Source organism: Cenococcum geophilum (genome assembly GCF_001692895.1).
Source record: "Cenococcum geophilum 1.58 unplaced genomic scaffold K441scaffold_15, whole genome shotgun sequence".
NCBI lineage: Eukaryota > Fungi > Ascomycota > Dothideomycetes > Gloniales > Gloniaceae > Cenococcum > Cenococcum geophilum.
The window spans coordinates 1,056,140-1,120,512 of record NW_027137573.1 but is presented as its reverse complement, the minus strand read 5'-3'; the positions used below and the strand labels follow the sequence as shown (position 1 = coordinate 1,120,512).

General features: G+C 41.2%; 7 protein-coding genes across 7 annotated transcripts; 6 read left to right on the top strand and 1 right to left on the bottom strand.

Annotated features, from left to right (window-relative positions):
- Positions 1 to 9,226: 9,226 nt before the first annotated feature.
- Positions 9,227 to 10,136, top strand: K441DRAFT_676288 (uncharacterized protein; the record flags this gene model as incomplete). The annotated part of the gene is made up of 2 exons (XM_067650939.1): positions 9,227 to 9,621; positions 9,704 to 10,136. 2 exons carry the CDS (start codon positions 9,227 to 9,229, stop codon positions 10,134 to 10,136), a joined length of 828 nt encoding a protein of 275 aa, XP_067505418.1.
- Positions 10,137 to 11,791: 1,655 nt separating this feature from the next.
- Positions 11,792 to 12,827, top strand: K441DRAFT_554126 (uncharacterized protein; the record flags this gene model as incomplete). The annotated part of the gene is made up of 4 exons (XM_067643214.1): positions 11,792 to 12,053; positions 12,122 to 12,330; positions 12,402 to 12,676; positions 12,743 to 12,827. Coding segments are annotated over 4 exons (831 nt in total), but the record flags the coding sequence as incomplete, so codon positions are not given.
- Positions 12,828 to 14,346: 1,519 nt separating this feature from the next.
- Positions 14,347 to 17,612, top strand: K441DRAFT_62406 (glycoside hydrolase family 3 protein). Its single transcript, XM_067646064.1, has 7 exons — positions 14,347 to 14,523; positions 14,713 to 14,892; positions 14,946 to 15,043; positions 15,096 to 15,275; positions 15,333 to 15,540; positions 15,589 to 15,832; positions 15,893 to 17,612. Exons 2-7 carry the CDS (start codon positions 14,792 to 14,794, stop codon positions 17,534 to 17,536), a joined length of 2,475 nt encoding a protein of 824 aa, XP_067505416.1. The 5' UTR covers positions 14,347 to 14,523; positions 14,713 to 14,791; the 3' UTR covers positions 17,537 to 17,612.
- Positions 17,613 to 18,133: 521 nt separating this feature from the next.
- K441DRAFT_62376 (uncharacterized protein) lies at positions 18,134 to 21,543 on the top strand. Its single transcript, XM_067646054.1, has 5 exons — positions 18,134 to 18,449; positions 18,593 to 18,729; positions 18,792 to 19,925; positions 19,974 to 21,187; positions 21,246 to 21,543. Exons 2-5 carry the CDS (start codon positions 18,616 to 18,618, stop codon positions 21,313 to 21,315), a joined length of 2,532 nt encoding a protein of 843 aa, XP_067505415.1. The 5' UTR covers positions 18,134 to 18,449; positions 18,593 to 18,615; the 3' UTR covers positions 21,316 to 21,543.
- Positions 21,544 to 22,132: 589 nt separating this feature from the next.
- On the bottom strand, positions 22,133 to 22,504 carry K441DRAFT_554397 (NADH:ubiquinone oxidoreductase 11.5kD subunit; the record flags this gene model as incomplete). Its single annotated transcript, XM_067643227.1, has 2 exons — positions 22,133 to 22,303; positions 22,364 to 22,504. Coding segments are annotated over 2 exons (312 nt in total), but the record flags the coding sequence as incomplete, so codon positions are not given.
- Positions 22,505 to 22,856: 352 nt separating this feature from the next.
- On the top strand, positions 22,857 to 23,636 carry K441DRAFT_62367 (uncharacterized protein). Its single transcript, XM_067646049.1, has 2 exons — positions 22,857 to 23,297; positions 23,354 to 23,636. The coding sequence occupies exons 1-2, from the start codon at positions 23,069 to 23,071 to the stop codon at positions 23,554 to 23,556; spliced, it is 432 nt and encodes a 143-aa protein (XP_067505413.1). The 5' UTR covers positions 22,857 to 23,068; the 3' UTR covers positions 23,557 to 23,636.
- Positions 23,637 to 28,681: 5,045 nt separating this feature from the next.
- On the top strand, positions 28,682 to 39,815 carry K441DRAFT_633712 (uncharacterized protein). Its single transcript, XM_067646381.1, has 8 exons — positions 28,682 to 29,388; positions 29,461 to 30,936; positions 31,122 to 31,463; positions 31,646 to 35,808; positions 35,867 to 36,430; positions 36,524 to 37,789; positions 37,855 to 38,349; positions 38,418 to 39,815. Exons 1-8 carry the CDS (start codon positions 29,045 to 29,047, stop codon positions 39,401 to 39,403), a joined length of 9,636 nt encoding a protein of 3,211 aa, XP_067505412.1. The 5' UTR covers positions 28,682 to 29,044; the 3' UTR covers positions 39,404 to 39,815.
- The last annotated feature ends 24,558 nt before the right edge of the window (positions 39,816 to 64,373 follow it).

The window sequence follows — 64,373 nt, the reverse complement described above, 5'->3', positions numbered from 1 at the left end:
TATTAACATCCTTATTGCTACATAAGTAAGCTATCGTTAAAAATCGTACTAAGTTCTTATCCTACCATACGATTAAAAGCACCGAATTAACTACGCTAACAACTATTCCCGTAATAAAATTAAACGGTAGCCTTACCTTCCTTTTATTAGCCCTTTTATATACCTCTAGATAGGCCTTTAAGTTTAACTAAGCGGTGCCAGCTGCAGTAATTCTAAGTTGTTAAAGCACCTAGAGCAACGGAATATTTATAAAGTAGTTATCCAAGAATAGGCAAAATTAATAAGCCTAAAGAGGAAGCTGTTAGGTAAGGTAGAGGACGCACTTAGAGGTTTTTAAGAGGGTAATATCTTAATAATCTGTTTAAGAAGGAAGTCTAAAAAAGTAGCTAGGTAAGGTAAATATAAAGCTATAGTAATATCTATACTAATAAAGGCTTATTATTTTAAAGCCCTTAGGTATTGGCTTACTAGGCAATTTAATTAATAATAATTCATTGCTTAACGTCCGATTTAAATCCCTATTAGGCCTACGCGGACTACTCCTTATTTATATATAGGGAGAAAACTCTATAAATAAGAAAACCCTATAATCCATCTCCCCGCCTTTTGGGACTCGCCTACTTAGCGCCTATAAGTCGCCTATAGTGCTCTACTACCTTACTATTTAACCTCCTTAGGAACTACTGCTGCTGTAACAAGCCTACGGACGCGCTAGTATCATAAACTATTACTCTACTACTGTAGAGTTACTAGGGGGCACCTACTGCTCGCCCCCTTGCCTTCTATTACCATTTCCCTTATAACCCGGAACTGATTTAGCATATTTTAACTAATAAGCCACTAGGTAACCGCCTTGAGGCCTTTTTATATTAAGAGTAGTGTATTATAGTTCTCTATGCCAGCTACTAAGAGTATTATTTCTTAATTAGTGCGTAGGGGGCATAGCAGTATTACGTGTTTTGGTGTCTGTCTTAGCCAGCTATATTCGCATCTTAGGCTACCTACTAGGATACCTACCTAGTAAAGCCAATCTTTTAGTCCTATTATTCCTATTCTTAAGAGTGTTACTATTATATTTTCTGCCTTTATTAGGCCTTCTTAGAGCCCTTAGGTATTTACCCCTTATAGCGTTAACTATACTATAGCTTAGGTTCATCTTGCCTAAGTTAGCCTCTATACCTTTAACTCCTATTTACCTCTTTAGTGTTAGTCCAACCAGTATTATATTACAGTAGATGGTTTCCTAGCATTCTTACGTATTCTACTTTGGCTCCTTTCTCTATCTTACTATTATCTTTACTAACCTCTTACGCGTCTCCCTTTTTCCTCTATATGGGCCTAGGCCCTAAAGCGGCACCATTCTTCTTCTACTTTCTTTACCTATTTCTCTAATATCTCTTCCCTACTTTAGGGTTATTGGTTTGTTCTCCTATAGGGTACCCTAGGGTCCCTTTATAGTTTACTTAGGCGTGTCTTAATATACTTTATAATATTAGAGTTACGTTTATTTTACGTCCTTTATATTACAGCGGCTTTAATATATAACTATAGGGGGGGAATATTGGATTCCTTCTTAAGCAGTACTATGGCCGTTCGCTTGTACCCGCCTATAATACTTTAAAGGCAGGCTATTTAGACCTTTTAAAGTGGTTTAAAAAGTAATTTAGGGGGGCCCTTTTTAGTTTCTCTAATGGCCTAAATACTAGATCTATATGTTATAGTTGGCCGGACGACTACTATATATAGTAGGCGTGACCTCTAGAAGTATGGACCCTATATGGAGTTAATAATCCTAAATAAAGCAATAAACTATGCTTGGCCTTTATGGGCTGTTTATACCGCATATACGCTTTACCGGAGCTTGCTGTCTACCTATACTCCTAATACCCTTAGGCCCTAAACTGGTTAACCCCTAAAGCCTTAAATATAAATTATATGCTAGAGATCTATAGATTAGTTACGTTTTCTTATAAAATAGATTAGCTGGTATTTCTCTGGTAAGAATTAGACTCTATAACGTTTTGCCTATTTTATATAAGTATTATAGGCTTTCTCTAGTGTTCTGCAATTCTTTGCGGCTGTTGGCCCGTATATAATTAGGTTTGTGTTATTAACGAAGCCTATTCCCTGGGTTGCCCCTTTTTTAAAGGAGTTAAGCAGGTTGTTTATAAAGAAAAGGAAGAGTATAGGCGAGAGGGGTGATTTTTATGGTATTCCTATTGCTATTATAATGGGGGGGCTCTAGTATCTGCTAAAGACCAGTAATATTTCTTTCTGGCCTATAAACCCTTAGATAAATTGTATAATCTATTCTAAGAAGCCCTTTGCCCTAAGGATATATAGAAGACGCTTATGGGGTATATTGTTATAGGCACCACTAATATTTAGGCTAAGTATTAATACTATAAAGTCCTTTCGCATCGCCCATGCAGTTTTAATGGTGGTAGCGAGTAGCGTAAGTACTAATAGTGTTAAGCGGTTCTTTCTTGCCCCTATTTAGCTTTGTGGTAGTAGGGCGTATTCCTTTACTATATCTGCTATATGTTCCACTATTACCCTTTCTAAGATCTTGCTAAGGGTGTTTTTTAAGGTAATAGGGTAGTAGCTTTCTAGGATTAAGTAATCTACTTTACCTTCTTTTTATAGGATAACCGTTATTATAGATCTTCTGAGTTATAGGTAGTAGCCTATAGTAAAGTATGCTCTAGCTATATCTATAAGCTAAGGTGCTATAAGTGGCCTATAGGTTTTTAGGGCCTTATTTAGAATCCTATTTGGTTCTAGTACTATATTATTTAAAAGGCGGCTAATAGTTCTAGCTATTTCCTCTATTATTATGTCGCTGTTAACCTATAGGCGAGTTACTAGTGTTTCGCCTGTAATATTACTAAGGTCTACTAGAGCTAGTTAGGGGAAGAACCTTTTTATAAAGATCTTTGCCTTCTTATTATTATTATTTATAGCCTATAATTCTCCTGCTCTTTATAGGGGTAGTAGGTATAAGTCTTCTACTAAGCGCCCTACCTTTTTCTTTACCTATTTTGCTATAGCCTAAAGGCCTTTATTATAGGGGAGGCTTAAGTTAGAAGTATGCTTATTTATAAACCGTCTCCAGTTATTCCTTACTTCTTTTTTTAGGGTATTCTTTAGCTAGTTTCTTGTGTCTTTATATTATCTCTCGTCTTTAGGGTTATAGCTACTTATATATTTCCTTTTTACTCGTTATTAGCTAGTAACTAAAACTGCGTATTATATAGACTATGCGTATCGCGTGTAGGGGCCTAGTTTTAAGATCGGGCAGTGCTCTTTTAGCCTATTTTTAATTGCTGCTTAGATCCTTTCTAGTCTTCGGTCAATTTCCTTAGGGGTAGCCAATAAGCCTTGCTTGTTTGGTATTAGGTGGATTTCTTCTAGGTTTTAGAGTTATTATTTAACTATATTAAGGAAACTATTTGTCTTAAGCTTCCTTATTATATATCTTTTTCTATTTAGTTACGCTTTAGTATTTAGGTCTAGCTATATCTAGATAGGGATATAGTCTAGGGTAAGTGCCCATTCTTCTTTGGGGTTGTACCTTTTAAGTCTTTGGTATAGGCCTTCGTTTATAAATATAAGGTTAATTATGCTTCTAGCGGTGCCTTATTGCCATATAATTACTCCTAGGGGGGTAGCTAGCTTAAGGCCCTAGATATTTATAGCTCTTAGTAGGCACTCTAACTGTTAATCTATAGTAATATAGATACCCCCCTACCGCGGGTGGTAGAGGTTTATATCTCTTAGTAGGATAAACTCTGTACCTTTAGTTTCTAATAAGCTTATTACTAATATAATATTCTCTGTTTATAGAACCCCTTTAACCTTAGGGTTATATATATTAATAATTTATACCGGTCCCCTATATATTTAGATTATTATAACTGTAATATCTAGGTTAACTGCCTGCTATAACTATAAGGATAGGCTGATAGCCTTACTAATTATAAAGTATACGCGTATGGCTGCTTTTGGTTTGTATAGGAGCTAGAATCCTTAGGGGCAGTATGTTAATTATATGAAGGTATTATAATACGGTTCTTATATAGTAAGGATATAGTGTTTTTTTAGGTCTAGACTGTCTAGTAGGGGCCTTATAAGGCGGTGGTTTGTGTTGCCGCAGTTATACTATATAATGGATAGGTGGCGGACCCCTAGTAAGGGTTTTTTTACTTTCCTTTGTTCCTTACTTCTTCTATTTCTACTTTCTCTAGGATATTTAGAGCTTCTATCTCTTATATCTATACCCTAGTTACTACTTATTTTATATAAAGCTTTTTATTTCCGTGTCTTGTGTTCCTGTTAGCGCTTTTATATCTAAATCTATTATTATTACTAATTCTTCCCCTGTTCTTATTGGTCGGCTATATGCCCTTTATAGGTCGGCTGCGAATATTATATTTGCTGTATTAAGTCTAATTCTTAATTGTCCTGGTTTTAAGCCTACTATCGCTATCTATAGGGGTCTTCCTATGGGGCGTCCTCTCCCTTATGTCCCCTATGACTTTTATGTCCCTAATTGGTCTAGTAATGTTATACGGCGTCGCTTCTAGCCTATTAAGGCTTGGGATGGCTGGCCTAGCCCTCTAATATTAAAGGTAGGAAATGCTAGAAAGGCGCCTACGTCCCCTTAGCTTATTACCTATTGTTTCTATTTATATAACCTAGCATGTAGTTATTCCCGCAGCTGTTAAGCCCTTACCTTCTATCTCCTGTATTTAATGCAGTCTTCTCTCTCCTACGCCTTATATATGCTTTAGTAGCAGTTTACGCATTTTATTTAGTCTTAATTTAAGCAATATTTTATATTGTAGGGGCCTATATAGTGGCCGCAGCACACCTGTGCTGCGCATATAGATTAGGTGTGTCCCTATTATATATAGCGATAGCATTGTTTTAGGTATAGTCTGTGGTTATAAAGCCTTATATTATATATAAGGCTATTTATAATTATTCCTTTTTAGATAAGGAGTTTTTGCATTCCTGGTGTATATATACTAATAATAAGGGAGCTATGCGTTCGTCCGGCGTCTCCCTAATAAGTCTCCAGCGACCTTTATATCCTCTTATTATTCTTATTATATATTTAGTTTATATTTTCTTATTAAAGCTATTAGATTTAGGTGATTTTAAGTCCTAGTATAAGGCGTTCCGTTTATCTTACTATCTTTTATATAATTGCTGTATTGTCTGCCTAGCGTCCCTTTTCTACCCTAAGGCTTATAGAAACTGCTGGGACTTCTACTAAGTAATTCTTATAGAGTACTTTTATGCTAATACGTTCTCCTAGCCTATCCCCTACCCTTACGGCTTATTCCTTTACCTATTAGTCCTTTAGGGTAACTCTAATATCTNNNNTCTTAAGGTATTAGACTNTAANAGNGTTATAAACCTCTTTATNTATNTTTATAAGGACTTCTATTTCTAATTATCCCCTAAGCCCCTCTACTTATTCTATATTTAGTTATATTATAATTATATACCCAGTTATTAACTTAAGGGGGGTAGGTTCCCTATGCTGTAAAAGTGCAGCTACGGCGGCTTAGGTGCGGTTTACCGGTAAAAAAGGGTTATACTTATTTTTAATTTTGCTTAGCCGTTAGAGGATTTAATTAAGGGTTTACTAGAGGGGCGCCTAAGGTTCGCTAGACTAGCGGAGCTATTTTACTAGCTATATTAGTTTGTTATAGCTAACGGTTACTTCCCTATAATTTTAAATACTAGACGCGTCTAATAGGCTTTATATTTTATTAGATGCCTTCTTAATAGAGGTATTTCCGCTTTATAGTGTGGTATTCGCCCGTCTTTATTATGGAGGGCCATTGCTAGGCGTAGTTCTAGCGGTCGCGCGCGAGTGCGAGCCACCGTNATTTAACGTGTGCCTCCCCTGNNATNCATGCATCTTAGGGGGATTCTCTAGGTGTTTTTTAGGGTTCTTTTGGTTGGTTTTGGTCTTTTTAGGCCAGGTGCAGCAAGAGCTCCTTTTTCTTGATTAGAAAAGTATTTACCTCTTCTTATTTTTAGGCAATTTAATTATAGCTATAGATTGTCTAGTAAACCTTACTATTATTTTATTAAAACTAACTATAGATCTAGGTATAACGTATTTCCTAAACGCCTCACCTAATGGAGTTGTTAACGGCTTAATCTTCTTAAAAACCTAATATTTAACGCCTTTTGGTGGAGGTGGTAAGACGTAAAAAAAGCGCTTAAGTTACTCCCATCTTTTTTGGCCCATAAATAAGCTAATTAAGTGTTTAGGATATTTAGGATCTATAGCCTAAAGGTCTCGCACTTAAGGAGTTTTAAAGACGCCTATATATATAACAAGTCCTACCCAAATTATTAACTCGCTAGCAGAGGTCTTCTTCCACGCCCGTAATTATTTACCAGTATACCGTCCTAATTAGTGATATCTGCTAGCGTTTTAAGAAGCTGTATAAAGGTTTGTGTTAATTACAAGCCTCTTAAATATACTAATACTAAAGAATAATAGAAACACTCAAATTAGCAGGTCCTATCTAGATCTATACCTACTAGACGCTATACTAACCTAATCTGCTATTATATAGTAAGTAAAGCGCTTAGTATCCTCATTTTAATCAGGAAGATTATTAGATTTAATACCTGTGCTAGAGCCGTTAATAGGCTTACTAGCGCGCCGAGCGGCAAATAGTAACTTATCTAGAAGGTTAATAACTTTAAGATCTAATTTAGGAACAGCGGCCATAGGCTCCTATATAGTAGGAACGGCAGGAAGGTCTATTCTTGTAACTTCTTTAGCTGATAACTCTAGTAGTTTAGTCTTATCCACCTTATCTACCTCATCCTTAGCAGTCTTACCGCGGGCCTTAAAAACGGCTCCTAATTCTTCCTTCTTAATATCCTCCATCTGGCCACTTAACCGGGCCTCCTTACTTAGCACTACCTATTATATAGCTACTGGAGCCACCAAAGCCTCTAAAGGCTGTGCAACTAAGCTATTATGTATATACTACGTCGCTTAGAAGGATTGTGAATAAGACTCCTAGGCTTCAGGTGCTTTTGGAGGCTTTAGACAACCTTTTTTAGGCGGTATAAGGACGATATTTTGCAGAGGATTTAATGGTCAAATAGAGGGCAATAATATTGAAGCTTTTTAATTAACTACACCACCAAATATACAGCCTTCCTAGCCACGTCGCTGCTGTTTACCGCAATATTCAAGCGTTAATGAGGCGCCAGCACCCCTGCCGCCGAGCAGTCGCATTGACCAGCGGCTTCAACACCAAGTCATATACGGTATAGAGCCTCTAGATTGGCTTGAGAGGCTTGCATATACGAAAAGTGCAAGAAATCTTTGCCACACGAAGGGATGGGCAGAAACCGCCTAAAATTTTGTTGCTTAGGCGATAGAGCCGTAACTCTAGGACCTTATTGAAAGTAGCCCCTAGTCCCAAAAAGGAAGGGGAAATCTATTTTCGCGCGGTCCTCCGTAGTTGGCTAAGACGTTAGTGTATTAGAGCGCCTTGGCCGTTGGGTGCTGATCTCAGCTGGCACGGCCCACCATCCACTGAACGCCTCATCAAAATACCTTCGACCTCGCCGCACATACAAGCCCAACCAGCGGAAAGTCTACGTGGGCCATCGAGTCTTGTGGTCCTTTCACCAAAGTCTAGAAGTCTGCTTCAAGTGATCGAAGCCTAATACTACCCTTCCCAGCATAACCACAGCACTGCATGGAGCTCTAGGGTCAAGAAGTCAAGATATTTTTCCCATATTATTTGCAAGAAGTAACTCTCTATGCTGACCTTCGATGCTCTGATCAGGCAAAGCTCCGGCTTTTATAGACATACGTTCTCATTGGACCATCTGCACAGGCTGCATGAGAGGTGCCACGTGCCGGGAACAAGGGTCAGAGCATATCAAAGTATCGTTCAATAGTGCCAGCATTACATCAGACATACGTGTAGTGCGGTAAGGCGGCCGGAATGTGCTAAAAATGTTGTGGAAAGGCTGATACGATGGGCACTCATCTCTAAATTTGGTTCAAAAATGCCTTATAATCACCCCTACCCTCTTTCAACTATCAGGTTGCTGAGCTTTTTCTTGTATTATCGGCTATCCGACGCCAATTGGAGGACATTGTATTGCCTCACTTCAAACGGCCAGCATTAGGATAGAATCGGTCACCCCGAGATCTTGGTGTAAGGAGGTGTGTAGGTGTCTCTTCACAACATTACTCTGATCACAGCCCAGCAAGCCTGATATTAGACACCAATCGGATTCAATGACTCTATCGTCCAGAATGGTGCTTGAGAAAGAAAAAAGTCAGCCTTGCTGCAGTGAAAGCACGCCTTTCACCTAGGTGCTATCTCTTGGGATCTCTTCTAACTTGTTGTCTATGAAGAAAAGGATGGAGGAAGACGAACAAATATTGACGCCTCGCGGTTTCTCGTTTGCAGGACTGTGTTCTTCGCCGAGATTTTGCAGGGCAAAGGTTCGTTCTCCCCGAGGCCCATTGCTACGGATATAACCTGTCGGGAGCACCGTTCTAGGTAATTGGAAACACGCAGTCGACGTGCTCTGTGCACTAGGCTGCAATTCAGCTTCCTCCTACTTACGCGTCCCTTCCTGACCTCAAGGTGTTTCAGCAAATTCAATGACCCGCGAGCCGAGTTTCTGGTAACAAGGCGCAAACTTGATGGAACGAGAGTCGTCTATAATATTCAAGGTCCCCTCTTTGAGTTCATTGAGATCGTTACTGGCACAAACGGACGCTTCTTACGGATCCAGCGCATTCCGCGATGACGCCACATATCGAATCGTGGTTCTTCGTGTGGCTATCTCCGAAAATAATGCTTCCAAATATTTCTAGCTACTCAGATGCTCATTAATCCAGCGACCAGATTGAATTAGGCCTCCCTGTTGCCTGTGGATCAGTTTCAGCTCCTCTCTCTCATCTTTTCCTCTTACCCAAGATAATGAGCCCCAGTGGAGAAAGTTGGGCCGCTCTTTCACCCCCTCATTTGTACTCTTCTCTTCCTACGATTCTCTTGACCGCTCTATCACATTACCAATCATTGTCCACAGACGGACTTTCACCACCTGAATTATTCCCAGTAGTTTATATAAAATAATGATCCTTGATAATTACATTCTACACATAGCGCACTGCCGAGCCCACATCAGCGTTTCCGAGCCGACTCATACAATGCCAAAGCGTCAGGACTTGATAAGCCCTAACTTTAGGACCTGTGATAGTCAGCTCTCCAACGCACCTGGCGAAATAATACGCCTTATCACTCTCCATTGGGAAGAAGATCCTGCCAACAACAACAGAGGAGGCAAGAACTTTAGCGAAGAAGCTAATGAATTACGAAAAATCTGCCAAAATAAGTTAGGATTTGAGGTTGATAACTTCATTATCCCCTCTGAAAATCCACAGTTTAAGCTACTTAACTATATCGAAAAGACGGTGTCGGAGACAAACCAGGCAAAGAGAGAAAAGAGATGTCCTGCGCTGATCATATTTCACTATGGGGGACACGGAGATCCGAATGATCAAGACCGAGATATTCAGAAACGAGGCGAAGCTGTATGGGCACAGTGGGTTCTTCTGCTAAGCTATTTAGTTGAATTGTTACATACAAGTAGTGAAATAACTCACTAACTCCACCATCAATGACAGGAAGGAACGCGGCGGACCAACTTTGTGGTGGGGGAAGATTCAGGAAACGTTGAATGCTTCAGAGGCAGATATCCTCCTCGTAATCGATTGTTGCTACGCAGCCCACGCCGCGCGTAGTTCACTTACACCCCGGCCTCCTTATTCCGAGTCCAGGATTCAGCTGTTGGCTGCTTGTGCAGAAAAGACGCTCGGCCCCGGACCAAGATCCTTTACTACAGCATTCATGAGCCACCTCCTCGCGGAACTCAAGCGACATCCCTGTGTACCCATTAGCGAAATCCACCGGAGGCTATGCAGTCGTGAGGCTCGGCTATACTCTGTCCCGATATTGGTATCTCTTGTTTCAAACACCAGAGGTGAAAGTATTCAACTACGATCACTCAAGGCCCTCCATGATCCAGCTGCGGATGTGGAGTCACTTATCCTTCCATGATACCCTACGAGGGATATAACTTTTTAATCTCTCCCCTTCACTGGCGAGGCCATGGATGCTTTCTCGAGAACCTGGACCAACCAAAGGGCACAAACGAAATTCAACTACGTGGGCTTCAAAGCGTAGTACATGCCCAATCTGCTGGCGCTAGTGAGGTGGAAGGGAACTTTGTTATACGTATTGTACCTATTTATTATTGCAACCGGCTTAAGCATCGTAGAATAGGCCACTACATGTCCCTGTGCCTCCATGGGTGGTCACGTGCTGTTTCTGCGTTGCTGGGGTTAGCGTCCCAAGAGAACCTTACCGAGTGGAACATCCGCCTTTCTATCAACACAACTAGCCTATGCCTATGTAAATTAGACTGATCTGTTCCTGATTTCAACATACTTTGTACTTTCATCTCTGGTCGTTTTCTATTGGTATTCTTAGTTGATGTGGAGGAGGAGGAAGAGGCAGGAGTATTTTCACATTGCAATGGTCCACTGGGGCCCCAAAGCCGTCACTCAAGTTTCAGCAAAGTCTTAGAGACGACAATGTTTTTATTAGATCATTTTTCCTCTAGCTAATTCCTTTCCAAGTTGAGAGCACCGCTGAAGCCTTTTCAAGGTGCGAGGCGGAGTTCGTCTTCAGGTACTTCTTTCCTCCACGGCGTCCCATCCTCCTTGCATAGATTGTAGGTTCGTGGTTTTGGCACTTCTTCAATCACGAAAGGGCCTTGAGGCTGACCGCGACCGCCTGGCTCATGCCAGTATACCAGGTCGTTTGGATAGAATTGGTTAGACTATGGTACCGTGAGCATGAGATTTGGAGTTTCGGAAAGTGTGGGGCAGTTTACATTCTGATATTCGGTGATTCGAGGACGAAAGGTGAGGTTTTCTTCATTCTCGGCGGTATCCTGTTGCTCTTCATATCAGCTCCTCAACCTGAACCCCATTGCAAAGTCTCCACGGACCTGATCTGGATTTGGAACCATTCTGGAAAAAATTGCCTGTGCCTCCTGCTTTCTCGACTTCGCCGATATTTATATTCGTCCACGTATCCCCTCCGTGGCTGTGCTTTATAGCGTGTGCTAATCCGTTTTATGTCTAGAGTGGTCTCCGTCACAAGGCTGATAACAATAATGATCCCAATCCTGTTGTGATACCTACTACGTTCCAGCCTATGAAAGTGGTACTGGGCCATCGAAACGGTTCGAGTTGCCTTGTCAGGTAACAAGCACAGAAGCACTGCAGCAGCGCTAGCTTTCTATACGTCCAACGCCTCCACTTCCACTCCGCAGTTGGAGTATTAGACCAATCCGGGGTAACGAGCTCTTGGATACGCCTCCAGGTATGCCTCGCAATGGTGAAGTGAGAAGGCTGAGATTTCTTTCAGTGTCCCAACTCACCGGTGCTTGTCTACCAGAACATTCCAATTGGCCTTCAACCTGCCCGTCCGCTACTATGAGAGGTCTTGAGGAAGGCGTATTAGTCTTTCTGTGCCCCACAGCTCCATGTGCAACACTAAAAACCTCCGACTCCCATCCATTCACCTTACCACCACTGTGCCGCTAAAATGCCAGCTGGGAAATCTTCCCCAGTAGATGAATTTGAACGTACGTGTATCACCGGCCTCCTAACCAGCTAAGCCACATTAACCGTGGAGTATAATCAGTGGATAGCTTCCAGCTAGGTTATCCTCGCTACTCAGCGCTCCTCAGCACCCATCCCGCATTCTTTGTCTTTCGTCGATTTGGACGAGTGCGCATGAGGCTGCTCTTGCTAAAGCAGAATGAAGTTCTCGCGCTTCAAGAGGCCTTGGACAAATTGGACGAGGAAGAGACGAACAGGCTATCTCTAAGCTGCTTTCAAAGAGACTCAAATCGTGAACGACAGCAGATCCTTGAGAGATTGACAAAGAGTCTTGAAGAATACGGTATGCTGCATTGGAACCAAGAACTTTTAAGAGATATGATCGTTGACGAACAGGTTTGGAATCTGAAGATAAGCTCCTCGCTCAAGCCTACCAAGCTTTCAACCTCCCCGACACTAGCGAAAGAGATGTCACAAGTTTAAAGAACTGGGTTCATGGGAATTCCTGTATTGCGAGGTCGGAAGCCACTTACCTCAACCAAAAAGACGACCTCGCTAGCCTCACGGCCGTCCACGATGATACAATTTTTCAAACGGAATCTATTCTAGAAGATTTCTTGGTCTGGTGGGACACTTGGATGCGCCCTGTTTGTATATATCCCCATTGTCTTCTCCATAGATAATTGACAAGCCATCACAGCGCTTTTGCAGTCGCTCTCGCCGCAACCACAAGTACACGACCGACCCGCATATATTCATTTTCGGGCCATGTCTTCAGCGAGTGAGCCGTGGGTTGATTGCGTGGGTTACAATATTGACGCTACTTGTTCCAATTGCAATACTGAACAGTTTGAGCCAATTGGTCGGGCGATTCATCACGATCATCATTGCCGCGGGAGTGGTGGTATTTGCTATGTCATTATTAACGAGGGCTAGGACATTGGAAGTGTTTATGGCAGGGACTGCGTGAGTAGAAAAATGGTTTTGTGCTTCTTATCTCTGGTGAGCTAATTTTATATGGCGTTAATGTAGATATGCTGCCGTTTTGGTGGTCTTTACGTCTAGCAATAACGGATTGAGTGCCGGGCTGAATTTTTCCTGTCCTCCAAGCCATTGATCCGAGGCTCTCTTATCAGATAAGACAGTATAGTTCAATATGAAAGGAAACGAGATCGAGACAGCAATAATAGGAACAGGGAAAACTTGTCTACTAAATGCTGATCTCACACAGGATAAGCCTTCGGTAACCTCAATTTTTATGATAATGACTTTATCTGTATCTTTCTCCGCAGCAGAGAGCGACCCTACTGTTGTCTGACCTGAGAGACATTGAATTTGTGGAGAGCCGTGGAGAGCTGCGGGGAGTTCACCCGGGTAAAATTATTCCTAGCTATGTTCGACACCGATTCTCGAAAATTCCGTCATTCAGGCTCTAGAACATGTTTTGAAAATTTGTGGCTGGGAGAGGAATGCTATTTTCCTCGTACGATGATGATGCCTTTGCATGTGAGCTGGTGTCCTACCCCTCCTAAAAAGCTGAATCGTATCTTCGGATATAGAACGAGAGGATAAAAATTTTGGAGCCTAATATTCAATGGCGTTGATGATGCGAAGTGCCAGCCCGTTTACGCATGGCGGAGCAGAAAAGACTGATGGCGTGAAGTTCGAAGGAACTAGGAGAGTTTGTAAATGCCCAGCTGCTTAGGTGTCACCGTTAGCTCGATCGCCAAGAAGAAGTTCCTAGCATTGTGATGTCGGTTGAAAACCGGGCATGCAGCACGCCCACCCAGGATTTCCCCAGCTAATTGCCACATGTATCAGCGGCTCGCCCGCGGGTCGACATCGGTAATTTAGCCTTTCCGTCAGGTGACCCTGCTTAGGGATAACTTCGTGAATAGGAGCAGAATACCACGTCGGCCTGTCACCCAACCCCGCATCTCACCGACATCGTTGTTGCATCTGCCGTGAAAACACCGGCGTCACAATACCGACGTTTACCCAGGCCGTGACCGTTTGGGGAGCATGGCCGAAGCTTTAGCTGCCGGAGGGCTGCGGGTGCGGCTTTTCGGGGAAGCTTATATCCACAACTCAGGTAAGAAATGAGTATGGCCGGTGTGCTGACAGTGGCTGGGCATGCCATGAACACGAGGGCACGAACGAACACGAACGGATATGCATGAGGGAGAACAGGGTGACGTGTGACGTAAGGACAGTACGAGGGTTGCTTGGCATGTCGATATATTGTGTGGGAATACCGACAGTCCTTTGGCGTATACAGGGAGAGCTCTTTGTGGCACGTTGGAATCTTGGGAAGGGGGTTCTCCATTGTTTTCTGTGCTGGGGAAGCCGTGATTTGGCGCAGCTTAGGGATCTGCAGCATTGGAGTTGCCAATAAAAGTCGGCCAAAGTCGGGGCAATTGCCCGGTCGATGGACTATATTGAAAAGCAAGGTGATCACCAGGCACCTTGGCTTGTTGAAGTAAGCTCCCCCCCCACCTCCCGGCAATGCGCAGCGATGTTGAAGTCATGTCCTGGCGTGAATGCCGGCCAGGTCGAGGATTCTCTCCCATGCTGTCCCACCAAATATTAAATGGCAGATCCCCTTACTTTCCTCGACAGTTTCTTCAGGAACTCACATACATCGACGCGTTACTTATTCAAATATTTTAGGTTGATTCCTGCTGCTCCTATCTTTACCACAATTCCTTTGCAGCTAGGATCTTTAGCTAGTAATTAACGCCATGTTGTGGCTTGCTCAAGCGTCAGCCATTTTGGCGATCCGCTTGGCTCAAGTCGGAGCCGTGGCAACAGCTGTAAGTGTACCAACACCAATTTTTAAATTTACACTTTCTACAATTTTTTGCAGCAAGCTTTTATGAATGAATTTGAAATTCCTGCGCTTTGTGTTCTCGCTCTTCCCCTTCCTCGCTGTACTTACCTCTCCTTTCCGCGTGTGTTAGGCTTAATTTCTGACCTTTTAACCAGTTTCCTAACTCCACCAGCCCTAATAATCCGTCTAATTCCACCAACTCACCCACGCTAAATGAAGCTACTTCTCCTCCTTATTACCCCTCACCATGGATGGACGGATCGGGTCAATGGGCAGAAGCGTACGCGAAAGCACAGGCTTTTGTCAAGCAATTGACTCTGCTGGAGAAGGTTAACCTTACGACTGGTGTCGGGTGAGCTTCCAGAAGGCATGAAGCTAAACAGAATGCATGCTAAATGTTAGTAGATGGGAAAGCGAAGCTTGCGTCGGCAACGTTGGGTCAATCCCGCGTCTTGGCTTTAGGTCGCTCTGCATGCAAGATTCTCCACTGGGTGTTCGAGATAGTACGTTGTGGCTTGTTGTGACCAATTCAATAGGAGCTAATGCGCGGGTCAGCTGACTACAACTCTGCCTTCCCCGCCGGTGGCACAGTCGCGGCCTCATGGGATCGTGGCGTTTGGTATCAGCGCGGATATCAGATGGGCATGGAGCACCGTGGAAAGGGAGTCGATGTACAGCTTGGACCAGTCGTTGGACCGCTTGGCCGCAGCCCTGAAGGTGGCCGTAACTGGGAAGGTTTGTAAATGCTTGAACAAGCTTGTTTTGTACAAGGTTCTAATCGAGTTCAAACAGGCTTTAGCCCCGATCCCGTTCTATCCGGCATAGCTGTTTCTGAGACGATTCGTGGCATTCAAGATGCAGGTGTTATTGCTTGCACCAAGCACTATATCTTGAACGAGCAGGAACACTTTCGTCAGCCAAGTTCTGTAGATGGGATTGGAGCAGTTGATGGCATCAGTTCTAATATTGATGATAAGACTCTTCATGAGCTCTACTTATGGTAAGATTTCATCAAAATGTTAATTAACTCATGACTAAATTTGTCCAGGCCATTTGCTGATGCTGTGCGTGCTGGCACTGGATCAATCATGTGCTCGTACAACCAAGTCAATAATAGCTATGCTTGCCAAAATAGCTATCTCATGAATTATCTTCTTAAGGGTGAGCTTGGATTCCAAGGTTTTGTCATGAGCGATTGGTCAGCCCAGCATTCTGGAGTCAGCAGCGCTCTCGCCGGTTTAGATATGTCAATGCCTGGTGACACTGGCTTTAACACCGGTTTATCTTTTTGGGTAAGAAAACCATCTCTCACTATAAGGCTAAGCGAACACTAACCGCCATTGTTTTAATAGGGAACAAACCTGACAATTGCCGTCCTTAACGGCACGATTCCAGAATGGCGTATCGATGATATGGCTACCCGTATTATGGCAGCTTACTACCTGGTAGGCCGTGATAAAGCGCAAGTCCCAATCAACTTTAACTCGTGGTCCTTGGATACGTACGGCTACCAGCATGCGCACGCGCAAGCAGACTATGGATTAATCAACCAACATGTTGACGTACGCTATGAGCATGCGATGAGCATTCGTTCTGCAGCTGCCCGCTCAACTGTTCTTCTGAAGAACACCAACAAGGCACTGCCACTGACCGGCAAGGAGAAGTTTACAGCTGTCTTCGGTGAAGATGCTGACAGCAACGTATACGGTCCCAATGGGTGCTCTGACCGCGGTTGCGACAACGGTACTCTGGCCATGGGTTGGGGCTCCGGAACTGCAAACTTCCCTTACCTAGTGACTCCTCTCACTGCTATTCAAAACGAAGTGATTCAGTATGGAGGCGTCATCCAGCATGAAACAGACAACTGGGCGTCCCAGCAAATCCTGGCCCTTGCTACACAAGCCAGTGTCTCTATTGTGTTTGTGGATTCAGACAGTGGTGAAGGATACATAGTTGTTGATGGCAACGAGGGCGACCGAAACAACCTCACTCTCTGGAGGAATGGTGATACTCTGATTCAAAATGTATCAGCAAACTGCAACAACACGATTGTTGTCATTCATTCCACCGGACCCGTCTTGGTTGATGTTTGGTACAGCAATCCTAATGTCACGGCCATCCTCTGGGCAGGTTTGCCTGGAGAGCAATCGGGTAACTCCATTGCGGATGTGCTTTACGGAAGGGTCAACCCAGGAGCCAAACTGCCCTTCACAATGGGAGCATCTCGGACAGATTACGGTACTGACCTTATCTACGAGCCAAACAACGGAAATGCAGCGCCGCAAGATAATTTCGTGGAAGGGGTATTCATTGACTATCGCTCTTTCGACAAGAATGACATCACTCCAATCTATGAGTTCGGTTTCGGATTGAGCTACACTACATTTTCATATTCAAATATCATCATCATCAAGGCTACTGCCAGCCCGTACACACCGACAGCAGGCATGACAAAGGCGGCACCTGTGCTTGGAAGCTTCAGCAACGATACAACAGAGTATCAATTTCCGCCTAACCTGACCTACGTCGCTGCCTACATCTACCCGTATCTTAATTCAACAAGCCTGTCAACGGCGTCGGAAGGACCAGACTACGGTCTTCCAACTGACAAGTACATTCCTGCCGGCGCAACTGATGGCTCGCCACAGCCCCATATCGCAGCTGGTGGAGGACCAGGTGGTAACCCCGAGCTCTGGGACGTCCTGTTCACCGTCAAGGCGACCATCACCAACACTGGCAGCATCCCTGGTGAAGAAGTGGTGCAGATGTACGTATCTCTTGGTGGACCGGACGACCCGAAGGTTGTCCTCCGCGGGTTTGAACGCTTGAGCATCCAGGCAGGCCACTCAGCCGAGTTTTCGGCTGATATCACTCGGAGAGACGTGAGCAACTGGGACACCGCGACACAGAACTGGGTCGTTTCGAGCTACCCAAAGAAGGTGTATGTTGGGAGCTCGTCGAGGAAGCTCCTGCTTAGCGGGGATTTAGACCTGTGAGCGAAAAACTTAATCACTAATAGTTTGGTGTAGTGGAGGCAGTATCTTTTTAAGCATTGGGGCAAAGTAGGGCTGAAAAACTGAGAGAAGACATGGGGGTGGGGAGCTTATTATTGCTATGACTGAAATGACCCTTCTTGTAGATACTTTGGTTAGACTTTGGATGGAGAGGAAGGGAACATTGGGTAATGACTGTTACACCCGAGGTAGTCTTTATCTAATGACATGTTTACTGCCGTACTAATCAGCACCTCCGAATATGGCAATGCCCAGGGGCTGTAGATGTGACATCTGCGAACGAGTGGATCGATGGTGTCTTGCATTCTTGCGTGTGCATGATGACGAATGGCGCTGCGAGATGGCACATGCGGTGTGCCAGCACGCGTTTGCGACCAGACAATGGAGCAGTACACTCGAATGCGCAGGGAAACGATGAATAAACGCACGATATCAGCGTCTGATATCAGCGAAATCATTCGGATTAGTCGAAAGTTTTCTGGTGAGAAGTTTGACAGCAGTCTTACGGGCCATCGCCAAGCCCACGTCCCTCGCATTCACCCCGGCCCGTCGCCCACAAACCTTTCAAACACTGGATAGCGGAAGGGCAAGCACTCATTATCTGCGCGTATCCCGCTTGTTAGCTATATCTGCTGGAGTCGACCTTCTCCTCCTCCGTCGCCGCTTCTTGCTTAGTTCATTCTTACCTTGTCCGGCGGGTTCCAACGTCGCTTTCGTCACCTTTTTGCTGCGCGTCGCTGCGGGAAAAACAACACGAGTTCCTTCCCTGCCTCGCCGATCCACCTCCAGCTAACCACCACTCGACCTTGTCGTAGCACGCCCTCGCGTTAACTCTGCTTGAGTCGCGATACAACTGTATTCTACCCTGCTCGGAATTGGGCTTTTCGTTGTCGCTGTCAGTAGATTCCTCTTTCTCTCTGACCTAGTGGGGCGATGTCTGGAGGATACAGCGTCTAACTTAGAACACCACCACATTTCCCATTTCCACACATCCGGCGTATAAATATCATGAGAATATTCTTCGCTGACCTTTCCCAGTCATATCGCAGACTACATGCAAGATGCCGGCATCCTCAAGTAGAAGACTTCGCTCCCGCAGGGAGCTTGACCTGCAGCAACAATCTGATGCTGATACTCCAGAATCAATAGCGACGCCTTCCAGAAAACGCAGGCGTGTAAGCAGAGCCTCTCGTAAGAGTTGTATCATTTGTGGACAGATGACTGAACTCTTCAATAGTTGAACGGCGCCGACCGGACCTCCGCTCTTACAGAAGATGCCACCCGAAATCGAATCACAGAATCAGCTCAGAGCGACGACTCGAATAAGACTCTTTCAAATGGAGCGGATGCAGACACACCCTCAGACCCCATTGAGAGGCAGAATCTCCTCATTGCCCACCTATTGACCCCGAAAACTTATATTCCTCGTGCGGCGATCGACTATGCGAACGACCTCCAGGCGCGCATGAACCCAGGCACAACTCCAGCATTTGCGAAGATAGCTGCTCGCGATTGGTGTTTTTTCGTGAAAAAGATGACGCTTCTCATAGGAAGAGCTGACAACACTCGACAGCAACCGGCAGCGAGTACTACAGTACCATCAGGAAACGCTCCCAGTGACGATCCTGATATATTTGCCAATTGGGGGGTCGACATCGATTTAGGCCCTGAGCGGCAAGTTTCTAGAGTCCACGCGCAAATTGATTACGATACCAACGAACAGGCCTGGTTCATCCATGTCAATAGTCGGAATGGATTGAAGCTAGACGATAGGGTTCTTGAAAGGGGGGATCGAGCACAACTTCACTCAGGCATTTGCATTTCTATCATGGGAACCCAGATGTTGTTCCTTCTCGCAAATGCGGAGGATCGTTTCCACCCTATGCTTGATCGGCAAGTCAAATATGACCAAGAGCATGAGGATTCTGACGGCGCTGGCAACCCTCCATATCGCTCATTACCGCATGCACATCCACGAGTTTCTTCGCCAAGCCGGCCACCACTTGATCCTTTTCCACCGTCTTCTCATCCGCGCAATCAGCATTCGTCACAGCACCGGAGCAGCCAGATGACCACTACTCCAGGACGTCACCACCAACCAGGCACGCCACTGGCTCTATATGCTAGTGAGAAAGAGCCGAGGAGCAAGCCATCGCCGTCCGCTTATCCCCGCGGAATGATGCTTGACTCTACGGAGGAAATTGATTACAGTCTGGATTCTTCCAAGGATATCAAACCGCCGCACAGCTATGCACAATTGATTGGACAAGCCATATTAAGTAGCCCGGAGGAAATGCTTACTCTAGCGAATATCTACACTTATATTAAGGAAAAGTATGCCTTCTTTAGGTACAGTACTGGAGGATGGCAGGTAAGTAAGCCCTATAACGCACTCATATATTGTGCTAATTTTGGGAAGAATTCCATTCGTCATAATCTATCCTTAAGCAAATCCTTTGAGAAAGTGGCTCGTCGCACAGATGAACCTGGAAAAGGCATGAAATGGCGCATCGCAGATGACCAGCGTGACGAGTTTGTGAAGAAGACTCTTTTCAGCTCCCGCAAAGGGCAAGCGCGAATGGGCTCTTCAGGACCAAGCTCTCCAGCTCGCAAAGAATCTGGCTCAACCTATGCAACAGAACGTCTTATGGGCGTGCTCAATCAGGGCGAAAGCAGCCGTCCAACGTCCAAGCACGAGTTTGCTGGCCCACATGTCAAAACGCCCCCGCGCTCCGCAACCCCACCCCTTGCGTCCTACCCGTCAGCCAATGAATCATTCACGCCTGACCGGGGCCCACGTGCTCAGTACCCATCTCACGGCGGATATAACCCGCCCACAACAAATGGCGAGCTAACACACACTACCCCAACCGCCAATCGCCTGTCGCAAGGAGACACTCACAGTACCGTCCCCGTCTTTGCTCACAACTCCGATTCCCGCGCACCCATTGACCCAGCCATCAGACCTCTTGACCTCCCTCAGCCCCTCCCGACCGCCTCCAACAGCAACACCAATCCGCGCGGCTTGACAGATGCTGCAGCGAACTCCCCACCTACACTATACTCAGATCCCACTACCAACACTGTCAATGGTCCTGATACGGGGAGAGCCAATAATGCCGGCTTGGTTACACCGCTAGTCACTAGACATGCACCCCGTCTCGCGCCTCCTAGTACTGCGCAGGTACCTAGCCAGTATATCAATTTCTCGAGCCCAGCACCATTCTGGAAATTCGTCGATCTTCCAAGCACTCCTGCGCGGGCTCCGAACCTAGATCTGAGCCCGATCAAGATGATGAGGACTGCCGAAGGAGAAGTAGACGGGGAGGAGGATCAACCGCAGCCAAGTTCACCACCGCTAATGTTCGATGGTGCAGATAAGGATGATGAAGACATGGAAGACCGGGATGACGGCGAAGGCGCAGAAGGAGATGATGACATCGAGATAAATAGCCCGAGTCGAACTGTGTCGAGGCCTGTGAGCCGACGAGAAGTACCAAGTATTGGAACCAGAGAGAGAACATCAGGACAACCACCATTAAACGGTCTGGAAAGTGTGAATGGTGGAATAGTTAGAGGACCTAGCCTGGCTGGACTAGATGATGATGAGGCTGAAGGGATTGACCTTACCAAGTAAGTATTGGCAGTTATAGCTAGTGGTTTATGAGGACGAGATCTGACTCTCAGCTAGGGGATTCCAGAAAATTGGTAGCTTCCATCGCAGTATGGCACAGAGCCACGGCGCAGTTCGAGCGCCATGAAAGTTTCCACCACTTTATTCTCTCCATGGCTATTCACAAGACCATTGACAATCCTGCTCTGGCTACTCGATCACACTCGCTTGTCAATATACGTTTGGCTATGCCTCCACAGGCATACCATTATTGGACCCGTAATATTGATGGATTGGTGAATCGGTGGATGCTTGGGTATCACTTTCCCGAGATTGACCCAGTACAGTTCGCAGGTATAGGGTGTTCTACTTTAAACTGATTTTCCATTGCCTTTCTTTTCTGCCTTTTCCCCTCATTTGATTTTTCGAATCATGCTTCACCCATGTTAAATACTACAGCTGTTGTTCTAGTGATTGCATTCGTTGTCTTGCTGTCACTTTCTACACTTTTCAACTTCCCCTTCAATGTCTATATAGATAAGGGTGTTCAGTGTTTGCGGCGTTAGTATATGGGCTACGTGGTTTTGACGAAATGCGACTGCTGTTATGTCTCTCTTTTCGCTAACGCTGGGGATTCTATTTTGTGTACCAGAGTTAACGGGCTGCTAGAGGGGAGACAGTGACTTTTAGCTAGAATTGTGCATGGTCTAACGCTGATATCACCTCTAAATTTCAATCTTGTTCCACTGGCATCGTAACCCATTGAAACGACTCAAGCTTTTGAAAATCATCGAAACTTAGCATCCAAGAACGTTGCCGTTTATGCGTTGTACGCGCCTATCACACAACGAAACATACTATTCACAGATATATTTGGATTCGTGCCTCGCCCTCTACCGCAATGCTTTAGATATTTACAATTCGTCCCCCTCCATTCCCAATCCCCATCGCTTCCCACATCAACCCTAGTTAATCTCCTTATGTGGCAGCCATTTAATGGGCTTCAAGTTCTTCTCCTCCAGTGGCGCATCCAGCAGCCCTAGACTCCGTATCTGACCGGCGGACGGGGCATCGTCGCGCGGTTGGGCGGCTTGCGCTTTGCGGTAGGCGGCTTGGAGGGCCAGTGTGCGGGCGGCCTGGATGTGTTATTAGTCGGATCTACGGGAGGGCTACAGAATGGCGGGGTGGGATAATACCTCTTTCTTGTGATGCAGGCACTCGTAGTAGTCTTCTAGCACGGGCGCACACTTCACTTTGCCGGAGTCGTCTTCGGAGTTCGTGTTGGAGACGTAGCAGGCGAGCACTTCTTGCCAGAAGGGAAAGCAGCGGGAGGGGCCTATCTCAGTAGGACAACATAAATGTCAGCTCAGTCTCTCGTCTGCTGTTCGGACTAGGGCAGAAGGTGGTGGGTAGCTAGTATGGGATTTGTGCTCTGCGGATAGGATTGGAGAATGCTGATGCTGGATTTGGTGGGATGAGCCGCGGCAATTGGACGGGGAGAGGACTTGCCGCCTGCTAATCCGTATCCTGAGGCCATTGTGGACGATTGTTTGGGTGGGCAGAGCTTGGGGGTGAGCTTTGGATATCGTGAAGTGAAGGTTCAGGTTCGGCATAAAATTTAGCACGTGATTTGTGCATATAATGAAATCTAACCTCCTATCGTAGGACGGAGCTCCTCTTACTCACCACTGGCTATTAATATCCATACTTAGATCATTTATAATTTTAACATCTGACTCTAGTTATATTCTGAAGTATAGACTTCGTACCTATTACTTCCTTGGTGGGATACTTCTTAAACCAAATGTTCAGAGTGCCTTCTCTTCATCCCGTGAACATTCTACGGAGCAGTTAAGAGAGACTAGCTCTCAGGCTGCTGCAATTAACATACTTCACCCGCAATGTCTTGGATTGAGGCTATCCGTTGCTCGGCCCATGGAGGAGGAAGAAGAAGAAGAAGAAGAAGGAATCGGCGAAATCATAACTTCGGTCGCCCGAGTGGAAAACTCATCGCATACATCTTTCACCTCGTACTCAGGCCTGACAACAGGTTTCGGAGACGTGTTGGAGGTATCACAGTCAGCGCGGTGGGGCACATAGAAAGCATGGAGAAAGAAAAGTCGGTTGTCAGTTAGTATCCACAAATTAGAAACTATCTTCTTAAGTGCGCCGCTAATAACGATCAGTTCAAAGCTATGTGGTATTGTGCAGGATTGGCTCCAGAAGGAAAGGGTATGAAGGGAGGTCTGGTAGGCGTTGCCACGCAACATGCACTTTAGATCGTAGCCTTGAGCTTACTAACTGCATATCGCCATCATTTTTCCAGTACACTCTAACCAGAGAACGTGGAAGTGAAACTTCTAGCTCTAGGCAACAGGCAGTACCCTAATTGTAGCGTTTGAAGGTACCGCAGATTTTTTTGAGCAGAGCATCGTTACAGTAGATCCAAAGGGGCACAGTTTCCATCCATGTGCAAGACTTGTGTTCAAAAGAGACTACGGGGATTTTTACCGCGGGCCATGCCCAAATATCCGTACAATCCACCAGAGGGTACCTTGCCTCCCAGAGCGCTCTTCCGTAAGCGGGTGCCTTTCTGCAAGTAAGCGCTCTAATTGATTCGCCTCCTCAGGTTAAAAAGCTACTTGAAGTATTCTTGGAATTGTAAGAGGCACAGTTCCGGCATAGGCTATCTCGTTAGTACTAAAATCTGCCTCATACTTAACCAACAACTCCGCTGCCTGATATTGAGCCCTCCGTATGTCAGGGGGGACATCATTCCTATTGATCCGACAAGCACGGTAGCAAGAAAGCAAAAATAAGTCCCATACTGTTTACCTGTCATAAATGCCTATTTCCTGGTTCGGGTTTGCAGCCGTAGGGGGGAACGGCCGCACGGTGTCATGTGGCTAGGGGTGGTGGTGGCTGCTGTGTTATTGCCTGAGGCCCCAAACTCCGAACACACTCTCTCAGAGGTCAGTGGAAATGGTGGCTGGAGGGTGCCTTAGGCACTGCACGCAGCTCTTGATTGCAGCACCCTCTCGTCAACAAGCACCATTTCGCCATATTGCCGCCCCGTCTTTGGTATATTGCCACCCCTTTGCCTAATCTGCCAGCTTAGAATTTCCCTGCAATTTGAATCGAGCAATAGGCTTTTAGTACTGTCTGCATCGCACCGAGCACAAAGCTCGCCCGACTATTGAAAGTTAGGGCTTTGAAATGGGCGGTCGAAGTGCTGGGTCTGTAAGTGTGGCGCGCGCGCTCTGGCGGTGCGCAAGCCTAAGGCCTGACAAACTCTGCAAGGCCACAAGTGCTTGAGCTCCTGGGCGCCCTCTTCGGCGAAGAAAAAAGCGGCCGAAATTGGCACGTGCATAACACCAAATTTGATACCTATCTAATACTTTATCATTTGCCTCCTGCCCTCCTACAATCATATAGCCTTTTAGTATATTTATTATACATATATTGAATTGATTTTTGGACCATTTCCTTCTTAAATATCTGGGTGAAGCTATAAAAGTTGGTTTATTTACTTGTAAATAGTTATGTTTTGGTGTTGACGCACAGGCCAATTTCGGCCGCTTTTTTCTTCGCTGAAGAGGCGCCTTAGGCGGTTGGAGGGCGAGACTCTGATTGGGTAAACGCCCTCGCAATAGTCAGACGAGGTGGCGTAGGGGCCATAGTAATGGAGGAGCGACACGTCTACGAGCCTTCGCTATCGGGAACACGAGAATGAGAGCGTGTGCTGTGTGCAGGAGCGTCTTCAAAAGGATTTGTCATAAGGAGTAGACGGGATGAATATAGGATGGCGGAGAGGAGCGACGGCAACGGCCTGAATTCAAGGCTTTGAGGGAGGAGACTCGACGGTTGAATAAGATCGGAATGGATGAACCAACAGCAGCTTCAATTGACGAGAACTAGCATATTCGAATTCAATTAGATGATGTTGTTGCTGCTTGAAGTTCTTCATGTTTATCTCAGTTGACTCAGACTGACGGAGAGAAAATCCACCTTACCTCCTGCAAACTCCTGAGCCAATTAGCGGCTGGCACCGCCACACCTAAGCCAATTAGCGACTGGCGCCGCAGCTCATGTACGCCGCAGGCGTTAGTGCTTGCGCTAGCTTTAGCAGCCAATTACAGAGCGCCGAGGTGGATTCCTCTCCGAGGGTCTAAGAGATTATGGGCGCCTTTTGTAAAGGCTATAACGTATTAGCCACCCCAACGAGCCAGCCACCCGATCGAGCCACCCCTAGGTCCCAGCTCTCGTATGCACAGACTCTCACCCAAATTGGTTCTATTTCTTGTTACTATACAAAAAGATCGGTTTCTAGTGGTAGTTCATTCAACACCTTCTTCGCGAAGCCTACTTTACCACGTAGAATCCAATAGCGTTCCTTTTTAAGAGCCTCTGCTTGCTCCTTCTTCTCCCGTTCTTGGTTCTTTCGAAGAGCCTCCTGCACTAATAGAACTCGAGCCTTACCATATGATGTCTTCTCCTTTCCTTGACGCTGCCTCTTATGCTTCTCTATAAGCTCTGTATTCATACGCTAAAGTATAACCTTATTAGCAAGCGTTCTTAAGGCAAGATCTTGTAGATTATATAAAGCTTTAGAATATAGGGGTGTAACACCTTATAAAACCAAATTAATAACCCTATTAATCCTCTCTCCAATAGAAGGCGACACAGGAATATTAATTTAAATACCATCCTTATTTGTAAGGCTCGCAAAAGGAAGAGTCTCCGTTTAAATCTTTGAGAGAATAGTAGAAGGATTATAAGGAATAAGGCCCGTTGCCCGCCATGCACTTGCTATATTGCTTGACGATATAGCCTTACTACGTGCAGCTTAGTAGATCTTTAAGAACTCCTTCTTTATAATAGCCAAGGCTCCATATATTACTATATTGTGGAGTCACTTCTTATAAGCTTTCGCTAGAGGCCCAAATATACTAATGTTTAAGGGCTGTAATATATGCGTCGAATAAGGAGGAAGGCAGAGAAACACAATCTTGTAAGCCTCGCAATATTTAATAAACGGTAACAAGACGTGGCTCTCGTAGCCATTAAGAATCAATATACAATAGATTCCTTAGAGTTATGGCTTAGTATAAGAGTTAAAGTAACTTAACCAATTAAGAGCTATATCCGAATTTGTCTAGCCCAAATTACTTACTTAAATTACCGTTTCGCGATTAAGACGTAAGGTTATCTAAGCCCGCTATACTTACTTACCCTTAAAGATAATATAAGGAGGTAGTTGAAATCGACTTCCTAATATACATTCAATTAAGGATACCCAATCGCGATTACCTGGCATGGTAGCAAAGGCTTGGGCCTGCGATTAAGGAATTAACACCTTAACCTTATCACCAACTCCTAAGGCAATTCCTTTCTTATCCATATTGTATTGATTATCTATAGAGACTCCATATTTTGCAACCGTAGCTGTATACAAATCAAACCATTCCTAAATAATTTCTGGGTCCTTAGCGTCCTTCCTTTTTTAATTAAGGCCTCTAGCGAATCTAGCTTTAAGTTCTAGATGGCGATTAAGGAAGTTCTTATACCAGTGTTGGCCTAAATCGGTAGGCTTCCCGTTTAATTTAAGAATATCTTTGGCCATCGACTCTAGGTGTTTTACCCTTAGTAGCTACCCCCAGCTTGCCATTATATTAATCCATCTAATTAGAGAGTCCTCCTTAATGACTGAGAGCTTTTGCTGAGCTTGCGAAGTTACTTGGCTTAATATTCGGCCGTTTAAACGGTGTTGGAAAGTAGTGCGCAGTAGCTGGAAAATTTTGGCGATTTGTTGAATAGATTGGTCGGGGTTGGCTCGTCGATGCGCTATCGCAAGTGTCATTCGATCTTCTTGATTAAGATCTGGCGATTCGGTGGCCGTAGAGCCCATGGTTGTGGTNTAGGAAAAGGTAGAATGCATCAAAAGGGGGTGATTTGAATCGCGATCGGCAGGTGGCTCGATCGGGTGGCTGGCTCGTTGGGGTGGCTAATACGTTACAGCCTCGCTAGTAGAAAACAGTTCTATCGCCTTTAACGTTGTATATCGCCCCCTAATATAGCGCTGCTTAGCTCGCCAATACCTCTATTCAAAAGCTCATCTCTTACTCTATATATTGCATCCGCAATAGAGCCCAACCGTCCCCCTAATACCCCTACAAACGTCCCTACAAACGTCTACGAACGCCTGCACGAACGCCTATACAAAGCCCTGCTCTGCTCAAAAGCTCTGCTTAAAAGCTCTACGCGAGGCTCCTCAAAGCTCTACTCGAAGCTTAGTACGGAGCTCCAAAGCTCTCCTAATATGCAGCACTAATATACTACTAGGAAGGCTCTATAATCGTCTACACGAACGGCTCTATAAACGTCTATATGATCNATCAACCAAACGCCCGTACGAACGGCTTTATGAACGTCCATACAATTAATTAATCGCACGAACGCCCGTACGAATGTCTGCACGTCTGCACGTCTGCACGTCTGCAATCTACACGTCTACACGTCTGCAATCTACACGTCTGCAATCTACACGCCTGCACGCCTGCACAAGGCTCTGCACGAAGCTCCGCATGCAGCTCTGCACGAAGCTCTGCACGAAGCTCTGCACGAAGCTCTACTAAAGCCCTACACGAGGCTCTGCCCAAAGCTTACCCTGCTGCAAAGCAGCCCCCGCAGCACGACGAAGGGATAGGATTTGCAAAGCAAATCTATACCTACTAGTTTAACCAGGTGAGCTGGTTATTATAGGATAGAAGAGGCACCTCTGTAAATTTTTAAGGAAATAGAGTAGTAGTGGTAGAGTACGGCCGTTGTTTCGATGCAGCCGGTAAAAAAACTAGTTTTAAAAACACATCTTTAAACTTTAAGGCTGTATATCGCCCCCTAATACAGTAGTTAGCTAATTATAATTATTATAATTAAATAAAAGAAGAGATTTTAATTTAAATGCATCGCGCACTAAGACTATAACTGGTATATTTACGCTGCTAGAGTTGCTTAAAGTTGGCATACGTTAAGAATCGCGCCCGGTTTACAGCAAACGCGCGCCCTTCGCAGAGGAATTTTGGGGTTATAGGGGGCTAGGGGGTAGCGCGACGTTCTATTGGCTCAAGAGTTCGCAAGAGTTAGTGCGCGCCGCTAATTGGGCAGAGTGGGACAGTGGCAAGAGAGTGGGACCATGCAACGCCACAAATTCCTCGGAGAAGCAGCTGAGGCACCTGAGATAACTAGCAGTGGCCTTAAATATTAGATTATTTTATGTCGAACGGACAATTAGGTCATAGAAGAAGGACTCGTGTGTAGATTGATCTACGAAGAAAAGAGACTATATATACATGAGGTAGTACGTAATGACTAGGTAATAGAAACAGGTTCGTAAGACATTAGCGGGGTAGTGAGATATAGGGTGGTCCGTTCGACATTTTACTAAACGGGTGATTTTTAAATATAAAAGATTGGAAAGTGTGCATGAGGCGGGATCGTGCACTAGGTGGAAAGGCCTTCTGTCGCCAGGTCCCAGCCTCCATAAGAGAAGTTCAAACAGCCTTGTCTTGTGGCCATAGAAACTGAGCCACTTCTTATAACTTGTTCAACTTCTTCGCCATCCTCACACCCCCCTGTTTTCCTATCCTCCGTCGACCATCCGTTTCGAGTCTCCACCTCAAGGCAGTTATCCAATTCAATCTTGAAGCTTTTCATGGATCCAGGACCCCGTCAGACGTTCATTTTGCGAAAGGCAAATTCACGTCCATGTGTTTGCGTTTTCAACTTCTGCCTCTTCCGACTCCCACCCTCCATAAACTTCTACGAATTCTTGGGTTTTTGGACTTCGACTACAACCTCCTACTTATATTTTCTATACGATGGCCACTTCACCTAAGGAGCTCCTAGAGTCACTCTTTAATCATATTGCATTGCCTCCCCGTCTCCCCGGTCGACAAGATACGAGACTCGACCAAGTCGAACGCGCTCTCGTTGAACGCTTGCTAGATGCAGCTGTCAAATTGTCGCGTCTTCCACACAATGACTCTGTCGACGAGTGGGAATCACTTCGTCGTTCTCTTGAGACTTGCAAGCGAGTGAATTTTGGTGGTAGGCTCACAAAAACCTCCCTTTTGACAGCCCTGCGAGAACTTCAAGGTCGAGATTTCATCGCTCTTCACATTACGGAGCAAAATGCCGCTCTCATCATACGACTACAAGAAGAGTAAGTTACATATCGCCATCTACTAGTCCCCTTCCTCCTTTGGTCCTGAATAATGTTTTCCTCTTCTATTAGTGGAGATTCGGTTTTATTCGAAGCATTCGAAGCATCTCCTCTGTCCGAAGATGTGCTTGCCTCTAAGAACGTCCTACGATGGGACTTCCCTGGTTCCGCCGTGGCGATTCCAATCTCCGAATACGAAAATACCTGCTTCCAAGATGAGCTGGCGACATTCCTGGAGAAGGTGAGCACCGAGTCGATTAAAAGGTTCGCCGCGCATACAAGCAAAGCTGGGTCCTTCGCATTTGAAAGCCGGGATACTGTCGACCCTGCGCTCATCACACAGATGCTAATGACTCTCCTGGAAGTCAATGGCTGCCGGGCATTTCCTCCACTACTTCAAAAACGCGTACGGGATGATGTTTGCTGGAGCGAAGGAGGCGAAAAGCCCTGGAGACGATGCCCCTTTTGGCTGGTGCTTCGCGTGGCGGTGCACAGACACCTGTCAATCACCCTTGGTGGCGGTGTTGGAAGAATACAATACAAATTTCTGATTTGCTTCGCCCTCTCACGCTTTCTTGACGAGTGCCTTGGTCAGATAGGCCTTGATCTCGCGCTCTTTCTAAAGACCAAGCTGTGCCGCCGTCTTGTCAAGCTTGAGTTTGACAAAGACAGAGCTCCGGCCCACCACTCCGTTCATCATAAATACTGGTTCGAAGTTCTTGGGCCAGACTTCCGCAGATCTACTAGCACTGCTACAGAGCAGATTAGTGTGGCTTGGGAAGGTTTTAAGAAGCGTATACAGCGCCCCATCCTCACCCTGCCAAAATACGCCGACCCGCGGCATCTTTTCCTGTCGCTTCCCAGCAGCAAAAACTATATCCAGAGTGTTCTAAGCGACCCTTTTTATCGATACACTGCACCTCCGTTGGTTCCTCTCTACAAGCTGCCGCAGGATTATCAGTTCTCCTCCTTCGTTCCAAAACCTGGGACAGTCTTCGCCAATCGATATTTCAGACTCTCCGAGATCGAGACGGAGATTGAAATTGGAGACTCGTGTTTCGATGTGCCCGCCCCGGCCACGGGTATTCTCTATAAGCAACGTTGCATAGAGCTTGCTAGGAAGATTGAAAATTATCTAAGTAGTGTTGGGGATGCTTACGACAACAACCCCGAACAGAAGAGTATCATGCTCATCACGGTCATGGAACTTTGGGTAGTGATGGACGCATATGCTACCGAGATGTTCAGCCTGTTGAAGGACTATAATCCAGGCATTCCTTCTGATATTTTGGACGTCCTGCTGATAGCTCGCCTTAAGGATATGCACCGTCTTCACAAGATCCGAGAATATCTGCAAGGCAGACATGCGACTTGCAAGGGCTCTCGGATGACTATCTTCAACGATCCAGGAAAAGGTTGCTTTGCAGAGCGCTATTACAACGAGTCGGACGATTCTTTAAGGCTGCAAACCCTTCATCAACGTATTGAAACCGAAGCCGAACAAGCACGCGCGACCAAGGAGCAAGAATGGCAAGAAAAGACCTCAGAGTAAAGTTCCCCCAATTTCATTTATTTCCCACTCCTGCTACAATATCCGAGGCTATGGCATACTCACCACGGAGTCCATGATGGGCTACCACATTGACTTTCAAAGGCTTCGCCAGATCTCTCATCAAAGTCGATGATGAATTCGGAAACTACGAGAATGGGAAATTGACTTTAAAAACTCTTAGGTTTCAGAAACTCGCCCAAGAGGCATCCGAAGCTCACTGTGTCTTCACCACTGACGAATTCCTCATCACGACTCACGACGACAGACATTGCACAAAGTGTTACCTGGATCGCAAAGTTCGACGATTCAGAATGGACGCTCACGAACACCCGCTGCCGGCAGATCCCACCCATGCCAAAGCGGTCGTATTTGAACTCAGCTGTCCCAAAGCTTTCGCTGCATACCGGGACTGCTCTTGGCAGATAATCAGCACCCTAGCGTCCCCAACAACTCAAGTACCGGCTTTCGAGCCTCGAGTTCTCCTTAGAGATTATTCCGAGCTCAGGCCCTACATACATTTCAGGTAAGCAAGTATCTCTTTTAAAAGGTATGAATGACATTGCAGGCCCAGCTTCGACTATAGACATTCGTGGACCATGGTCTGGCTTGGATTGTGGACATTCGAAAATATATGTTGGGCTTGATTATAAACATAGTCCCGTTGTCTGGGGTTAATTCTCGACATTTAAGCCTGACTTTATTGAGGCCTTCGAAGTTCTCCCTAGCGTCAACAACAAAATCGTTCTTGACAACACATTACGCGAGCCCAAGATTTCCCGTCGGTGTCGAAGACATTTGTCTCCCAAACGGCCTGAAACTTGGGTACTTTGATACACGGCTGAAGGTCTGGCCAGCTCGACTGCCACAAACCCAAAAAACCACATTTACGCACCACTGCCGGTTCACCATGCCAGCAAATTCGCCATTCTCGTCTTTGAACTTCTCAACTGACTTTGGTATGGATTTGAAGGGGCCTTCGTCCTACGAAATCGTTGCCAGCCAAAGTAGGTGCCCTTCTGGGCTCAACGTCCATGAATATATGTCGTTTCAAACCCTTTTCTCTGGGCAATCTCGACGATGGCCTCAGATTTTGGTCGAACTTGGGTCTTCCAATCTGAACTTTAGTACGGAAGCGACAACGACGTTAATGACCCTACTAGCACTGCAAATAGGACCTGGAGGTAGAAGAGATCCTCTTGGGGCTGTTCATGGAGTCTTCCGAGATGAGGCTTTTTCTAAGAGACTTGTGGATCAGCTTGACCAGCGCCTTGACGGGATCTCCTCCAATTGGCGGGAAACAAATTGCATGGAGACTTCGATCACTATTGCACATCGACTGTTTGAGCTTGGCGATTCCGTGTCTGCAGATTCTATTAAGCTGCTTGAAAAAGCACGCGCAATCACCTCTAACTGGATTTCTGCGTTGCGATCGGAGATCCAGACAGCAACGGATGCAGAAACCTCCCGAAGATGCTCCCGTTATGCATTCCGGGCCGCTTTACTTTGCAGACAGACGTTCGCCCTATACAGAGATCAGCCAAAATTGGAGCCTGCAGCACTTCAGAGTTTCATTGAGTGCTCCATCTCTTTGCAAGATAACATGGTCAGCAATCCCGCTATGCTACCGTTGGCTTTAAAAAACGCTTTGATCCGCGATTTCAAAATGGTCCACAGGATGAGATTCACCCTCAAGTATTCTCTTGAAGCCAGTCAAGACAGTCTGATATCGTCGATTACTACTATCTGGCCAGATGTTGGAGGGACCCAATCAAGGAAGTTCTCTCGATTCGAATTTCTTCCAGATCCAGACCAATGGTGGGTCCAGATCATTATTGATGCCACCGCCCAAACTACGCAGCAGACTGTGCATTTCCACCTACTAGAAGGACATCTGCTTGTGATGGGGAAACCTATCGGCAAACTTCCACCGGAATGGAGGACAGCAGTTGTTTTACAGCAGCTCTTTGGCAATCAGAGCTTGCTGGCATATCCTTCATCTCTCCCTGGCATGACCTACATGCTCGCCATCATCATAAACGACCATCAGATACATCTTGGATTCCGCAATAGGGAGATATTTGTTAGGGCACGAGTGCGTGATACTGTTTTAGAGCTGATCCCGCCACAAGTGTTTGGGGGTCTGGATCATTTCGATTTACCTGCATCGTTAGTCGACAATTGTGTACATTGGCTGGATCTCAGGACCCGAGTTATTGAGATTAGGCAGCCACCAAACATATGGAAGTCGAATCAAAGCAACTGGCTTCTCAATTTTAGCACTGGCCACGCAACGCGCTGCACCTCTACTCTAGTTGATCCGCACTCTCCGTTGTTCCAACGTATTGCGCGCACTTTTGAGCACTTCGAGAACCGTCGACACTTGACGGCATTCCAGCCAGACCCGGGCAAATTGACCGTCGAGCTGCGGCGCTTAGAGCTCTCATTCCTTGTGAATGGAAACAACCTGTTTGAGTCTCCTCAATTGAGATCAGAGATTGATCCCAACCAAGACGCTGGTACGTGGTACGGACTGAATTCGAAGCTCGTCCTGAGAGAAGTAGTGAGAGTGCGTGATCCAGTCACCCATTGCTTGTCTTCAGTTCCACAGCGTCAAAGGAGTATTTTGGTGCCTATGGGAGATATTAGATATATCCGTCACGGCCCGCATATTTCACTCTTTGTTGCGAACAACGGTGACTATGCGAAATTCACGATCAATGATGTTCTTGGACGTCTTGATTGTCCAGCTGAACCCCGACTTCTCTACTTGAAAGCCATGTATCATGCGTACACGTCGTTTGTGCTCCCAGATCCTCTGACAAGCCGTACTGGAACCGAAGAGGCTTTGCATTGTCTGAAATCCGGATATTGTCAGCCGTGGACTCCCGTCACGACTGGACCCTACCGAGGACTGCAATTGATCGCGAAGCTGACTCCTCGGCGAGAATACTACCCGAAGGATATGAAAGTAATGCAAACGACTTTCTGGGACCCTCACCTGACAACAATTATCCAGCATGACGGATATTGGGCCATCGTGGATGCAATCTTAGAGAAGTCAAGACAGTTGTCTGTATTCTCTCTACAAAAGATCCAGCTGCCTCCCCTGGAGCCCGTTGGTGAGACTCACCTGATTCTGCGGAGTCGTTTGCGGCGCGAGTCTTACCAACGACAAAACTCAGACTCGCACGGACTACAACCAGCCAAAGACGAGCCCTACGCTGCGCGAGACCGTTGGCGGGTTAGCCAAGAGCGAACTAATGTCGCCGAATGTACAGATTTCATTCGCGTATGGCCTTCAGCACTCCCAACCACTCGAGACCTGGCTGGGATTTTGCAGAATTGGCCAACTATTGGATGCTGTAATGGATGTTTTGGGAAAGTCCTACTCACGGACCTCCTCGATGTGCAATGGGCGACGGACTGGGGATCCCTAGTCAATCTTTGCCGAGAATCCAGCTTTAAAGATGCTTATCGACTGATGTTCTTGTTTGCCATCATGTCCTTCCGTCATGACGTGGATATGGATGTTCTCAGGACCTTGGTTGCTTTCGCTGTGTTGCAGGATTTGAAAGTACTCAGTCCGCCAAAGTGGCCAGCTTACGGTCAGTTTCGACAGAACCAAGTCCCTCGAATTGACTACCTCTTGCAATTGATGAAGTCTTGTCTCGTTCCATATAGGGGAGATGAACTGCCTACTTTCGCGTTCAATCTTAATCCAAAGCAGCGTAGGAAACTCGAATCTGCTGAGTTATCACATGAGAAGCAACAAGAGGCGGACTCAAAAGCGCTAGCTGAGTTTCTTCTCAAGCAGTGGCCCTGCCCTGAGCCAACGATCGAGGGACTTCTCACGTCCACGTCTCTGTTGGTTGATGTCGGGAAGGCTTTGCAAGTCATCCGACCCGAGTGGCTGCGTTTGTTCCAGAACTTGGAGTATTCTAACTATGTTTCTCAAGTACAACGTGTCCTGGATTGCCATCGCGCCAATCCCCGCCACCAGGAAGAACCACCGGTCCTCGGGTTTGGAGAGCAAGAGATTTTTCAATGTCACGTCCGAGATGGGACATTCCCAACCTTACAAAAGCTGCTTTCCAAAGCTGAAGTCAAGCCCGGAAACCTCACTTCATCTCAGATATCCGGGTTGAGCGGATCGGTGCCAAAGGGATTACACCAGATCGTTTCGAAGGCAACGTCGAACCTATATCTAGACAATGGCAGACCACAGAAGCTTGTCCCAGCTCTGTCTCCTGAGATCCGAGAGCTTGAGACCATCATTGGGACTATTGCCAAGTCCAAATCCGTAGTCCGGCGGCAGTATGGGGAGGATTTGTTTCAAAGTCTGAAAGCGTTACAACAGCTCAAGAGCGCTTCACAGAAGCACCAGCACAATTCAGTTAATGCAGCTAGACTAGCCGCAGAAATCTCCCAGGCTCGATTGGACATTCAAAATCAACTGGATCGGCTTCAGAAGGCATTGGAGCGGGGCGAATCCGCTCATTGGTTGCAACGAGGTGGGCTCTGGCCACCAATTACACCCGTGACACTCCTCGAAAACTTGCGCTCTACCTCGAGTTGTGAGTTCGGATATGGGATAAGGAATCTCCTACACTCCTACGCACAATCAATTACAGCATTACAGCGACTCCTGCGAGTTGAAGATGCCCTTCAGAAAGGGAATATGCAACGGTTGATGGAGGAGCAAGAGAACCTTGGACATTCTAATTGGGAACCACTGAATTGCCCAGATTGGCTTCTCTTTGAGATTGACTCCAATACCCTGATCCGCCCCGGTCAGGTCGACGTCACTCTTGCAACGATATCCCCGGAGTCCGGGTCTAATTCAGTGTTGCAGATGAACATGGGCCAGGGTAAGTCCAAATCGTTCAGTTTTCCGTGCACAACGACGGAGCTAAAACCTTTTTGTAGGTAAGACATCATGCATTATGCCGATGGCTGCTGCAGTACTCGCGGATGGCAGCAATCTTCTGAGGGTTGTTGTGCCTAAGCCCTTGCTGTTGCAGACTGCCCAATTACTGCATGCTCGACTTGGCGGACTGCTTGGTAGAGAACTGAGGCACATTCCTTTCTCCCGCAAAACTCCGACCAGATCAGCTACAATTGAGGCATTTCACAGAATTCATCGGGATATTCAAAAGTCATCAGGCATTTTGCTGGCGCTACCGGAACATCTCTTATCGTTTATGCTGTCTGGCCTACAGCAATTGTCAGATGCGCGTATACCTGAGGCGGCATCAATGATCAAGGTACAAGATTGGCTCACCATGCGGGCACGAGACGTGTTAGATGAATGCGACAATATCCTAGCTTTGCGTACACAGTTGATCTATCCGTCTGGCTCCCAGAAGACCGTTGACGGGCATCCACATCGGTGGGAGATCGTTCAGGCTCTACTCGGCCGCGTCGATGGCCACCTCCACAATTTACACAAGGGCTACCCTCACAGCATTGAGGTTGTTCGGCGGGAGCAAGGTAAGAGAATTTTCTTAGAGGCTGTTTCTCTTTTCCTTCAAATAAGTTCCAATAACTAGCCATTTTGAGATGTTCAACGCTGACTTTATACGGGCGGATTCCCCGTCGTATTTTTCCTTCGCAAGGATGTCGAAGATGAGCTCATCTCTCGGCTGGTCGATGACATTTACCGTGGCCGAACATCTATCCTGCCAGAGTGCTCAAAACCCGATCGGCTGTCTATTAAAAAGTTCATCTCGGATGCTAAACCTTCCCCTGAAGTTACGTATTCGATATCCAAGTCTTTCTCCGACAAGCCGGCTCTTAAGCAAGCGATCTATCTCCTCAGAGGGCTGCTTGTTCACCGGATTCTTCTGATGACGCTTAAGAAGCGTTGGAATGTTCAATACGGGCTGCATCCAACACGAGACCCCATCGCAGTTCCTTACCATGCCAAGGGAATTCCTAGCGATCAAGCTGAGTGGGGACATCCAGACGTTGCAATTCTCTTCACCTGTCTCGCGTTTTACTACGACGGCCTAAACATCGCCCACCTGCGCCAGACTCTAGAGCATGTTCTTAAATCTGACGACCCTTCTCAAGTATACGACCGATTCTCACAGCACTCGAGCCTTCCAGACTCCTTGAGAGAATGGAATGCAATCAACGTTAATGATGAAGTCCAGCTGAAAGAGATATGGCAGCACGTCCGTTATAACGTCGTAGTGATCGACTACTTCTTGAACAACTTTGTTTTCCCGAGGCACGCTAAGCAATTCCAAGTCAAGTTGCAAGCTTCTGGTTGGGATATTCCGCTGTTCTCTGCCGGTGAAGATCGAAAACTCAAGCCTTCCACAGCATCAACGACCGGATTCAGTGGGACGAATGACTGGAAGGGGATGCTACCTCTAACAATCAGTCAGCATGACCTTCCCGGACTGTCGCACACAAACGCCGAGGTCCTGACCTACCTGCTCCAACCTCGAAACCGCAAGTATGTCCTTGCCGCAAACTCTAGTGGGAGGCATATATCCGAGCACGAGTTGCTCGAAAAAATCCACCAGGAAGGCATCCGAGTGCTGATCGACGCCGGCGCTCAGATCTTGGAGATGGACAATCTCAGCCTAGTAAAAGCCTGGCTTGAGGTAGCCAGCGAGGCTCCGGCTGCCATTTACTTCGACAAGAACAACAAGCCGCAAGTCTTGTATCGACATGGACATCAGATCCCTCTCGTGGCGTCCCCTTACGCCGACGACTTGGGCGAATGCCTCGTCTACCTTGACGAGGCGCATACTCGAGGCACGGACTTGAAGATGCCTACATATGCTTGCGGGGCTTTAACTCTTGGTCTTGGGCAGACGAAGGATCACACGGTTCAAGGTTTGTTAAGTCTCTCTCATTATCTCTCCCAATCCTGTTCCTCACCACTAGCTAATGTAAAATAGCTGCTATGAGGCTGCGGCAACTGGGAACCTCGCAATCAATCACCTTCTTCGCCCCGCCGGAAGTCCATCAAAGCATTCTTGACCTCCACAAGAAGAAGTTAGGTGACCCACTCTACTCTCACGACGTCATATACTGGCTCTTAGAGCAGACCTGCAGCGGCATCGAGCAACTCCAGCCGCTCTACTTCTCACAAGGTGCCAGCTTCTGTCGCAGAGCGCAGGCGGCTTTGGATCATCCAGAATTTGTCGCTAATCCACAGCAACGTGAGGCTTACCTCGGATCATTGCGACAGGTCGAACAGCAGACTCTAGAGCAACTATACGGGCATAACACGAAGGCAAAGCCTTCCATCCCACTTGGGAAGCTGTCTCCTAGGATAGCAGTGTTTATGAAGGAGCTCAATACCCGCCGCAAGGGCTTCCAAGATACGGGTAATGCGGTCCACGGATCTGCACTGCAGGAGGTCGAGCAGGAGAGGGAGGTCGCTTATGAAGGTTCGTCTTGATAGTTTCTACTTTTTTTTCTACCTGTAGAGTCTAGAACTAATCAACATTCTTTGTAGTGGAAGCTGTTCGCGAAGTGCAGAAGCTAGCTCATTATCCGGCATTCACATTCCCTGGCCTGCATAGGAACATTATCAGCTTTGCTAAGACTGGCAGACTTACTGCTGATTCAGCTGCTTACGAGCAGGCTTTCTCAGCCCTCAGGCGCACTGCTATTGGCAGAAAGTATGGCATTACTTGTGATGCTACATCTGGCAAGCTGTATGTTTCTACGGAGTTTACGAAGTCTGTCAACGTCCCGTCAGGTCGACCTTATGACCAGTTCCAGCGCCAAGTCAATTGGGTCCTGTGGAGCACCGTCTCTGAAACAGCTTTGATCATCATTCCCGAAGAAGCCGAGCACCTCCTCCCGCTCGTCAGGGAGTCCGCATCACCACCAACCCATGTTCTTACATATGCTGCACCCGTAACGCGAAAGATGTTGCACTTCAACGATTTACAGTACTATGCCGTTCCAAGCCTTCCATCAGATTGGGAAGCTCCGTTATGGCTGCAAACTGAGCTGGGAATCTATTCTGGACGTCTGTATTTCGAGTACCCCGAATACAACAGAGTGTTAAAGTATCTCAGCGTCCGAGAAGAGACTGACAACGTGGCAGACGAGGTTGAGGAAGAGTTAAAAACGTCCACGATGGAATTAGATATTGAACAGAAGACGAAGGCCTTTACCCCCAAGCCTTTAATCTTCCTCCAAGAATGGCTAGCCGTTCGCCGTAAAGGCCAGGATTTCGCGCATACGCCAATGGGGTTTGTCTGCCAAGGAAAGCAGTTGCTAGAAAGTCACCCCTTCTTCTTACCGAATGATAGTGATCCAATTAAGGAGGTCCAGATCAAGAAGGCAGGAACTACTAGTGGCGGCGAGGAGGAGGGCGAGGCTGGGGGTGAGTTTTATGATGTCTATAGCGATAATGGAAAGGACGAGGATGACTTTAATGACGCGGAGTTGCTGGATGAGGAAGTGGATGAGGGAAGTGAGCGATTGTGATGTTTGATGTAGAGTTGGAGATTGCTAAGAGATAGTAATATCGACGGCTGCTTCGACTCACCGGAGAAAGAGCAAATTGACGTTAATCCTGTAAGGCTCCTTCTAAGGCCCTACCACTTGTTAATCCTTCTCCTTCTCCTTCTGCTCCTTAACCAATCCAAAATCAGCCGAATATAAGGAGAAGAAATTTAAAGAAGCCAGCATTTAAAGTCAGCTTTATCCCTTAACCCGCTGGGGTGCAGCTTGGCATTGCACCCCAACGGGTTAAGGGATAGAGTCTTAAACTAGGTAATGGTTGAAGTAATAGTAACGGAAGCAGCAGGCTTCAAATAGGCATAATAATTAACACTCTAAGGCAGCAGATATTTAATGAGTTATAATTAACCAATCTACAAAATAGGCGTCGACCCAGATCGTGTTTACGTACGATGTCTCAGTTACCACTTTTCTTGATTTCGTATGTCTCATCGAATGTCTCATTACCTGTTTCCATTAACTATCACTGACTGAATGACGACTACGTCGTCATTCTATTTGCCACCTATTTGGTGTATATAGTGAGGCTCTAGAGCCTCTTGCAATACTACACAAGTTCTACCGTTCGACAATAGGTAAAGAAGGATTAAGCGGAAGCCCTGCGGAAGGCTCTACTAGAAGCTTTAGAAGCTCTGCAGAAGGCTATGCAGGTAGCTCTACTGGAAATCTGCGTTAGGCAGAGCCTCCTACAGAGCATCCTCTAGAATATATTTAACACCAAAGGCGTAGAGTGTTATGGCACCGTTATAGACCCAGTTATGGCTCGGCGAAAGACTTGGCGCTATGTATATAGACGTATCCTTTCCTTGACCTTCTTTTTCTCCTTAGTTTAGTATCTTTTGTATTATAGCAATCTACAAGCTTTACCTTGGAGGCATTTATACGAGCTATTACAATTATATTTATTAATAAGAATCTTTTTAACTTAATTAAAAGCCTAGATATAAGCGTATCCTACCCTATAACTAAGTATATACTAATCTAACTTAATCTAACTAAGTTTGGTTAAATTCTACTATAAAGTGTCTAATTCATAAAATAAGGTAGGGGGAGTTACTTAGCAGTCTCTTAAGCTTGGCGACGTTATATAACACTATACTAACCACTTTATAGATAATTTTCTCGAGTAATTAAGTGTTAGTCGGTAGTCCGTGCACCAATTATAAGAAAAGAATAATAACTCTATCTATTAAATGTGGCTCTAAGAGCCTCTATATATATATAGGAAAGGTATAGGAAATAAGAACGAGAAGGTAATGGGGGGGGTAGTAATGGAAATAAGGGGTAGGTGACCAAGTCAATAACTAAGTCAATAGGAGGTAGCTAAGTTGGTGATAAAATAACCTAATTTAGGTCGATATATCCCCCCAGCTAATTAACTAGTAGGTAATTAGCTAGATATACCTAAATAGGAAATATCTATAGTGTTAAACTAAAATAGAAACCATTTAAAAGTAAGAACTTAATAAGGAAATTATATAAATAGGTTAAACTATATAAGGAGGTTAAAACATTATATAAGGAGAGAAGGTAGGAAAACGGGAAGAAAGGGTATATATTATAGACTTAATTGCTTAGTTAATATATATATAGAGTAAAATAGGATTTAGGTAGTGGTCTTAGTAGAACTTAGTAAAACTTAGTAAAATATAGTAGAATACAGTAGGTTACCGTTAGATTGCCGCAGATTGCTATTAAATTGCTATCTTATGGTTAGTCTTTAGTTGCTAAGTTAGTGGAAATAGGTGGACGTATATAAGGTATTATAGGGGTGTCTTATAATAAGACCTTAGGGAATAATAATAATATTAGGGAACTTAGCGCGCATTCTAATTAGCCTAGGAGTTTATAGTAGTTTGCTAGGAGACCTTAGGGAATAAAAATAGTAGGGAACTTAGCGCGCGCTTTAATTAGCCTAGGAGTTTATAATAGTTCACTAGAAGACTTTAGAGAATAACGGTAGTAAGGGGCTTAGCGCGCGCTCTAATTAGCCTAGGAGTTTATAGTAATTTAGATAATATCTAGATAAGGAGTTTAAGGGACGTCTAGCTCTTAGCCTATATTTTAATTAGAGGTAAAATCCACCTTATCTAACCTATCGCTAATAATATTGGTAAACTCTTATATATCCGTAAAGCTAGTTAGGTTATTAGTATTTAGAAAAGAATAGGAAGTAGTAGCTAAATATAGGTCCTATATATAGAGCTAGTTAAACTACTTAATCCTCTCTACTAAAACGTCTATACTAGTATAGAGAATATTATAAGAGTTAAATAGCTATAAGCCTGCTAGCTGCCTGGGGTCTTATAGTATAGCTAAATTACTTAAATAGATTATACGAGTAAGTAGGAATATATTAAGTTCCGTAAAAGCCTATATATAAGTACTTAATATCTTCTTGCTAAATGTCACAGCGACTCAGTCAATCGAGGCACGAGCGCCGTAGAACGTATGCAAGCCTNTACAATTGGTAGTCTATTGACCCGGATATCAAGATGAGGAGCANAAGAAGGTCGTGGAAAGGACACGTCTATATACATGGAGCCAAGACGTAAGCGAACCCCCCTGACTAGGCCTTATCCAGGTTACGCGCGTCAGTGCCGTAACACTAAATATATACTCTATCTTATTATATACTGTCCTAACCGTCGCGTTTAATAAATATACTCGATTAAATATAATATTAGTATTATAGGTAGAGTTCTTATAACACTTTATCTTAATTTTATAGCTACTATTTAGGTACTCTAGTCTAAGATTAATAGCCTTATGCGTATTAGGAGACTAAGCTAGTTTATAACCCCTAAAGCTAGTATTATATACTAAAGTTTAGGTAAATTTACTAAAGTAAGATTCCACTAATAGAATAGTATCTTATGGCTATAATTATGCTATAACGCGCTAATGAAGTAGGCGATAAGGGGGTTAATAAGCCGTTGTAGTATACCTATATTGGTATATTTAACGGCATACCAAATAGTAAGAAGTAGCTTAGCTTTTTAAAGTAGGCGATATATTATCTAAAACTTAATATCGCCGTACACGCGCCTACTTAAGTCTACGCCGCTCTATACTTTAATAGTAAAAGTAATAAACTAAATATTTTTAACTATTTTTAGGAACCGCTTTAGTGTAAGGCAATTAATTACCTAAGTAACATTTTCTATACGTTCCAATAATAACAGATTAGATAGGTTAGATAGTTTAGGTATTATAATAAGAAGACCTTAGCGCTATATAGCTGTATAAAAGAGGGCTATTATACATGCTATAAAGCCCCACTTAATAGTACTTAGCGTTCTCCCGTATAAATAGTATATAATTTTATAAAATAAGATTAAATCTTAGACAATAGTACGCCTCCTCTTAATAGTCCTTAGGCGCTAAATGCATGTATATAATAGTATTATATAGGTTTATCTTAATATAGAACCATAAAGGAATACTAAGAAGCCAGTCCTAACGGTTAAAAGAATAACCCGCATAGGCCTATTTCTATTTTACCGACCTTATATAATATATAGTAAGCTAGTTACTATAGGTAGGCTAGAGCTAATTTATAAAGTTATTATATATAGAGCTATAGAGGTTATCTAAAGCCTAAAGTCTAAGCTAGTTAAAAAAGATATTCTTATAGACACCGTATATACCCTAAATAATACCCTTATCTTCTATTATAGCACTAAACTACTAAAACTTAGTCTTCCTAGTATTAATATAGTATATACTTAGCATCTAAGGGAAATAATTACTTTTAGTAAAGACGCGCTCTACCCTATATAGATAAACCCCCTTTATTACGTTAGTAATAAGGTAATAGCTAATCTTTACTATTAACTCATCTCTAATAAAGCTAGATAACTAGAAGATATTATTAAGTTATAACAGTTTTATTAGATTATATATTAATTAGCGTAGCTTAGATAAAGGTAATTCTAGAAAGAATATAATAGCAGTAGTTATTAGTAAATATATAACAGATATATAACTAAGCAATTTATCGCGTTTTATATCCTTAAAGTTTATATTATTATATATAACTACTATTTATAGATTATACGCTAGGGTTTTAAGATGCCTCTATAAATATTAGCCCCTAAAGGAGTCTATAGAAGCCCTTTTAATTAGTGTTACAGACCTTATATTAGCAGTAGTACGACTATTAAGGAAAGATATAAACGGGTTAGTTAAGATTGTCACAGCGACTCAGTCAATCGAGGCACGAGCGCCGTAATGAACGTATGCAAGCCTGTACAATTGGAATGTCTATGGACCCAGATATCAAGATAAGGAGCAGAAGGTGGAAAAGGACACGTCTATATACATTTGCCAAGGCTCAAGCGAGCCCCCTAACTAGATCCGTTACGGTGCCGTAACAAGATAGTACAGGAGGCGCTGGAACTGATCAAGCTATAGAATAAGGGGTAGCTAAGTTATATAACTGGTTACGTTATAAGTTTAAAACGTAAAAACGTAGGAATATAGGAACGTAACGTACTAACGTACTAATATACTAATGTACTAAACCCTTTACTATAGGGAGGAGTTATATATTTAAGGACGTATGGTCTCTACTAATAGTTTCTCTTCTTTATAGTAAATCTCAGAATATAATTAGAGTTAATCTATTAGGTAACTACTCTACTAGTTATATTTACGTTATTAACTATTAGTCACATAGGGTGACTTACCAATAACGACTACTCGAGTAGGGTTACAGTGATGTTGGTTGATAAAGCTTTTTTGATTGGAATAAGGAAGGGCGAGGAGCTTAAGGCTCCTTGCCACGCTAGTGCCGCGGCAACACGTGATGGCAACTTGCCTCATTCCCAACACTGGCAACTCTTCTTTTGTAGTTGCCCTCTATATATAAATACTGCTTAACTATTATAATAAATATGGATCCTCCTTACTTACTATTGCTATTGTAATATAAGTCTCGCTATCCTAAAATTTGCCTCTTAGCACGTGGTGCTTTCTTACTAAGGAGTTATAGGTAGATATTATATTAGGGCCGTTAGGGCCGCTAAGGCGCTAGCTATAAGCGAGCTAATAGCGATTTTCCATGCCGGGTATAGAAAATCCTAATTGGCTAGTTAAAATTAGGGTCTATAGAGCGTTATACTCTTACTCCCTTTTAACCTAACCTTTAACTTATACGCGTAAAGTATTTGTATTAATAAACGTTTCTAGAGCCTTATTTAGGTTTACCTTTATTATTACATCTACTAGGTTATCTTAACCGTTAATTTATTAAATCTTAAAGAGTTTTTACCGTTTATAGGATTAATGAAGTGCTATAATATTAATTATAAGGCGCTTCTCCTTTATAGTACTAAGCTTAACTAAGTACTTATAGAGGGAGTATAAGTCGGTATATACGATTATAGGGATAATAGGAAGTTTAAGTTAATCTATAATTATCTTTAGGGTAGTTCTAATTGTAATTACTATATTAACTCCGCTAACTATTCTATATATCTCTAACGCTAGAACGCTTTAAGTAACGCGCTTACTCTTAGTTAAGCTCTAATAGATAAGATTACTATAGATTATAAAGTTATTCTCTCTAGTAGATTTGTTTGTAATAATAATCTTATATCCTAGCTAGGAGCTAAAATCTTTATTATTTATAAACGATTTATTAATAAATATAAAGAGCTTAGTGGTAGGAAGATTAATAGGCACGTAGAGTAGTCCCTAGTTAAGATGGTTTATTTGCTAGAAGAGACGCTTATTTAGGGTAAGGACGTTATTTTTAGTTAGTTTCTAGTATTAAGCGGTAATAGAGAGATTAAATAAAGCCTTAGGTTAACAGATAGAAGTAATATAAGCTCTATAAGCGCGTTGCTCTACATATCCTTATTTTAGAGAATTAACGTTAATAACGTTAATCTTCTTACCTTAACCCTTCTAGTATAAAGCAATGGAATCCTTATTTAGGGAGAGGATATATTTATTAAAGAGTAATAGTGTTATTAAATTAAGCTTTTCCTTTGGCTTTGCTATAAGATTTACCTTTACTAGCTCGTCTTCTTTAAGAGCTAAGAATTAGTTATCTTCTAAGATAATTATATTATTGGTTTACATGCCGATAATTCTAAATAAAGTTCCTGTAGTTATAATAAGAAAGCATAAATTAAATATAGAAGTAGTTATTAAAAGCTTCTCTTTATAGTGCTTGCTATAGGTAACCCACTAGTAAGTTCCTGCCTCTGCGATTTTATATAATAGCTTAAGCACAACCATAATTGTATCTTTGGAGTATTAGTGGCGAATTTACTCTAGAAGGTATACTAATATTAAGCGCTAAAGGTGCGTCTCTAATTAGGTATAGGCCTAAGTAATATCTTATAGATAGACTACTATTTTATTCTTTATTAGGGAGGGAGCTAGTATAATAATAACTTACTAACTGGCTCGTTAAATCGTGGGAGATTATGTAAGAATTACCTTCTTACTATTATTGTTATAGCCTTAGATAATAAGCCTTAATTTCTTAAATAGGGCGTTAGTAGCTTTACCTTTAATCTTGTTAACTATTCTTAACTTAAAGATGCGAACTTTATTAAACTTAGTAGGGTTATACTTCTTAAATTTAAAAACCCCTTTTATAATAAGACTATCGATCTCCTACTTATTGGATGCTTAGAAAGGAGCTCCTGGAGTTATAATATAACCTTCCTTTTAAAGCTGTTTTGCGAGTTTAAAGTTAGCCTTCTCCTTAGCTGTTATAAAGGCCATTAATAGCTTAACTCTATTCTTAATAGCGGTAATAAATTACTCTTTAAAATTAATAAGATGTTAGTGATTTTATGATCCCTTTGGGCAACCTCTACCGCGTTATAGTTGCGGCGTATCTACTACAATTATATTAGGATTATGGTCGCCTTCTAGAGCATATTAATCGTGGCTCTTTTTTAGAGTATCTTCTATAGTATCCTGTAAAGGCTTAAAACTATTATCTTTATAGTAAGGCTTAATAACAGTTAAATGGAATTAAGTAGGTCTGTGAGGCATCTAAATAGTATAAGTTTAACTATTAATTATAATAAGTTAATGTGGGCCTAACTATCCTCCCTTTTTACGCTATACGCGTACCTTAGACTAAAGTGGCAGATTAAGCGTAGTTAAGGTATTTGGGCCATTTCTTATTCCTAGTGCGTTGTTGACCTAGCGTATAGCGTAGAGATATTATACCTTCTTTATTGCCTTATAAATAGCCTTAGCTTATTATACAACGGAGGGAGATAGTAGAGAATTATTAGTTATTTAAGGGTAGGCGTTAAAGACTAGTAATGTAGGTATAAGTCTATTTAGGCTAGCGGAATTATTAATAGCTTTAATAGTTATTTGCAAGGTAAGTTCTTTGCTAGCGTCCTCTAGTTCTAAAGAGATAATCTTATATATGCGGCGTAATAGCGCGTAATATTATTCTACTTTTCTAATATTATTATATGCCTTAATAGGGACTTCCTTAACCTTAATTGCTATTGCCTTTATTTATTATTAAAACTCTATAAATAAGAAGTTCTTTTCTATATTATAGACGATTTAATTAGGGGGTCCTAGGTAGATATTAATCTAGTATAATTAAAGGGTATCCTATACGTTCCTAGCTAATATATCCTTTAAGAATTGTGCGGCTTAGAAGGAGGTTAAGAAGTTAATAATTTGGAGTACTGGCTTGCTACTAAGATATATAACGTTAACAATGATATAGAAGTTAAAGTTATAGTTATCTTTAAGGGTAAACTTAAATCGGCTAGGGGACTTCTAGTTTATTTGGCATTAATAGTAGTACTTTATAAGATGCTTAATTACCTTAACCTTAACTTTATAGCCTACCCGCTAAAGAACCCTAAGTAATTAGTAAACGGATAGGTGGCTAAAACGACGGTATAGTTAACGTAACTCTAACTTAGTTAAATAGCTTTAAGTAATACTCTTTTCTAGTTAATAAAGGAGTAACTAGGGGTAATTCTACTTGCGTATAACGGGCACCTAATTATCTCCCTAAATGAGTATATTCTTAAGGTTATTAAGCTTAACGCCTAATTTATTTATATCTCTAATGTAAAATAGAAATAGGGTATTCGTAGAAATAACGTAAAAGGTAATATACTCTAAGGGGGTTTAGACCCTAATTGTGCCAATAGAGATTGTAGTACCCTTGCTAAAACAAATCGTGTGTTGGCCTACTATTAAATAGTTAATCTAAATAGAGCTATTAAGCTACTAAAGGGCTCGAACTTAAAGTTCTCCTACTATAGATACTCCTGTGGCTCTAGTATCTAGCATAATACTATAGAAGACGTTCGCCGAGTATCTGTTATTAAAGAAGAATGTGGAACTCTCCCTTAGCTTATTAAAGATATCTAACTTCGTAGTAAAATAGAGTGTAGATTAGTTATTAAGAATAGTAATAGTTTATATACTATCTACCTTACCATACTTAGTGAAGTATTAGTTAGGTAAGTACTTTTTAATTTCTATATCTATAAGGAGCTATTTAGCCTCATTAACCTTACCCTTAAGATCTTCTACGCCTTTATATTAAACTAGGAAGCTTTAGAAGTAGGCCGTAGTAACCTTATAATTTTTAACATTTCTTATACTTTAGCGGAACTTATTATATACCTCCTTTTATTTATTAAGAGAATGCCTAGTTAACTAGCAATTTAGTTTTTTATAAACGTAGTACTTCTTCTAGCGATTACTTTAAAATAAACCTCCACGAGGACCTCTACCTTTACCTTATAGTCGTTAATTGTACCCTTTACCGTATTGCCTACCCCGGCTACTATATATTTAATTAGTCCAGTTATAATTATATTAGTTAGGCGGGTTAATTAAAGTAGGTTAGAGTTAGGCGTTAAATTACTATACTTCTTAAGAGTGTAGAGCGGTGCTAATAGAAGATCTTAATTAAGCACACACTCCTTTATAAGTATTTGTAGGATTAAAGAGAGTAAGGTTATATTCTTTAACACCTTAATATACGCTAATAACTTAATTATATAGGCTAAAGTCCTCTTAATATAATTTGGATAAACCACGCTAAATTATTTAAAGTTAATTAAAGAACTTTTAAAGATAATTAAGCTAAGGGACACCTAGGTTTATAGTAATAATCCTTAGAAAGGTAGTCTCTCTCTATTCTAATATATACTGCTACTTATTCTCTTCTATTTTAAAGTAGCATTTTAACTTATATATTATACGGTTAAAATTATATCCTTTTCCTACCAAACGATTATAATAGAAGGTACTAGCTCGGCCCTTAAGTATAACAGAATAGACGTTATAGTATTAATTAGACTCTATTTTTACCTTCTAGCAATAGTTATAGAAGATACGTAGTTTCAAATTAAGAATATTGTATAATTCCCTGCTAAACTTCTTCTCCTAATCTAAATAGAGCTTTATAAGCTCTATAAGCAATTTTAAACTACCTCTGATTTAAGATTAAGATAGAGGAGGTAAGAGTTGCATTGCAGGCTATAGTGGGGACGTAGGTTTAGTTGGTAGAGTCTAAAGGTTAATAGATTGCGAAGCAAGGGGATCTTATACTTACTCGTATTAAGAGGTAGTAGTTAAAGTTATAGGTTAAATTAGTGGATTCTAGGGAACTAAAAATAGAGGTAGAGGTAATAGATATAGAACGGAAGAACTTATGCCTAGAGTAATGGAATTAGAACGCGTCTCTTATAGTATATTACTTGGATTCTATTGTAAGTTAAGCTTCCTTATAGTACGTAGTTAGTGCTTAATCTCTTATACAGTCCATTCGTGCTCTTCTTTTGCGTTAAGAACCTGCTCCTAAATATTATCTTTAATAGTACCCCCGTCCTTAGGGATAAATACTCTATTCTTCTAAAGGAAGTTATGGAAGTTCTATACGATATCCTTATTTATAGGGGCCTATATTTCCTTTATCTATTTAATAAAGTCCTCCTTTATACATTCCTATAGCGCGGTATTATTGTATTTACTATCCTTATAATATGCTATACGGTATAATAAAAATCCATTTAAGTCTTGTTTATTAGCGTTTATAAGGTTAATTATAGCTTTATTCTATATCTTTAGGTTAATATCTTCCTTATACTTCTTTAAGTAGGTTAACGCTATAGTAGGTATAAAATTAACGGGGTGTCGTATATTGAAGGTAGGTAGGATTTTCGGTTTTATAGGATCTTGTAGGTTTACTATTAAGAGGTAGGCAATTTAAGATATTATTTAACGCGTTTTAGACATTAACTTAGGACCTTAGGTTTAGTAATACTTCTAACCTAAAGTACTTAACCAAATCTTTATAAATACGGTTATTCTATATAATAAACGCAACTTAGTATCTCCTAGTACTTAGTAACACTTTTATTACTAGTTTTCCACAAGTTTAAGGTAGCACGGTATTGCCGGGATCCATTCCATATAAGCGCATATAGCACCCCTATACAAAACTATCTCTTCTATTTAAAAACCTAGCTGCTCTATAGTTAACTATATATTTAACCACTAATCAGTATTAGTTACATAGGGTGACTCACTAATAACGACTACTCAAGTAGGGTTACAGTGATGTTGGTTAATAAAGCTTTTTTAATTGGAATAAGGAAGGGCGAGGAGCTTAAGGCTCCTCGCCACGCTAGTGCCGCGGCGACACGTGATGGCAACTTGCCATCACGTGACGGCAAATTGCCTCATTCCTGACATTAACTATTCTATACCTATATACCTAGCCTATTAATAAGTTTACCGTAGTATTTCCTACAAGGCTTTGTTATATATTTACTACTAAGGTTATAGTAAAGGAAGTTAAATAATATACTACTAAAAGCAGCAGCTATAACGGCGTCTATAGTGGCAACTACCTTAGGATTAAGTAATAACACTAGTATAGCAGATACTAACTCGCAACTAGTTACTATTAGACAGCTATAAGAAATAGTTAATTAATTAATAGACAATAATAGGATACTTAAAGAAAGGATTAATGGGATTAAAGTAGCTAAGGTTAAGTTACCCTTAATTAAGCGATTCTTAGGGGAGAAGTTAAAGCTTAAGGGATTTCTTATATAAATATACTTTAAGGTTACGTAGGAAGGAGTAAAGCTAGAAACGCCTATTGATTAAGTTGCTTACGCAAAACTATTCTTAATAGGAAGAGTACTTAAGTAGTTTAAATCTTACCTTATGGAGGTATAGAAGTATGGTATAATAACTACTAACTAGGAGGTATAGTATATATTCTTAAGTTAGAACGGGTTTATAGAATAATTAATATAAATATTTAAAGACCTAGAGGTAACCACTATGGTAAAAAGAAAACTTTAAAACCTAGTATAAAGGACTTTAGCAATTAAATACACGACGTAGTTTTAAATATTAGCAATATAGGTTAAATAGAATAATAAGGCGCTTATAGCACAGTATAAGCAGGGACTTAAAGTAAAAGTTTAGGATATAATTATCCTAATAGAAGATGCGGATACTCTTAGGGATTTAATTAATTAAGCAATTAAGATTAATAATAGGATTTACTAAAGAGAGTAGACTAAGAAGGGTTAGGATAAAGTTCTATAGTTATATAAGGCATAGGGCACGCAATAATAAAGTTAAAATTAGAAACTATAGTATAGCGCAAAGCTAATAGACCTAAGTAGTACTAAAGAAAATAAAAAATAAAATTAACGACTATAAAAACCTAGAGGATAAGAATTAAGTAATTAAAGGTCTAAGGAGTAGAGGCTAAACTAGGGGTCTTAGTAGCAGAAGACGTTTAGGCAGACTCTATAATACAAAAAATAGGTTTAAAAAGGGGCTTATATAAATTGCGGAAAATAGGGTTATTACGTTAAAGACTATAGAAGTAGTTAGAGTTACTATATAGTAAAAGGAATAAGACTAGTAGACGATATATATATATAGAGGGATAATAATATACTATAAGGAACAAAAGAATATTTAATTAAGAGTTTTGCGTTTTATTATAATAATGTATACTAAATTTATAAGGACGCTAAGTACGACGTAAGCTATTAGCCATAGGAGCTAAAATTATTAGAGTTTAGAGGAACTAATAAACTATCTTATAGATCGGACATTAAGGACAATAAATTTAATATAGGTAAAATATTTAGTAACAATAAGGTAATAAGGGCAGCTTACTAAGAATATATAGACCTTAGAGATATTATAAAAGAGGTAAATAATAATTCCACTATAGAATAGGGAACACTAATAGGGATTAAGACCCTACTAGACACAATATCTATCGCTTTATAAGACGCAAGAGAAGTAGAATAATAAACTATTTCGGCACTTAATAAAGGCAAAAGGCTAAAGGCTTAAGATTTTTAAGATAAGATAAGATAAGCTTAAGGACCTATAACGGACGATAACCGATAAAGCAAAGTAATGGCTTAGTTTAGTAATATATAAATAAGCTTAGGATAAAGTTTCCTAAAGGTATAAGATTCTTAAGACAAGATAAGTAAGATTTAAGACTCTTAAGATAAGATAAGAACACCGTAAAAGCCTAGTTAGACTAAGGCTGGAGCTAAGCTTAAGAAAGAAGTAAGCTTAGAATTAAGAATCCTATAGAACTAAGATTTTTAAATATAAATAAGGACTATTAAATAAACTAAGATTAAGAAGTAAAAAGACTTTAAGGATCTACTTATAAGGCAAAAACTAAAAGAAAATATAGAGAAATTTAAATAGAGAATCCTTATATAGTAGGAACAGAAACTAGACTAAAGATCTAGTATACTAAGTTATATAAGGGACAGAGTACCTATATAAAGAATTACTAATAGGCTTAGGGCAGGCACGTTAAGAGCTAAGTAGCTTACTAAACTAGAAGATAAAGAGGATTTAGAAATCCCTATTAGGTTTAAAGAACAATATATAAAAGGCTATTACAATATAGTAATAAGAAGATACTTCCTTATAGATAAGCTATATATACTCTAGCAGCTATACTAAAAGTGGTATAGGCAACGACATAATAATAAGTAGGAAGATTTCTATATATAGTTAAATAAGTAAGTTATCTAAGATTATCTAATTACAGAAAAGGCTATAACTTATATTAAAGGAGCCTTAATTATAATATTAAAAGATTTAAAGAAACAATTAGAGGACTAAAAAAGTAAAAGATATATCTTAATACCTATAAATAAAGTTATAATATTCAGATTAATATAATAAAGGTTTAAACTTAAAAATAAAAACGAGTTAAGAGTTAACCTAAAGTACCTAGCACACTATACGCTATTATGGATTATATATATAGATAAAATAGATAAAATAGATAAGAATCTAAAAGAAAAGAATTAGAAATACCCTATAAGGATATATTAGGCGCTAGATAAGCGATAGTATAAAAATACTAAGTATATATACAGATAGCATCTAATAAAAGTTTAGGAGTTAGGAAACTTAATACTTTAACTAAAAAAATTCCTTATAGAAGAATGCTTAAACGGGTGGTAGTAATAGAAATACTTAGAGAATACGTGTCTATAGTATATAGAGGATAAAAAGTAAACTAAGTATTCGCTAAAGAGCGAGCCAAGCGTAATAGAATTAAGTAGCTAAAAGTTAGAAAAAGTAGAGGCCTATAGGACTAGAGGGAGCCAGTAGTAAAGCCTTAGACCCTTAAAGGAATTTAAGAATAACACCTAAATTTATAAGTTAATTAGTAAGATTAATAGTTTAAAGCACTAATAGATAGTAAAGTAATGCGGAACTATATCTTACTAGCAGTAGTTAAGAGAATAGGATTATTTTATAGGTAGAAGGAATAACCCTACTTATTAGTTATAATTTTAGGAGATCTAATAGCCTATAGAGGAGGGATTATTAACCTTAAAATAGGACCTATTTAAATAACTATTAAAGGGAGACAAATTAAGATATCTTTTAATATCCTACTATTAGGACGGGATAAGGCAGTATTAGAAATGCCTTAGTTATAGAAATATAATCCAAAAATTAATTAGACTATAGGTTAGGTTAATATTAGGGATACTTAATAATATAAGATGTAATAGCAAACTAAATTAGTATAGTACTAAGTTGGAGTAATATATAAAGAGACTAAGCGAGGCTTAAGTTATATACTAAAGAGATACTATAAGTATAGTAAGAAGCTATAGAGCCTAGAAAGTAAAAAGCTAGTAAATTATATAGTATAGGACTATAAAATAGAGTTAGAACCAGAAATAAGTTTAAGGTTTTTTTTAACCTATAAGCTTACTTAAGAGTTAAAAGCACTTAAAGAGTTTATCTAAGAGAACTTATAAAAGGGATATATTAAACTATTATAGTTATTAGTAGGTTATCTAGTATTATTCGTACTAAAGAAGAACGGAAAACTTAGGCTATGTATTAATTATAGATAGTTAAATAGCATTACTCGGAAGGATAGGTATCCTTTACCCTTAATTAGTGAAATTTAGGACCGAATAGGTAACGCGTAAATCTTTATTAAAATAGATCTAAGATAGGCGTACTATTAGATTAGAATTAAGGAAGGTAATAAATAAAAGGCAGCTTTTAGGTTAAAGGAAGAACTATATAAGCTATTAGTTATATAATTCGGATTAATAAATATACTAGTAACATTTTAGAAGTAAATTAATAGTAAATTAGGAGAATACCTTAATAAGTTTATTATAGCATACCTTAATAATAATAATATCTACTTAATAACTAAGGAAGAGTATAAAGAATACATTAAATAGGTTTTAAAGAGACTATAAGAAAAACAGATACTAGTAGTAATTAAAAAATATAAGTTCTTTATAAGGAAGACTAATTTTATTAGATTTATTATTAAACTAAGTTATATTAATATAGACCTAAAGAAAATTAAAGCTATAGTAAGTTAGTAAGAACTAGAGAATATAATATTGTTAGTTACATAAGGGGGATATCACGTAGCTACGGTTCGTAGATAGTATAATAATTATTATTGTTTTTGTTCCAAGAAAGGGGAAGGGTAAGAAACCTAAGGTTCCTTACCACGCTAGTGCCGCGGCAATACGTGACGGCAACTTACCTCATATAACGGCAATTTGCCGCATATAATGGCAATTTACCCTATTCCTAATACTAGCAACTCTTCTTTTTATAGTTGCCATCTATAAACACTTATAGATTGCTACTATACAAAAGTACAAAGCTAAGGGGAAGAAGAAAAAAAGGAAGGGTGTTAGGGGGTTAACGCGAAGACGAGTGGGCCGCTAAGGCGCTAGTAGTAAGCAAGCCAATGGCAATTTTTTATGCCGGGTATAGAAAATCCTAATTAGCTAGATCAACAAATGGCGTCGGCAGAACTCCACACCGCCACCTAAATTAATTAGGCGTGGCGCTCTTGGCAAAAATCTAACTAATTAAACAACTTTAACTGGCGGTTAAAGTTCTATAAGATCTTAACTTTTCTAAATTTCCCTCTTAACCTAACCTTTAACTTATATATATAGAGTATTTATATTAACGAATGTCTCTAGTGCCTTGTTTAGGTTTACCTTTGTTATTATATCTACCGGGTTATCTTAGCTATTAATTTATTAAATCTTAAAGAGTTTTTAATACTTATAGGATTGCTAAAGTGCCATAATATTAATTATAAGACGCTTCTTCTTTATGGTGCTAAGCTTAACTAAATACTTATAAAGGGAGTATAAGTTGGTGTATACAATTATAGGAATAGCGGGAATTTTAAGTCGATCTGTAATTATCTTAAGGGTAGTTCTAATTATAATTGCCATATTAACTCCGCTAACTATTCCGTATATCTCTAACGCTAGAACGCTTTAAATAACGCGTTTACTCTTAGTTAAGCTCTAATAAATAAGGTTGCCGTAGATTATAAAGTCATTCTCTCTAGTAGATTTGTTTGTAATAATAATCTTATATCCTAATTAAGAGCTAAAATCTTTATTATTAGTAAACGATCCATTAATAAATATAAAGATCTTAGTGGTAGGGAGATTAATAGGCATATAGAGTAGCCCTTAGTCGAGATAATTTATCTGCTAGAAAAGGCGCTTATTTAGAGCAAGAACGTTATCCTTAGTTAATTCCTGGTGTTAGGTGGCAACAGAGAGATTAAAGGAAGCCTTAGGTTAACAGATAGAAGCAATATAAGCCCCGCGAGCGCATTATTCCATATATCCTTATTTTAGAGAATTAACGTTAATAACATTAATCTTCTTACCTTAACCCTTCTGGCGTAAAGCAATAGAATCCTCATTTATAGAAAGGATACATCCATTAAAGAGCAATAGTGTTATTAAATTAAGTCTTTTCTTTAGCTTTATTATAAGATTTACCTTTACTAGCTTATCTTCTTTAAGAGCTAAGAATTGGTCGTCTCCTAAGATAATGTTAGTAGGGGGGGGGGGTACTTGGGGCAGTCTCTTTGAGCTTAGCGGCGTGTCACGTGACAGCGCGCGGGCCATCGTGTAGATACCTTCTCGGGGCCTTCGAGCCCCTAAGATTCTTCCTTATAAAGCATTATATATATTATTCCATTAGCCTGCTTAGTGCCCTAATAAGTTATAAGCCCTCTTATAGCTTTAATTAAAGCTCTATTAGCTGCTATATTATTATCTAATTAATTAAGTTAACACAAACCTATAAATCCTTAAATTTGGACCCCGGTATAGTGTGATAGAAATTTATAATAAACCAATATAAATACACGCTATGTATAATATGGTTAAACCGACTAATTATATACTATGGCGGATATAGTATAAAAGAAGAAGGAATACTAGAGCTCTTTTAGGGCTGTTCCTATATTAAAAGGGGATAGTAATTATAAAGAATAGTATTGTTGAATTATATAACGACTTAAGCTTTATAACCTCCTACTAATGATATAAGGTACGGCTGTAGAGCCACCTTAGCAGACGGATAAGTATAGAGATTGGCGTCATAAACAGATAACGGGACTTAAGGTAATTAAGGGCGCAGTGTCGGAATTAATTCGCGATCGACTTACTGCATCAGGCAAGCCGCGCGACTCTATTAAGGATCTGCTTAATTTAATTTAATCACTATATACCGCGTAAGGTCTTATTTATAACTACCAGATATAGAATCAATAGCTCGATCTTAGTCGCAAAGACTATACCTCGCTTAAAGCCTACACAGAAGCTTTTGTCTCGGGCATAAGGAAATCAAATGCGGTGTTAATGCTGATATTAAGGAAGTAAGCACACGCCCGACTGCTTTATGTGGTAGAGGAGGAGTTTCCTATTTAGACAGCTAATTATTAAGAGGCAGCTAGGAGAGTTACAAAGGAGGACAACCTTATTATAATTAAGGAACTAGTAAGCAACCTTATAGACAAAAGTCGTACTTAACCAGCTACCTCTACTATAATGTCCTTAATTAGCAGGAAGCTATCTAAAGACAATTAACTAAAATCTAATATAAAAGGATTAGTATTAAATAAGAAGTACAAAGATTATACGCACTACGGTAAAAAATATTATGGTAGTAAGGACAGGTGCTTCTACCTTTGCTTAGACCTTTAACCTTAGACGTAAAAGCCTTCTAATAAGGATATACTATGCGTAGATCTACCCTAGGAACTAGAAGCAACTTTATTAAATTTAACTTCTTAAGTTGGGATGACGGGCAGAGGCTTAGCAGAAGGCCTATTTATTAGCAGCATGGCTATAGTTAATAACTTAGATAACAGTAACTAGGATAACTAGTTCCTTAACTCCTATTCTAATATTATAATAAGCAATAATTAAAGTGAGTTTATTAACTATAAGACTCTATTAATACCTATTGCGATAGGGACGTTAGGAGAAACCGTCCATTATATAACCGGCAAGGGAACGGTGTATATACCCTTACTAATGGACGATAATAGCACCTGCACGGTAGCTACTAAGGCCTTCTTTATATCCAAATTACCTTATAAACTCCTCTTAGAGTCAGCTCTTAAGAAGCGTAAGTAGCTCTATATTAGACCTAACAAGGAAATAAGTGGTTATATAATTTAAAGGTACTTAGATAACTTAATCATGGGTAGAGCGACATATACAAACGGCCTGTATGTAATTCGACTGGCTCTAAAGCCTTAACATATTGCGCACGCCACCGTATAGCAGCTTGACATTAATATACTATATTAGCGTCTTAGCTATATAGGCAAGGATATACTATAAAAGGTAGCTAAGATGGGCGACTTTAGCCTTATAGGCAAGCTGACTTAATACGAAGCCTGTCACCTAGCGACGGCAAAGCGCTAGGTCTCTTATACTACACCTATACTACCTTAGCGGCCATTTAAACGCGTGTATACTAATACCTTTTACCTTACCCTAGAGGGAGTCGGGGGCAATAAGTATATAGCAATCTTTGTAGAAGCGCACGCCAGATACGTATACGCCTTCTTTAGAACTAAGAAGATAATCGCCGTAAAAGGGCTTTAAGAGCTTAATAATCTAGTATATAACCAAACTAGACAATATATCGGCTCGCTTATAATTAACGGTGGCAAAAAATTTAGTATTAAAGAGCTTACTAAATACTCTAAATTAATAGGTATAAACGTACTATATATAGCTTTTTATACCTCTAAGCAGAACGGAACGCCCGAACGCATTAGAGGTATTATATTAGGCATAGCTAAATTAATAACAATTAAGACTAATCTACTAGAATACCTATAGGACGAAGCTTATAAGACAGCGATTTAAATTTAGAATAGAATACCTTACGGAAAAGAGACCAGATTACCGTTTTAAATTAACGCTAAATACTATAACCAGCTGTTTAAAATACGTATACCAAATATATTATATCTATAACATTATAGTATAACTGCCTATATCCATATTAAAGGACCAGAGAGCGTATAATTAAGGAAGCTAGCTTTATAAGCTAAGAAAGGACATCTAGTTAGTTACGAAGGCAATAATGGTCATATCTATTATATCTAGATACCGGCTAAGAACAAGATTATACAATTACGCGACGTAACATTTAATAAAGCTTAAGATCTACTAATCGCCACGCTAGAGGATAAGCTTACTGTATAGGAGCTAAAGCTGGAACTACTACTAAAACTATAAGGTCCGACCACTACTATAGTTACTATAGTTACCTACCCTACTGTAAAAGCACTAGAAGAAAAGAAATACCGTATAAATAAACTAGAAGGACCCTATACTCCTAACTTAGTACTAGGAAAATTAGGCCTAAGAGGGGTAATACTATAGTCGTTTCCTTTACTAGAACTAGGCCCGTCAACTTAGTTAAATTGGTTATTAAGTTAGAGCCTATTAACAGAGTTAGGGAACTCCTTAACGTTAGCGCCAGTTTTTAAGAAGGCGACTAACCTATATAGAGATATGCGACGGTATGCCACTATATTTTAAATAACTAATACACCTACTATAAAGGACGTAGCTAAGGCGTTACGAGCCTTTAAGAAGGCAGCTTGGTAGTTAACTACTAACTCACTCCTAGCGGGTAGGAAGAGCATAATACCGTTAATTGCTAAAAGTAATAACGAAGACTATAACGATTAAGATAACGTTAACTTAGATAATAATAGAGTCTACTAAATTAACTAATAGCTTAAGGGGGGTATAGAGACAGAGGCTTTTAAACTAAAGGAGCTTCCTATTGGAGTAAATACTCGTAGCTAAAAGAAGAAGGTCTCTTACATAGCGATCGCATTCTCGTCCTATATGCAGATACAGCCGGCTCCTTAGGAACCTTATCCAAAAGCTCCATATAAGATTAAGATACCGCGAACATTAAAGGAGGCTCTACAGTTACTAGAAGCTCCTTACTGACGTTAAGCGCTAATGGTTAAAATAACTTAATACTAAAAGGCTAAAACGTATTAACTGGTTAAAGACTAAAGGGCGCACGAGTACTACTATTAAAGTTCGTCTTTAACCTTAAATATAATATATCTAAAGAGGTAATCCGGTATAAGGCAAGGTAGGTTATATACGGTAACCACTAAGTGGCGAATATTAACTACAACAGTATATATGCCGCGGTAGTGACCTTAACTATATATAGGATACTACTAGCGTTAATCGCGGTACATAACCTTAAGGCTTATTAGATTAATATTATTACGGCCTTCCTAAACAGTTTTATAAGGAAGCACTTAATCTACGTATAATAGCCAAAAGGATTTAAAAATGACGACCGTACGTTAGTCTGTCTATTACTAAAGGCGATATATAGCCTTAAACAGGCACCTCTACTATGGTATAATACCCTGACGGAGTATCTAAAGACGATAGGATTTAACCCAATTAACGAAGATCCTTACGTATTTTGACACCGCGAACACTAGGACGCCTATCTCTACTTATACGTAGATAATATTATAATTGCGGCGGCGACGATACTGGTCATTAAGGCCCTTAAGGAGCTTTTACGGAAACGATATAAGATTAAGGACCTAGGAGAGCTTCAATTCTTCCTAGGAATTCGTATAGTACGCGACCGAGTCAATTAAAAGATCGCGATTGTGCAGGACGCCTATATGGCGAGGATCCTTAAGTCCTTTAAGCTCACTAGAATTAACCTAAAAGTAACACCAATGGCTATTGGCCTTTAATTAAGAAAGCGCCATCTAGAAAACCTCGTAGATAAGGCCTATAAGAAGTAGTATCTAGAAGCCATTAAATCCTTTACCTAGCTCTTATGTTAGATAAGGCCAGACCTATCTATAGCTATAGGAAAGCTATTATAATATTTAGCTAATCCACCTAACGAATATTAAGCGCACGTTAAGAGAGTATTTAGATATATCTAAGATATAAAAGACTATAGAATAATATATGGCGGCAACCAGTATAACCCCGGAAGACTTAACCTAGAAGTATACGTTAATGTAGCTTACGGTAATGACCTAGATAACTATAAATTAACTTAGGGCTGGTTTATTAAACTAACTAAAGCTCCAATTAAATAGGCCTTAAAGAAGCAATCAACAGTAGCAACGTCCTCTACGGTGGCAGAGTACCTAGCGATTAAATTAGTAGCATAAGAAGCGATTAAGATCACGATCTTCCTAAGAGCCCTTAGCTATAACGGCACGGATCTAGCTCCAGTTCAGATCTATACGGACAATGCGAATATATAAGCACTTACTAAGGGCGAACAACCGGTGCTAAAAGAGCGCTATATGGATATTAAGCTCTATAAAATTAAGGATAATATCAAACAGGGTAGGATTAAACTACACCATATACCGGGCGTGGACTAGCTAGCAGACGGCTTGACAAAGGCTCTACTAAAGGTCGCCTATAAGGCGTTTAAGATAGGTGTTAGAGTTACCAAAGTCTCCTAGGTTAACTAGGCCTAATTAGGAAATCATACTATAACCGGCGGAACCTTAGAATTAATGCCAATCGACTCAGTTCCAAATTTTAAAAGCTTACTAATACTACTTTTCAGTATAGGAGACGGGCGATCGAGCGTCGTCAATATTTAAAAATTTTCCATTTTTTCCTAATTTCATTTCTTACTACTTATACTACCCCTACCTATTAACCACAACCTTATAAAGCATGGTATAGTCATCCCGGAGGAGTTTCCTATTCGCTAGAGCTTATAGAGCCTAGGGGGGTATATTAGTAGGGGGGGGGGGGTACTTAGGGCAGTCTCTTTAAGCTCAGCGGCGTGTCACATAATAGCGCGCGGGCTATCGTATAGATACCTTCTTGGGGCCTTTGAGCCCCTAAGATTCTTCCTTATAGAGTATTATATATATCATTCCATCAGCCTACTCAGTGCCCTAATAGATAATTATATTATTAGTTTATATGCTAACGATTCTAAATAGAGTTCCTATAGTTATAATAAAGAAGTAGGGATTAAATGTAGAAGTAGTTATTAAAAGCTTCTCTTTATAGTGCTTGCTATAAGTAGCCTACTAATAAGTTCCTACCTCTGTAATTCCGTATAATGGCTTAAGTATAACCATAATCGTGTCTTTAGGATACTGGTGGCAAATTTACTCCGGAAGGTATGCTAATATTAAGCGCTAAAGGTGCGTCTCTAATTAGGTGTAGGCTTAAGTAATATCTTATAAATAAACTGCCATTCTATTCTTTATTGAGGGAGCTAATATAATAATAACTCGCTAACTAGCTCGTTAAATCGTGGGAGATTATATAAAAATTATCTCTTTACCATTATTGTTGTAACCTTAGATAATAAGCCTTAATTTCTTAAATGGGGCGTTAGTAGCTTTGCCCTTAATCTTATTAACCATTCTTAACTTAAAGATACGAACTCCATTAAACTTAGTAGGGTCATATTTCTTAAATTTAAAGACTCCTCTTATAATAAGACCGTTAATCTCCTGCTTATTAGATGCTTGGAAAGGAGCTCCTAGGGTTATAATACGACCTTCCTTTTAGAGCTATTTTGCGAGCTTAAAGTTAGCCTTCTCTTTGGCTATTATAAAGGCTATTAATAACTTAACTCTACTCTCTATAGCAGCAATAAATTACTCTTTAAAATTAATAAGATATTAGTAATTTCGTAATCCCTTCGGGCGACCTCTACCGCGTTATAGTTGCGGCACGTCTACTATAATTATATTAGGATTATAGTCGCCTTCTAGGGCACGTTAATTGTAGTTCTCCTCTAAGGTATCTTCTAGGGTATCTTTTAGGGCATCCTATAAAGGCTTAGAACTATTATCTTTATAATAAGGCCTAATAACGGTTAAACGGAATTAAGTAGGTCTATGGGGCTTCTAAAGAGTGCAAGTTTAACTATTAATTATAATAAGTTTATATAGGCCTAACCATCCTCCCTTTTTACGCTATACCCGTACTTTAGATTGGAGTGGCAGATTAAGCGTAGTTAAGGTATTTAGGCCATTTCTTATTCCTAGTGCGTTATTAACCTAGCGCGTAGCGTATAGACGTTATACCTCCTTTGTTGCTTTATAAATAGCCTTAGCTCGTTATATAATAGAGGGAGATAGTAGAGAATTGTTAGTTATTTAAGGGTAGGCGCTAAAGACTAGTAACGTAGGTATAAGTCCATCCGGGCCAGCGGAATTGTTAATAGCTTTAACAGCCATTTATAAGGTAAGTTCTTCGCTAGCGTCCTTTAGTTCTAAAGAGATAATCTTATATACGCGGTGTAATGGCGTGTAATATCGCTTTACTTTTTTAATACTATTATATGCCTTAATAAGGACTTCCTTAACCTTAATTACTATTACCTTTATTTATTATCGGAACTCTATAAATAAGAAGTTCTTTCCTATATTATAAATAATTTAATTAGGGGGTCCTAGGTAGATATTAATCTAGCATAACTAAAGGGTATCCTATGCGTTTCTAGCTAATATATCCCTTAAGAAACGTGCGGCTTAAAAGGAGGTTAATAAGTTAATAGCTTAGAGAACTGGCTTGCCGTTAAGATATATAACATTAATAATAATATAGAAGTTAAAGTCGTAGTTATCTTTAAGGGTAAACTTAAATTGGCTAGGGGACTTCTAGTTTATTTAGCAGTAATAGTAGTACTTTATAAGATGCTTAATTGCCTTAACCTTAACTTTATAACCTGCTTATTAAAGAACCCTAAGCAGTTGGTAAATGGATAGGTGGCTAAAATAACGGTATAGTTAATGTAGCTTTAACTTAGTTAAGTAACTCTAAGCAACGCTCCTTTCTAGTTATTGGAGGAGCAACTAAGGGTAACCCTACTTGCGTACAACGGGCACCTAATTATCTCCCTAAATAAGTATATTCTTAAGGTTATCGAGCTTAACGCCTAATTTATTTATATCTTAGATATAGAATAGGAATGGGGTGTTCGCGGGAATAATATAGAAGGTAATATATTCTAATGGGGTTTAGACCTTAATTATGCCAAGAGAGATTGCAGTACCCTTACTAAAGCAAATTGTATATTGGCCTGCCATTAATTAGTCGATTTAAATAGAGCTATTAAGCTACTAAAGAGCTCAAATTTAAGGTTCTCCTACTATAGATACTCCTGCGGCTCTAGTATCTGGTATAATATTATAAAAGATATTCGCTAAGTATCTATTGTTAAAGGAGAACGCGGAACTTTCCTTTAGCTTATTAAAGATATCTAACTTTGTAACAGAATGGAACGTAGATTAGTTATTAAGAATAGCGACGGTTTATGTGCCATTTACCTTACTATACTTAGTAAAGTATTGGTTGGGAGAGTAGTCTTTAATATCTATATCTATAAGGAGCTGTTCGGCCTTATTAACCTTATCCTTAAGGTCTTCTATACCTTTATATTAGACCAAAAAGCTTTAGAAGTAGGCCGTAGTAACCTTATAATTTCTAACGTTTCTCGCACTCTATCGGAACTTATTATATACCTCCTTTCGCTTATTAAGAAAGTGTCTATTTAACTAGCAATTTGGCTTCTTATAAACGTAGTACTTTTTCTAATAGTCGTTCTGAAATAAACCTCCATAAGAACCTCCATAATTGCTTTATGGTCGACGTTAATTATACCCTCTACTATATCCCCTACTCCGGCCACCATATGTTTAATTAGTCTAGTTATAATTATATTAGTTTAGAATCCTAGTTTAAATAGGGTTTTCGGTATAGAATTATTAGGGTTCTTATATTCGCATTATAGTGCCTATAGCAGAGTATAGTTTGGCATATACTCCTTTAAATATATTTATAGGTTTATATAGCGCCAAGTTGTACTTAGGAACGCTACGGCATACTAAGATAACCTAGTCCCTTAGACTGTTCTCGTTTTAGTAGGTTTTAGTAAAACTATATTAGATTTTCTAGAGTTTATTAAAAAGTAGTTAAAGATACTCTAGGTAAGTCGTTATTAGGTTAAAAGCGATAACTCTCTAGAATATAGTCTCCCGCTATTCGGATATATAGAG

What these genes read in the sequence shown, in the direction of transcription:
- K441DRAFT_62406 (XM_067646064.1), top strand. Translation starts at nt 14,792, where the DNA reads ATGGACGGATCGGGTCAATGGGCAGAAGCGTACGCGAAAGCACAGGCT. An exon ending in CTTCATGAGCTCTACTTATG is followed by an intron (nt 15,541 to 15,588) that starts GTAAGATTTCAT and finishes AAATTTGTCCAG; the next exon opens with GCCATTTGCTGATGCTGTGC. An exon ending in ACACCGGTTTATCTTTTTGG is followed by an intron (nt 15,833 to 15,892) that starts GTAAGAAAACCA and finishes TTGTTTTAATAG; the next exon opens with GGAACAAACCTGACAATTGC.
- K441DRAFT_62376 (XM_067646054.1), top strand. Translation starts at nt 18,616, where the DNA reads ATGCCGGCATCCTCAAGTAGAAGACTTCGCTCCCGCAGGGAGCTTGAC. An exon ending in CTTCCAGAAAACGCAGGCGT is followed by an intron (nt 18,730 to 18,791) that starts GTAAGCAGAGCC and finishes ACTCTTCAATAG; the next exon opens with TTGAACGGCGCCGACCGGAC. An exon ending in GAAGGGATTGACCTTACCAA is followed by an intron (nt 21,188 to 21,245) that starts GTAAGTATTGGC and finishes ACTCTCAGCTAG; the next exon opens with GGGATTCCAGAAAATTGGTA.
- K441DRAFT_62367 (XM_067646049.1), top strand. Translation starts at nt 23,069, where the DNA reads ATGTCTTGGATTGAGGCTATCCGTTGCTCGGCCCATGGAGGAGGAAGA. An exon ending in GAAAGAAAAGTCGGTTGTCA is followed by an intron (nt 23,298 to 23,353) that starts GTTAGTATCCAC and finishes AATAACGATCAG; the next exon opens with TTCAAAGCTATGTGGTATTG.
- K441DRAFT_633712 (XM_067646381.1), top strand. Translation starts at nt 29,045, where the DNA reads ATGGCCACTTCACCTAAGGAGCTCCTAGAGTCACTCTTTAATCATATT. An exon ending in GCAGATGAACATGGGCCAGG is followed by an intron (nt 35,809 to 35,866) that starts GTAAGTCCAAAT and finishes ACCTTTTTGTAG; the next exon opens with GTAAGACATCATGCATTATG. An exon ending in GAGGGAGGTCGCTTATGAAG is followed by an intron (nt 38,350 to 38,417) that starts GTTCGTCTTGAT and finishes CATTCTTTGTAG; the next exon opens with TGGAAGCTGTTCGCGAAGTG.